At 39.2% G+C, this 64,278-nt stretch overlaps 2 protein-coding genes across 3 annotated transcripts; both read left to right on the top strand.

Annotated features, from left to right (window-relative positions):
- Positions 1-10,346: 10,346 nt before the first annotated feature.
- On the top strand, positions 10,347-24,497 carry LOC104056762 (carbonic anhydrase 3). The gene is made up of 7 exons (XM_009558047.2): positions 10,347-10,505; positions 10,584-10,781; positions 13,935-14,053; positions 15,971-16,063; positions 17,951-18,016; positions 19,160-19,315; positions 21,577-24,497. The coding sequence occupies exons 1-7, from the start codon at positions 10,469-10,471 to the stop codon at positions 21,694-21,696; spliced, it is 789 nt and encodes a 262-aa protein (XP_009556342.1). The 5' UTR covers positions 10,347-10,468; the 3' UTR covers positions 21,697-24,497.
- An 18,519-nt stretch (positions 24,498-43,016) lies between these two features.
- On the top strand, positions 43,017-58,054 carry LOC104056801 (carbonic anhydrase 3). Of its 2 annotated transcripts, XM_054059020.1 has the most exons (8): positions 43,017-43,148; positions 44,510-44,707; positions 50,875-50,993; positions 51,182-51,274; positions 52,080-52,145; positions 52,905-53,009; positions 53,268-53,423; positions 56,942-58,054. In XM_054059020.1, exons 1-8 carry the CDS (start codon positions 43,103-43,105, stop codon positions 57,059-57,061), a joined length of 903 nt encoding a protein of 300 aa, XP_053914995.1. In that variant the 5' UTR covers positions 43,017-43,102; the 3' UTR covers positions 57,062-58,054. The 2 variants fall into 2 exon arrangements, with proteins under 2 accessions (XP_053914995.1, XP_053914996.1); XM_054059021.1 differs by lacking the exon at positions 52,905-53,009.
- Positions 58,055-64,278: the final 6,224 nt, after the last annotated feature.

Genomic DNA, 64,278 nt, shown 5'->3' with positions numbered 1-64,278 from the left:
TAAAATATTTCTGTCCTTTGTAATAATAATTTTGTACTTTGATGGAAATACCAATGTGAGGTGAAGGTTAGTCCTTCTTTTTCGTTGTATTGCTTTCTGTCAAACACAGCAACCACGGACTTTCTGTTAACAGTTTTCTTACAGACGTAGTGCTCTGGATTTTCTTAACTGTCCACACAATGCTGTTGTTGCCTTTACTCTAAATTCTATTGTCCTTGTTGGAAAGTTAATCACACCTAATGTGAGACTTCGGACTTCAGATATCTTATTTTCACTTGTTGTTTCACTACTATCCTATTGAACATCAGCATACAGTGCACCTGTATGGTCTTGTACATTAACTTTACACATTTCTTTTTACATGGCCAACAAACAGGACACTAGTTCAAAATGAAGAGGATTATAATAGCTATAATTAGCTAATGCTTCCTAAAAGCCTAACTAAACTGCTGAGTTCTTTTCCATTGCAAAGTGCAATACCACAGTGAGATCAAATGTCACGTAGTAAATGCAGACAAGAGGAACAAATCTTATAAACACAGTATCATTTGCCATCACTTCAGGATATTTTTGTAAGCTCTTGGAAACAGACACCTTCCCTTTAATGATGCTGTGATTGCTGAGGGATTTTTTACTTATTATATTGTAATGTAATAAGCACATCACAATTAATTGTCACAAATTTATGTTAATTTTATTTACATGTCCACAGGTGACGCTTCTCTAATCTCTAATCTGTGCTGTAAATTCTGAAGAAAACAGATCGATTTCTGAGACAAGAGAGTCCCTCATCTCTTAAAAGCAAGCTTACTTTCCTCAGAAGTGGTTTCATAGCTGTTTTATTTAAGATTTACAAGTATTCATGATACGAACTTAATAACCTGGTGAAGGATGACTGTGTCTGTTCTGCATGAATCTTATTCTCTGTCCTCAGAGAGTTTTTAAAGAACACAAATATGCACCAGTTCAAACCTTGATGAAGAATAAGCAAAAGAGATCCTTACTGTCACAGAGGATGAATAGAAGTGACTTGGTCTTTTGTATTGACACGTAACAGAGGGAAGCATCAGAGAAGAAGGACTACTAGCAATGTGAAGGCTTTTGAGGAGTGTGGTAAATGCTGTGTTATAAAGGATGGGCAATTTTTATCATCTGCTAGAAGTGTGTGAAAACACACATAAAGTGCTTTGCTAAGACATGCATTGACTAAACTGGGAAGCACAGGTGTAATTCTCCCAAGTCTACCCCAGCACACCCAAAGAACACCTGAAAAGCTAATTTCATAACAAGATCAAGTTACATTAATTTTTGAGACAAATTTATAATTTCTTCAGAAGTGAAATTTTGTGACTTTGAAAACAGACCACTGTTATTTGAAATAAAACTCCAATACCTGTGACAAAAAAATGTTACCTGAACTTTGTGTATAAATTGTAGAAGCATCTCTAAAGTGCAAGCACTGCAAAGAACTGATTATAAACTTAAAATTTTGCATATGCTTAAATTCTTTGCTATATTTGGCTTGTGTACTGGATGGCTTACCTGGCCAGCAGCAGTCCTTTTCTCTAGTTTTGGGGACAGAGGAATGTCTGAGACTACCTTGCAAGCATCTTGTCCTCCACAGCACTATTCTGTCACTGTGACAGTGTGTCAACAGTCCATTGAACTCCTGTCTTCTTCCTCATTTGTATTACATAAATGAAAGCTTTAATTATTACAACATAGAAGCAAATGGCTCACTGAATATCTGAGCCTCAGGTAACCATCTTTCTTTCTACGTAGCAGGAAGATGTAATACTTGTGAAACACAAACAATGTCAGAAATACCTTATTTTATTACATTTTATTAGGTTTTAGTCTCTGGAGTTTAATTAAAAGTAATTACTTAGGTTAAACTGCTTTGAGAAAGGGCTTAATCATGGCAAGTATTCTGCCAGTCCCAATAGAAGACCATAACCTACAGCATCTCAGAATTTATAGCTAAACAAATGCTACTGGTCCTGGAATGCACAAACAAAAACTATTGGCCTGTTGCCCAATGGTGTGTGTAAGATCTATAATTGAGACCTGGGTTCGTTGCCTTTGCTAATGAAAGGTATAGTGATGCAAGGCTGGAAAAATATTTTCCGTGTCTAATGCCTTAAAACACTTTGCTATCATTCCAGTAGAGAACTTCTGCAAAAAGCATGTAGTTAAAGTTGGGAAAATGCCCAGTCAGACCAACACAGAGATGACTGGCTAGTGAAACCAGCTTTGCAAACACTAATGTTTAGGAATGCAAACTGAGAAATACTAACATTCATTTCAGGTTGCTATGGGTGTCCAATCTGCTGCTCTTTCTGCTTAGCATGCTACTTGCAGACCATGACTCTAGAAGAAAACAATGAAATAGACGGTCATGCTATGCAGTGCAGACACCCAAAAGAGATCAGATTTCTCCCCTTCAGTAGAGGTGTTCCTGTAACAAGTAGATGGTTAACGTAGCACTTAGTATCCATTATAACTGCCTGTTATAATGGATAAAAGAGTTTGCAGTAATGCTATTATTTATCTTTAAAACAGTCCTGTGAGATTAGGGAGTAGGGTGCTGTACTTTGCCTAATTACAATAATATGAATATTGGTTGTGGAGTGAAACCCACAGGTCCTCAGAGGACATCAGTGTTAAAGACTGAACTAGATTTAATGGCTTCTCATTTATTGTCATGTGCTTTTCTCCTCCTTCAAAAGGAATTTGATTTTCTGAATAGCTGGGAAATCTTTGCTGTCTCCATATGGGATATTTGAGAAGTTTGCAGGTACTGCTTGGTTATATAAACTGTTAGTACTTACTGGCTTCAGACCCATTATAGGTATTTCCTGATCTGTGAGTCTTCATTATCATATATTTAATCCTCATTCCCCCATTTCAGCCCTGCATTTCTTAAAACTCACCAATAAGATTGACTAAGGAATTAGGTTTTTTACTTTTTGTACCCAAGTTTTACAGTAATGAACGAATGCATCATTCACATCCTCAGATAATGCAGCTCAGAGTGCATCCCAAAACAAGAAGTTTCACTGATCTTATCTCTGAGCAAACCAAAAACATTTCTGAAGTCTAGAATTATCACTTGACTATGTAGAATGGAGAGTTTCTTAAAATCATTGGAACTGAGGGAAAGACAGCAACTGAGCACACAGCAGATGTAAAGAATTGAAGAGAATTGTGTTCTCAACCACTTCCCACAGTCAAAATTGTCTTCTCCCATGACGATAGTGATTAGCGTCTGTGCCTGTGACAATCTGGGGAGGATATACAATCACCATTGTTGGGAGGGCCAAAGTTTGCAGTTTCAGATTGCACACGTGGTTAGCAGTGGACAGAGCCTGCATGCCCTGGCTCAGAGATCCCAAGGTAGGATAATAAAAAGAGTTTCAGTGCTCACTGTTACTGAGTTTTTTATGTGTTGATTATAAGCTGTGACCATTACTGTAGTGGCAGAAGCAGCAAATACCAGAGGGCACCTGTCAGTGCCACTTTTTGGTATGATGCTGTTACTGCTTTCGAAAAATCATGAAGTGCAGCACAATATAAGAGTAGTCATTGCCTTAATTGCAAACGTGAAGCGTAATTACCTTATTTAATTCTAGCTTATCACATCAAAGCCCTTACTAGTCTTTGCACACAAGCTGGGAAGATGTGTAGTGCCTATGCCTGAAAATATTCTGTCCTTGTCTAGGAAGAAGAATTCCACAATGACATAAAGGGTTTACTAATAACCCCCTCTCCCCCAATCAAAATATCCAGAAGGTAAGTAGTACATCAATAATTTTTACTGCTTTTATAGCTAGTAATGAACCATCATAAGGTCAAGAGTAAAGAGCTTAGTTCTGAAAGGGTCTGAGTACTTCAGCTCCATATCTCAAATGTATTTCTGCACCTCAGCACTACCATGGGTATGTGAATAAGGTCACTGAAATGAGTTTTGAGTGGTGGATTTTAATTGGATTACATAAAATATGTCTAGCATCAATTGTCGATACCAATCATGAAGTCTTTGCTTAAATTCAGGAGAAAAAAAAGTGGGGGGTTTGTTTCAAAATACATAATGTAAAGATGCATTGGGCAACCAGTATATTTGTAGAGAATGAAGAGTAACACCACAGAGAAAGTTAAAGAAACTTGAAGAAAGAGAAGGAATAGAAAGACAGAAAGGAATGGAGGGAGAGAAACTAGCAAAGTCTTTTGTGCTAGACAGACCACTGTATTGGGTCATGCCGAATGGCCAGAACAACAGCATTTCACGGTTAGTTGTACTGACAACTTTAAAGAGTAGATCTGTTACAGAATCCACAACACAAGCTTGTAAACGGTCGTGCTAGAGGAAGCTGTATATTGCAAGAGCCCATGGAGATGCACCAGTGCAAATTCATAGAAATTAGCTTTACAATGCAGAGAATAGAATCTGAGTATTTTCTTCCAAGATACTATAATATACTACCAACTGCAAAATAATGTACCGCTCTATTGCTGCATTCTTAGACAATTTTTTAAAGATTACATCTTAGGATCACTCCATATTATTCTTCAAGTCTGCTTCTGTGAGCTTTGTTAAAAAACCAAAAAAACACAATACACTTCATATATTGTTAAACTGTTCTCAGGAGAACATTAAAATTTCCAGCCAATATAGTTTCTCAGTTAGTGACAGCTTTTTATTAAGTATTTTCCCCTCTCTTCTGGTAATACCTGCTCTTCAATACACATTGCTGAAATTTGTGTATTTGACTAGCATGATGTTCCTTTTACTGCCTTCTTTATAATTACATACTCCTTACACTTGCTATAGCACATATAAATGTTTATACTTCCACACATCAAGTTCTCTTTTTATGACCTACAGGTGATGCTTTCAAAGGTGCTTTGTGGTCTCAGAGTGAAATCTTGACTCCATTAAAGTGAAGAGAAGCACAGGTGTTGATCAAAATAGAATGCTATGTTCTGACCTTTCGAGGTGCACAAACAGTATGGATTCATAAGGAGTGACTTTCTAAGGGCTTTGGAAGACAGGCATCTCAAGGGATTTCTGGATAATTAAAAGCTGAAATATCTGCTGCCTGCAGAGGGCGTGTTTCAAGGGCTGGAAACATCCAATAATTTTCTTTTCCAATAATTCTCTTTTAGGAGGATGTGTCTCACATGAAAATATGTATGAAGCATTTCTGATTTGCTGCATCATAAACTATGTAACATATATTATTGAAATGTCTTTTGTAAAGCTCTCATTAATTCCCCCAGCTTTGTCTTAGCCTTTCTGTGGTCTGGTTAGAACTGTTCCCACGTAGAAGTTTATGCCTGAGTATCACACAAGATGAAGGTCATACATAAAATTCTACCTTGATATAGAAGAGTTGCCAATCTGCTGGAAATTCCAAACACACATGTCCAGAGCTTATAAAAGCAAACTGTATAGGTCAGATTCTCATACTTGGATTATTTCAAGTCAGACTGTGCCAGAGCATATAAAAGTAGACAGCCCAGCTTAGATTTGGATTTCAGTGTGAGCACCATACAAGAAAATCCTGATGGGAAAAAGAGAAGAGTCATTTTCCTGCAGAGTTTATCAGTTTAGTTTTTCAGATCTGGAAAACACGTTTTAAAGAGGCAGTATATTTTGGTTGTATCAGATGTGATATTTTAAAAAATTTGTCTTGTTGATTTCTTTTTTTTTTTGCTACCAATACTCTTTTAAGTCTATGCACATTTCAGTAGACTACCAGAAGGAAAACCTGCTTACCTTTTAGTGCCTTTGCTAACTATGAATCTGGCTTATTATTTGCATGTTTATCTTATCTCATGCACTAAATATTAAGTTCTGCAAATGGTATGTAGGCTCTGAGCCACAGCAGGAGAATGACGGGATTTTGCAAGTGAGGTTCTAGACACCAAACTGCAGACTGCTGAGTTATATGCCTTCTGAAATGGAAAGATGCATTAAAAGACTGCCTAATGTTTGTCTAGATATGCTACATCCTGCTTTTCATCAAATAAAGTAAACGGAGTTGAAAAAGTCATCACATAGAAACCCAACAAAATTGACCTAATATGCTTTTCTTTTTCCTTTGGCAGAACTTACAACATAGATCTGGCCGTCATTGGGGGTTTCCATTCATGCCTACAATGTTTTCCGTAGCATGGCCTCTCAGTGAAGTGGAAGGCATATGACAATTTGGCTTTTTGGCTATGGCATGCCAGCATGGCATCCCTCAATCAAACCACTGAGTGACGTGCCTTTCTTGTACTGCCTGGCATGCAGTATGTAATACGTCAAAACACAATGCTGCCCCTTCTGTATTGTGTATTATCAGATTCTTTTCTGTTGTATTGTTTTCTTCCACAAGCTATTAAATATAATGGAAGAAATTTTATATTTAGATTGGCCACAGGCATTGAGTAAATGCTTTTGCTTATTTAACAATGTGCTCACAGTGGGCATGTTCTGTGCTCCAGTAAAGCCCTCTGCATGAAATCACCCATGGGAAATAGCCCTGAGCATGGTGGAACCTGGAAAGCTTAGCTTCAAGCAGGGGAATTCTTGAATTACATCCTGCTGGCATATTTACTTCTGTGTCCCCTCAATGCCTGCCATTCCTAGCTGTCGCACTGGCCCCTGGAGACGAATGGAAATTGTCAGGCTGAAGTGGAACAGCACTTTGGTTGTTCTAGTTATGTCAAGGTGTAGGCCAAGTCAGTCATGGCTGGCAGAGCCCACAGCTGCTCTAAGTCACTTTTCCACACATTATTCTTTTGTACATGCTTCATATGCTCTGGATAAAACCATGGCTCCCAGCCATTTTCCAGACTCTGCTTATTCCTGGTTTCCATTCTCGAAGAAAGTGACTATGATTTCAGATAAGGTATTTTTGTAAGCAAGATGGGCATGATTCTGCCTTTTGTTTGTTTAGCAGAAGCAAATACTGCATCTGAACTGCACGTCCAACAGAAAGTGTCCCATAGCTACAGCACATTAATTAGTACTCGTCCCTCTGTTTCCATCTCTCATTTAGGTGGCAAATGTACAAAACCCTCTTTTGGATGAAGATTACCTGGGTGGTTCGGTATCCAACAGGACCACTGAGTTTTATTTATTCTGATAAGCTTCTAAAGCAAACTGTTGTCACCAGACACCCAGCTGTGACCCTGTAACCGGGAACCAGTTCCACATAAGAGAGTGTCTGCAATTATCATGTAGGCTGAAAACTCTCCCTTTCAGTCTCATTTCATACCACAGTATTTCTCTTCAGTTACAGGCTCATGTGATGCATGTACCTGTATGCTTTACACGGGTAGTTTTATTACCATAACAAAGAAGCAGCTTAGCATGAATATTGCTGGTTTATGTCCACGGAGATTAGTTTATACCACTTTCTGACACTGCATTTTTACATACAGCAGCGATAGGAAGTTGTCTGGCAGGCATCTTTCAAAGCTGAAACATCAGCTGCGTTCTTTTAGTGACATCACTTTCCATGTTATATCACTTGCTTTTTACTTGAGTCCTTACATTACATGTGCTGTATTGTTGGATCATTCTAAAATGACAGTCTGAGAAAAGCCAGATTTAGTATTTATTCAGTGTGCATTTCACCTAGCAATCTCCATTTTATGCTCAGTTTAATTCTGCCTTTAGGGGCAAAATCAGAACACTATGAACAGCTCTCCTTCTGTACCTAAAATCACAGATAATGACTTTACTAATATTTTTAGCCCCAGCCATTAACAATGCTGCTGAAATCTGCCATTTGCTTTAGTCAGTTTGATTCAGTTCATTGATTTTCCTCTTACTTTTCCTTCTCTGATTTCCCAAACCTTACCTTTCTGATGAAACAGATGTCAACTTGCTATGTCTTATAGTGCTACCAAGTATTACTGCTCGCAGATATGTTCTTGAGTGAGTGCAACCTGACTAAAGCATAGAATAAGGAGTGCCTGCTGTTTTGCAGTCTTCTTGCATGCTCAGAGGTAATCTATTTCAGTTAGGATTTTTAAAATGTATGAGAGATGTCATAAATTCATAAAAGAATTTATTTTACAGATTTCATAGAAGTCATCCTTAAAAATATTGTACCTCAACTCTCCATCTGAACAATGGATAAAATATTTCTTTTCAGAAGATGTTGTGAAGATGCATTCATTAGTGGCATACAGCAGCTGGCTTACAGAAAGCCTGAAGTTTTTCCTGAATCGTGTAGGTTGACCTTGTTATACTCAAGCTTTTGCTATTTCAGAGGGCTGTTGGCTTTCTAAAAATGTTAGAGGTTTAGAAAATACAAACAAATCACTGTAATGCAGCTGTGAATGGGTAACACCACTTTTCTTAAATGTTTAAGATTGTGGCCTTTTCTTAGTTGTACTGGCTTTTCCATGACAGAAGAATTTCCTAGAAAAAGCGTTGCTACACAAGTGAGATGATTATGAATTTCTGAGCCAATATCAGAAGAAAAAGATAAATGCAAATTTAGGTTCTAAGGGATGCAAAAATGATTTTATTGTGGTGTCTCTTAAAGCAGATAAAGCTACTGCATTTTCTCTTTGATGATGAAAGCAAGAGGAAAGAATACCATTGCCACAAAGACACTATGATACGACTCACTGCCCGGGGCTGACTGCAAGTACCCTCACTGTTGATCATAGCATCTGTAGTTCACATGTAAGTCAGTGCCTAGAAACCCTAATGCGCAGAAACTGAAAAAGAGCTGTTTCTCTGGCCATAACAGGACCACTGGAAAGCTGAAATACGAGGACTTTTGCTGTAAGCATGATGCTCATTAATAGAAAAGATTGTGTAAATTGTCATGTGGAACAATTAATTGAAATATAGGGAAAAAACTCACTTGTACCTTTTCCTGTGTGATACAAATCATGTCCCTTACCTCAATCAATGGCTCCAACAAGCAATCCTTGTATACATGAAGTATACAAAAGTTTCTCTGAGCCTTCAGTAAACAAGCCCACTAACATTCTCTGTTTATACAGACAGGAAATGAGCTGCCCCAATTAGAATTTCGTGAGCTCACAAATGTTTCTCTCTAGGAAGATGAGGTAGAAACCATTTCAGAAGGATTAATGTCTAAGCTTTTTGAATTAAAATTGCAACAGGTGTCAATTTTACATGTCTGTTCATGCAACAAATGTGACATTATTAATTTGATTAATGACAGAGTAAAAGATCAATTTTTCTTTTGTTTCAGAGTTCTCTTCTGAAAGTGAAAGGATGTGATTTTCTATGCCATTGTACCTAAACCACCTTCTAGCATTTTCTTAATTGAATTCTGCCTAGGGAGGATATGAGGAACTACATACACAATACAAAAGATTTACAACCTCTCAAAGCAGCAAATTTATTTCCCTGCTACTTTTCAGCGCTGACGGCTACATGGAGCATTTGAACAAGTTCACTGCAACTATGTTGGAAATCTCCATGGTTCACAATGGTTTTTGGCTGACTCCCAAACATTCAGCTTGTGATATTATTGAGCAGGAGGTATGTACTCTGAGGTAGTTATTTAGCTGGAGGTAGATACGGTTGCAGCAGTGATAATAAAGCCAAGGGAGACTGCGGTGAAGCTGGCATCTGAAAGAAAAGCTTTGAGTATTCAATATAGATGGAGAGAGAAAGCCAACTATCAAACCACGGCAACCACTAACTCTCTATCATCTGAAAAACAGCTGTTTTCCTGACTTAAATATTGACTGCTGAGCTGCCTAATAAGAGAAACACATTTGGTCCACAGCTCCCTGTACGAAGGAGAATGGTCAAGCCCGAATTTAGCGAGGAATGGCCTCATTTAGGGCTGGCAGAGGCTAGCTTTGCACAACAGCATAGCTTTGCAGGCATGAGATTTCCCTTCAGGCAGAAAAAAACCATCGCTGGAACTGAGTATTTGCGAGAGGAGTTGCCGGAGCTCTGTAACCCACAGGGAACTTGCCCATAGTCACTTCACCACCGCAACGCTGCCCACGAACGACCAAAGCCGGCGGTGTTGTTCCCTTCTCGCTGGCAGGTCAGCTCTCCAGACGGCCTTAGCTCTGCTCCCGATCCCGGCTGCTCCGCCGCGGATGCTCGCACCGCTCCCGCCGCAGGTCCCGCACGGGCCCCCACCCGCTCCTCCGCTTTGCCAGCCTTGGGCGGGGCTGCCCGGGCCGTGACCGGCGGGAGGGGGCGGCGGCGGGTCCCGCCGGCACCTCTGCCCCCACCAGGGCGGATTAAATGCGTCCACCCGCCCCCGCCGCCCCTGCCCGCCTCGCAGCCTCCCCCTGGCCAGCCCCCAGGGGAGGATGCCGAGCCACAGAGATCTATAAAAAGCCCCCTGGGGCAGGAGGGAAGAAGGGAAGAGAGGAGGGAAGGGGGCACCGCGGTGCCAGAGCTGCCGCGGAGGGTGGGGATCGGGGCGCGGGTGGTATTACCACCACCATCTTCATCATCATGGCCCAGTCTGTGTGGGGCTACGACAGCGACAATGGTGAGTGGGGGCACAGGGCTGCGAGGTGTGCCGGATCTGAGCAGGGGTGACGTTTCCTTGCCTTCCCATCCCTCCCAGGACCCGAGCGCTGGCATGAGAACTACCCCATGGCCAAGGGAGAGAAGCAGTCGCCCATTGAGATCAACAGCAAAGACGTGCAGCATGACAGTTCCCTCGCCCCTTGGCATGCCAGCTACGATCCCGGGGCAGCAAAAACCATCCTGAACAACGGGCGCACCTGCCGGGTTGTCTTCGATGACACTTTTGATCGATCAGGTGGGGCTTGGGTTTGGCTCTTGGGCTTGTTGGGAATTGAGGTTTACAAAGCACTGGGAATCAAAACTCATTCTGTGGTGCCTGGCCTAAGCAGGCTGGCAGAGAAAAGTAATTTGTGTAGATAAAGAAGGTGCTCCTGCAGTTTATTCTTGTGGATCCAGCTGTGTTTAGGTCCACCGCAGGTGAGACAGGGAGCCTGTAGATGCAGGAGCAGCCTTGGGATGCAGACTCAGCTGGAAGGTGAGCTTCTCTTCCGTGGGTCACCTCCTTCAATGTGGACACTGCATCCTTGGGCTTTGTGTAAGGGGAGAGACTGGCACCAGAGGGGTTTAGTGCGTGCTCTGAGGCACTTGTAAACACAGAACTCATTTTCCACCCATTGAGATCTTGAGTTCTTCCATTTGTATGGGAAGTATTAACATCCTTCACAGCCTGGAATAGCTATAAAGCTATGAAAATAGTATTTATGTAAATAGCATGTCATAGCTTCTGGAAAGCTATGAAATGGCTTTGTTATTTAATTGAGAGAAAGCAATCTCGCATCTGTAAGTTAAGTTGTTCAAAACTTTATTCCAGAGCTGTATCAGTGTGTAGCTCTGAATGCAGACAGGCAACAGTAGTCAAAATGAATACTACATTCACAATCGCATATAACAAGAAGACATCTCAAGGGCGTTCAATGCTCATCAGACCTTTATCAAGAAGGAAGGCAATCTAATTAATGGCAAGTGCAGTTACTTTCCATTGTATTTTTCTGCATCTGCTTTGATGGCATTTGTATTGAGATTTTCTTCTTAGTAAGCCATATAATTAAGAAAATATATCTGCAGTACATTGAAAGATCTTGTACAGATCTTTCATATATCTGCAGTACATTGTCTCTCTTATCTTGATGAGCTCATTGTTTCCTTGGACTCCTTTCTTTATCATTACATCTACCTGTTGTTATACTACATCATGCAAATGGAATCTAAGCTATTTAGGACAGGGACCATCTTTTTGTTATGTATTTGTATGGCGCTTTAGTATTTATTACTGCAATTCCTACACAGCGGTCTCAGATGAAACTTTTGTTATAACATGAAATGCTCTTCCACAAGCACTACATAAAATCAATGCCATGCCTCATAGCATGGGTAGCAAATTGATTATGGACCTTTTCACGTGGTGGTTCTGCTCTGTCTTTGCAGCTTCCTAAAGGCTGAAATGTTTAGACAGAGGCTGCTCAAGAACGTCTGCCCAGGGACCTGCATTGGAGAAGGACCCTGATTGGCCAAGCAAAGTGCAGCCCTTCCTCTGAAACATCTCCCCTCCAACACCCTGCCTGCCTCTCCCTTCCCCATCATCTCTTTTTCTCCTCTAGGCACGCAATGTGGACATTCATTCCTTGCTCCTGTTGCTAACTTTCTGCAGACTGCTAAATAGTAGTTTAGGGCCCAAGCTTTTCTATGGGGTCATGTCTGATTGGAATCAAACCCAATGTTTGACAGCTCTGAAAAATGATACAAGAAAGCATTTTTCATAAACATTACCTACATTTGTTGGCTTTTCTGATGGCAGCAGCTGAGGATAAGTAGTAGTCACAGATCTAGTTATAATTAGAAAAAGAAATCTAGCTTGAAGATAGCCTTATTTTGATCTAATCACATGGAAAATATTTAATTTTTAAAAGATTTTTGCTAGAGAGATTTTGCATGCCATTACAAAGTGCTGTTTCCAAGTGCTTTGTGGTATTTAAGCTCTGGAAAGGGCCACTTGTAAGAAGCGACTGCTAAATGAATTCCAGCTCCCATATTGATTTGGTTTGTAAATGTAGGTAGATCACATAAATTCAGCTCCTGAATGTTCCTGCCTCTCACTGATTCCACTGTGAAATGGCAAGGAAATAATTGTGAGGATTTTGGCCTTGGAATCTGTGCCTTATTTTTCCTACATTCAAAAGTGAAACAATGATAATAATAGTGATAATAATGTGAGATGTTTTCCTCAAAATGCTTCTACAGAAGGCTTAATAAATGCTGTATTGAGTTAGTTATGATAATTTATTTGTGGATGAACAAACTCAAAACCTAAGAGGAACTGCACGCCTAAAACTCAACAGGGGACTTTGTTTCTGCCCCCCAGTGGCTGTGACACCTACCAACTAAAAAAAGAAACTGCAAAGTTAACTCCTGCTGTGTATAGGTATTCCAGCACATATGATATCAAGAATTAATTTGAGACTATCGGGCACAAGAGGATTTAAATTTTATTTCAATGTTAACTTTGAACTTCAAAGCTACTGGTAGAAGTTCAAACTTGAATGCTATTTAAACAAGGTCTTTTGGCACTGCCATTGTGAACTGCATTATCAGCTTTCTGTGTAAGGAAACACGTCTCATTCCTGCCTTAGGTAATGAACGAAAAATATATTTGAGAGCTTGTCCTCTAAGCAATCCCTGCTCAAAAGAATTTGCAAACTGGAAGAGCAGGTGTGATGTTTGGAAAGTCAGAGTTGATGTAAACTGTCAGACTGATGCATGGTCAGCATTATTTGTCTAAGAACAGCAGAAGTAATGGTTTCTTAATTTGTTTCATTGGTGGCAATATTAAATTTGGACTATAGCTTTTGCCTGCTCTTAAAACACGCTTGACCTAAACTTTCTTCTTTTCCATCACTTTCAAGAAATATATCCTTTAGGATTGATTTTTTAGGGGCAACAAACTATGCTGTAACCACTGTTTAGTTGTTTGAGCTGTAAAAGGCATGCCAGTCAGGCACTGGAGGGAGGCTTTAAAGCACCTTTGAGTTAATTTTACAGTGCTATCCCCAACCATTTCACAACAGACCATTTCTTGACAAGAATCAGCTGTGAATACCTTCCTTCTCTGTCCACATCAGGAACTATAGTGTGTCCACTTGCCAAGAGAAAAGGGGATTGTTGGGCAGCTGGGGTTTGATTCTGTGCTTGACTCACGAAAGTTTCTGTATTTTTCACATCCAACGGGACTAATTCCTGAGTGATAACAGAATTCAGCCTCAGTCTTGTAGACTGATGAATGTTGTGACCCCTGCTGCAGTTAGCTGGACACTTCTAAAATACGGGTCCCTGCTCAGTAAATGTGTATGTCAGTGTTTTGTATGCTGGTGTTGATGTATATTATCAATTGCAGTGCTGAGAGGTGGGCCGCTCACAGGAGCCTACAGGCTGCGTCAGCTTCACTTGCATTGGGGTTCCTCTGATGATCATGGCTCTGAGCATGTTATAGATGGAGTGAAATATGCAGCAGAGGTAGGACTTGCTTTTATATAGTGTTAACTGGAATTTGACTAATTATGCATCTGAACAAATTAACCTTTCTCCCTTTTGCAAGTATTTAGCTGTGGATTCTTCTCTAAAATCTTTCTATGAAACTAGTGAATATTCGTCAGCGTGCTGTGAGATAACTTGCCAACAAATGCGTCTTTGCGAGTATATACTAACATGGAATTTGCTTCTTCGAGCAAAAGTTTTTGCTGGTATTTTAGGGTGTTTTAAAAATCTTTGAGACAAAACGATCTGTTATTTCCAAATAGGAAAATCTGATTTCTGCTGATGTTTTTTGGCTTTTAGCCATTTCTGGTATAGCTTGAATTATTAAGCTAGTTTCAGAAAGCATTACTAATGAATAGATAAACTCACTAAAAGCACATTTGATAAACTGGCATTCAAAATCAGATCCACCTTAAAACCAATTCAGAATGGTAAAAAGTATTTTCTAGTTTCTGAATATCTGTGCTTTAAAATATCTGTGCTTACTTTTTAGAACTGGAGAGCAGATGTCAGAGGTTTGGGTTTTTTTTAATGTGAACTGGTGCACTGTTGACCAAATTTGCTAAAATTAATGGCTGCTGTAGGCCCTGAAGACTTCTTCAAGTAATAAATATACTTCTGCTAGTGAATTATTAGCAAATGTTACCGCCTTCCTCCGTCTTGCTTGAGAATAAGCTCAAAATATATACTTATGCCCCCAAACTTCTGCAGTAATATTTTTTTGCCTTTCATCTATATCCTCCATGGGCAGACCTCACAGGATTTTACCCACCTATCATAGGAGAAAAATTCAGGCAGATAATTTGCAGGGTTAACATGCACAAAAACTTCGGTGATGATTGTGGACACTGGTTTGTTTTTTTCTCCTATTTCTTAGCCACAGCCAAACTATGTTAGTGTTCTACTTTCTATGGCCGACTAAACAGAAAAATTACTCATCCTCAAGCTTTTTCCTTTGCTTTTGTTTGCAGTGCTTAGATATTTATTTAAATAAGAAGAAAGCCTGGAAAGTATGAAATTTTGCTAGAATGTAACCAAAGGGATCTGGCTGCTTCACCTTTATCCTTAGCAATGATATCCTCAGGATTAAAAAAAAGAATACAATACATTAATTTATATTTAGGGCAAGTTATTTTGTTGTTATTTTAAATAAACATTATGATGGCAGAAAAAAATGTGCATTCAAAATGTGCACCAGACTCCCAGGTTTTTTTCACATGGCTCTGTGTTCCAGATACTGCTTACTCTGAGATTCCACACTGCTGGTTGCAGCTTTTGTAGCTGTTACAGAAGCCAGAGATTTTATGGAAGGAGATGTAAAAAATTGAAATACATGCAGAAAATACGGTATTGTTGAAAAAAAAAGATAAGAAAGAAATGCTAGGTCACTACTCATATATCTACTCAATTCTAGTACAGTGTGCTGAGAGTAGTAAGATCTAAACCAATAATATATGGGTTATATATAACTCAGTGTAAACCCTCAAGCTGACATCTGCATAAGCTGAAGATCTAAAATTCTGCTGGAGATGATGTGCATGTCAGTAAGTGTTTTATACACTGCAGGTGTGCACATTGTGCTTGGGCTAAACTGTTTATAGTTGCATTGTCTGATTTATTTTTTAATGTATTGTGTGGTAAACTCAATTTTCTTTCGTTTATGCTTCAATGAAATGCAAAGAAATGCTTTAAATAAAAAAAATATATTTACTTCCATGTAAGTGCACGGAAACATGGGAACAGCAACAGGAAACAACAGATGGGTTGTTTTTTTTGCTATTTCCATTCCTTTACTTACAGTGTACTGGAAAATTTTTGTGATTTAATTTAAAAGATTGTAAGATTGTGCAGTTAGCAATTTCTTGCATTTATAACTAAGGTTTCATTTATTTTAAGTTACATATGGTGCACTGGAATCCAAAACATGGTAATTTCGCTGGAGCTTTGAAGCAACCTGATGGTGTGGCTGTTGTGGGCATTTTTCTGAAAGTAAGTGGCAAATATTTAATCTTTATATTCTGTATTTTTCATCTTTCCTTAGCGCCAGGGAAAAAGTTCCCATCATTTTTTCCCTGCACTGTATAATTTTACAGCAATACATTCAAAGTGATGTACAAACTGAAGTTGCATATGTCCTTGGCCCCTCCAGGTTCCATGCATTAGCCCCATTCAGAGCTGACTTTTGACACCATTTGTGACACCAGTGGCACAAATCATGGGTGGTATTGAACAAGAGGCACACAGCTTCAAGCCTGGGGCAGTTGCTAACTTTGTCAGTGGTAGCTGGCCAGCTCTTTGCTGTGGCATGTACTGAGTGAGGAGGACAGCCTGCATAGGAAGAGTATTTCTTCCTGCCGTTTGTCTTCTAGCAGGTATTGTATCTGCCTGGCAGCAAGGTTATGTTGACAGATTCCCTTCCTTGGTCTCTTACTGATCTCCACATAAGCTGGGAATCAAAAGAAATTTGACAAACTTGCTCCAAAAAGAAAGAATTGACGATAAAAGAAGTTCACTGAATATTTTTACCTTGGAATACCATAGCTTCACGACAAAATAATGCTGTACTGACATTTGCCAACAGTTTTTTTTTAATAAACTTAACAGAAAGGGAGCAAACATAGATTCAAATCTCCATATGATCTAGGACACTGAGAAACACTAACGGGCAGACAACCTAATGGTGATAAATTATGCAAACTTCAGCTATGTGGCTGTCATTTTACATGCAGGTGGGAATTTCAGCTTCAACACAGCATCAGAGAATAGCCTTCCTTCTATTCTTTTATCACTAGCAAGCTGCATTTGTACAAGCAACAGCAAGTGGATGTAATTAATTTTGCCACAGTGTTCCTGGACAGGCTATATCCAATGTCATTTTAATTCTGTTATACTGTGAGCCAGCCTGACCTTTTCCCTTGTGGTTAATGTAAGCTGAAGGTCAGCACCTGTCCAGATCTCCCGTATGTCCTTCAATCACTCTTCCTTTGTCATTTCTTTTGTTCTGTTTTAGTCTAAAGCTTTATCTTGTAAAACAAAACTTACAGAAGCCCATTATGTTCCTGTTAACCATGCTGAGGTCAGATAAAAGGTGAAGAAGAGTTAGAATCACTCTATCTTCTCTGGCCTTCTTTCACTGTTTCCTGCTAGGTCTTGGACTTAGAAGCCATTGATTTGCTCTGAGTTTGTCATGTTCCATGACTGGGTTTTTGGATATTGCTAAAACAGAGGTTGAATTATCTCTTGAAGAACTGAATATAATCTATTTTGGAACGAAGAACAAGATGTGGCAATAACAGCATATCATATGTATACTGTCTTTACTCATTTGGGATGCAGAGCCATGTCAAAGCTTTTGGAGGTGCTAACCATCATGAACACAAGCAATAAAGTGACCCCATGGCTCAAGGAGGTCATGACATGAATCTCCTCATATGCTTACATCAAGTCTGACCTGACTGCGTATGTACTGCAGAATATTTGAAGTCTTTACAGAAACTCTGGCTTTTCAGACGATCAACACTGTGCTGAGTGCTCATACATCCTAGAATGGTTGTGGGTTGCTTTCAAACCAGGAACCAAGGGCTACACCCTGGAGGGTATACATGATGCTGTCTCACTGCACAGTTTGTTCCTCAGAGAGTGGGAAATAACCTTGTAGAGTCTTACAATGCATTTTTCAATTGTAAAGTCAGTTTTGAGTCTGCTATTCCGGATGTTCTTTTAACACGCACAAGCGCGCACACACAATTTTGTGTTAGTCTGTACTGGATGCTCTGAGAGTACTGCTGCCTAACTTGATAGATGGGATGTACTGAATTTCTTTCAGATTGTGTGGAACATGATGAAAAAATACAGTGCTTGTGCTTTGCATTACAGGTTGGAAATACTCCCAAACCAGAGATGAAGAGAATTCTTGAAGAAATTGATAACATTAAGACCAAGGTATGAAATCCATTTTTGTGATATAATATAGTGTAAAAGCAGCAGAAGCAGAAATCGTAAATTCAGATTAATTCTTTTTAGCAGCATTCTGATACCTAACAGTAGCACCAGAGGTGATACATTAGACTCTGGAGCAGGATACTTCTTTTACATAGACATATAACCCCTCACTTGTATTTACTGAAAAAGCACAATTTTGTTTGTTAAGTTATTTGCAAACTTACATTGAATTTACAGAATAATTTTGCCAGGAAGATATATTTGGAATCTCAATGTTATTCTTTCTACCCGTATTTTGTTAAAGTATGTGTGGAAAAGATTTCATCTCCTCCCATTGCACTTTGTAGGGTAATACTCTGTTTCCACCTAGAGGAAATTCGTCATGATGGGAGAAAGAATTAAGAATAATAGGTTTCCCTTTCCAGAATTGCATCCTAAATGCCAGTAGAGAACTAAGCTTGCTTGTTTAATTCTTGTCATCCTGAGAGGACAAGGAAGTCTCATCACAATCCTGTGGAGATATTCTCTTTAGTATCCCATTTTGTGGAAAAGAAAAACTTTTCTGGAAATGTTGTCTGGTGTCTGCTATTCTCCCTTGTCTGGTGATAATCAGCTTCAGCTCTAACATGTTCAGGATCCAGCACCCTTGCAGGAAGTATATTATTTTTTCTACATTACATGTAACAGTGCCAACAAAAAGATTGAGTGGTAACATGATTAGAGCATGATTTGGGGAGGAGAGAGATGCAGATAGAGGAGAACACTGTAATGAGTCTAGGATAAATATCTGACCACTGTTCTATGGGATAAAAAGGTATCAGTACCTGCAGTGCCACAGCCTTTAACTTTCATCCCAGGTTATCCAAAATAAAATCAAATTTCAATAATTCCAGAATAGAAAAAAAATTAACAATTAATTTGCTTTTGCCCCACACAAATCCATTTGTAATTTATTTTCATTTATTAGTGGGATCAAAATGCCAGTTATTATGAATTGCAGGGCAAATGCTTGACAGGAAGAAAAGAGATTTATCTCTTGCATGAATCTTGAGATTTAATTATTCTTTATAGGAAGATATTGATGACTTTTAAGATGCACATCCCTAAAGTTACTGCAGAGAATTGCTTTTTTGTTTCCGTAAGGGGAAAGAGGCTCCTTTTCTGCACTTTGATCCTTCAATTCTTTTCCCCAAATCTCGGGACTACTGGACCTACCACGGTTCATTCACTACGCCTCCCTGTGAAGAGTGCATCACTTGGATTCTCCTGAGGGAGCCTATTGAAGTCAGCCCAGACCAGGTAAACTCAAGATAGTTCTGTTACTTTACCTTTTCCAGTTTTCAACAGCATCTGAGTATGTGATTGTGATAATTTGAAGCCCTACGTTACTTTGCATTTTTTGATAAGGAAACCTTTATCTGAGGACTGTGAGAATCTGCCTGTAGAACAGACTGTTGAACCATGCTGTAAAATTGACCTCTCAGGCTCTCTTCCTAGATACCTCCTGTAGTGGCTTCAGCAGGAGTGTTTTTGGGATCCTGAAAACCTGTGTACAGGAATTGCCCCTGAGCCACAAAATGCAGCCATCACAGCAGTCTCAGTTCATTCTCTGTGTCGGCATTGAGTGGCAAGTGAAACCAACAGTTGGTTTCCCACTTTAAGAAATTGCTAGTCCAGATCTTGACTTTCTAAAAGCCATCAGTGAGAAGGATCAAACTAGATAGAACATCTAAACTTGGATATTAGTACGAATTAATGTACTAGTTCTATTACATAGTGGCTTTCTGTTGGTTGGATGTTCGTATTCAAAGAGTAGTGGTCAATGGCTCAAAGTCCAGATGGAGATCCATGACAAGTGCTGTCCCTCAAGGATCTGTACTGGGACCGGTGCTGTTCAATATCTTTATCAATTATATTGACAGCAAGATTGAGTGCACCCTCAGCAAGTTTGAAGATGACACCAAGCTGAGTGGTGTGGTTGCCACACTGGAAAGACGGGATGTCATCCAGGGGGACTTGGACAGACTGGACAAGTGGGCCTGTGGGATCCTCATGAGGTTCAACAAGGCCAAGTGCAAAGTCCTACACCTGGATCGGGACAATCCTTGTTTTCAGTACATGATGGGGGATGATGTGATTGAGAGAAGCCCTGCAGAGAAGGACTTGGGGGTGCTGGTTGATGAGAAGCTCCACATGAGCTGGCAATGTGCGCTCACAGCCCAGAAGGCCAACCATACCCTGGGCTACATCAAAAGAAGTGTGTTCAGCAGGTCGAGGGAAGTGATTCTGCCCCTCTATTCCTCTCTTGTGAGACCTCATCTGGAATACTGTGCCCAGTTCTGGAATCCTCAACGTTAGAAGGATATAGAGCTGTTGGAATATGTCCAGAGGAGGGCTACAAAGATGATCAGAGGGCTGGAGCACCTTCCATACAAGGACAGGCTGAGAGAGTTGAGTTTGTTCAGCCTGGAGAAGAGAAGACTCTGAGGAGATCTTATATGGACCTTCCAGTACCTGAAAGGGCCTACAGGAAAGCTGAAGAGGGGCTATTCATAAAGGCTTGTAGTGATAGGATGAGGGAGAATGGGTATAAACTGGAGAGGGGCAGATTTAAACTGGACGTTAGGAGGAATTTCTTCACCATGAGAGTGGTGAGACACTGGAACAGGTTGCCCAGGGAAGCTGTGGATGCCCCATCCCTGAAGATGTTTAAGGCCAGGTTGGATGGGGCCTTGGGCAGCCCAATTTAGTGGGATGTCGCTGCCCATGGCAGGGAGGTTGCAACTAGATGATCTTTAAGTTCCCTTCCAACCCAACCTATTCTATGATTCTATTCTATTCACATAGCTCAAATGAGCATTTGCACAGGAAAACAGACAGAGAGACAATCTGGATAAGGTGACCTTCTTTTTAGTTCTTGTGTTAAAACTTTTTGATTATTTATACTATTTTCTGCTCCTGCAGTACAAGTCAGAATATAGCCTTTTACTATTTTGGCTATTTTCAGAAGAGATTTGTTTTGCATTCTGATGCAAGGTTAATAATTAAAGTAATATTGATATTAAATTAATTTTGAGAACAACAGCTACATGCTGAATTAATGACTGAATTTAACAACCCAGTTGTTGCTTCCTGCCTTACAGAACAAAGTATGAACTTTTGCAGAACACCTTTTTTTGTCAGACTACCTTGCATAGACTTAGATGTGCATCTTCCTTCACAGATAGCCATATTTTCACAAATTATTTGACTGCAATCCAGCTCCAGCAGGGTCAGAGGAGGCCCCTAGGCTTTTTCCACTTTTGAGTATGGGTCAGGGAAAAATCCAAAAGAAGCCTAGGCAGGGGGCAGATGATACATTGTTCTGTGCATTAAGACTGTAAAGCTCCACAGAAACAGTGTTCGCTATTGGGCTGCAGTGACTCTACCAATAATTTCTGTTGGTGTGCTTGTCTTATGTAAGAAAATGCCTTTTCTGTCTCAGAGTTTGTTCTAGGCATCAAGGTCCATGCTGATTTCAGGTGAATTCACACAGCCGCTTTAATTTTTCTTCCTTGCAGATGGCGAAGCTCCGTAGCCTTTCCAAGAATGATGAGAACGAACCTGCGAACCCACTTGTTGATAACTGGCGTCCACCTCAGCCTCTGAAGGGCAGGGTAGTGAGAGCCTCTTTCAAGTGAAGTCTCAAGTCTCACTCTGCCGAACCTGAGTGCGATAATCCCTGCCTCCCAAAGTGTAGCTAGTTTTTGCTGTCTACTGCTTTTCCTCTGGTTCCAGAACTGTTTTTCTCAGCTTGAAATTCTGAGTGGTAAAACCAAATCTGATTTTGAAAGCAGAAAAAATACTGTCTGCAAATACTAACCTTAATAAGGAAATGTGAGATATATGTGATTCTTGACTACAAATGGCCCAGCATTTGTGATAGTGTCACTTCTCTGCCGTGTCGTCTCAGAAGAAAAATGGGCTCAGTTTCAATATTTAAAATGAATTTCAAATAAAATGTAATAAAGGCAGAAAAATGAACCAGTAGTTCAGGAATGCAAAAATCACAGTGGGTCAACGGTATATGAGCAGGAGGTTAAATGCCTGCTCCTACAGCATCTCTAGTAGTGACCTTTCTCAGATATCCCACCTCCAGCATGCACAGCCAAAGAATAAGTTCCTCTTTAACATGTCAGAGTTTTCTTTCCCTCTCTTGTTCATAGTTTGTTATCCAAGATTAGGTTAGTATTCTGAGCATACAATCAGGCATACTCAGCTTCTGTGTATGAAGAAGAAAAGACACCTTGCTGTCATATCAGCATTTGCTGTCTTGCTGCTGCCCGTTGATCCTCTTCTCTACCTGTAGAGTGCTGCTGGTATCTGATTGCCTTGTGTTTAGAAAAGAAACTTTAGAACTGCTGAGGGGGAAGTGCCTTTCTTCTGCTGCTCTGACTATGTTACCTCCCAGGATGATGGACTTTCAATTTGTTGCTCTGCCTCAGTTTTATTTTTGACATCTTAGTCTGCATATTAATGATTTCATCTATTAGGGATTTTGCTGCGTATGTAGAGGGTCTTTGTGGATGACTCATATGTGTCATTTGTCTTCCCCACTTCTGAAAAATCCAGGTTAAGTCACCTAAGTGTTCATTTATTGTGTCTGTGTGTAGTTAAAGACTCTAAGTGGAGTCTGTTTAGCTCTGTTACTTTCTGGGGAGATGCATCAGCTCGCACATATAATCTGAGCAAGGAGTCACTGGCAGACAGAAACTTCTAAATCATTTTCTCCTGTCCTTCATAGTGTAAACTTTATCTATTTCAGCATGCTTCCTAGACAGCACAACACAAGTACCATCTAGGTTCAACCCCTATGCAGACTATGTGAGTAAAGATCTGCTATGTTATATTTACTGCCAGGTAAAGTAAATCATTATAAAGTAGTGTATATATAGGAGATTGGGTGGTCATAGGTGGTGCACAAATCCTTCAACAAATTAAACTTCTGGATTCTCTGTATTCTTCTATTTCCTCCATTCTTCTGGAGATGATGCCACAAACATGCTCACAGCAATGTTTATGAGGGATATGTCGAAGTCTGAAAAGAGCAAGGTTACGTATAGCTAGAATAGGTATTTCCCAGTTTTCCTTCACTATTTCACTTCTCACCTTTACTGTAAAAGTCGTGCTCTAACAGGAAAATAATGGTTGGCCAACACTGGACAAATTCTGATGTTACTACCAGTGCAATTCAGTGAGAAATCAGGAAGGAAACTGAGGGCAGAGTTTGATCCTTTGTAATAATTTTGAAATGTTCAAAGAATTGCTGAATTTCTATTGAAAATTACTATTTCATTTTATTAGCAGCACATTTTGCTTAGTATAAAACAGTTTCATTTGAAAATAGAAACAAGCTCATGGTAGCAGAAATTAATAGAATCCTGTTTACAAACATTTTGGCATTGGCTTAATCTTATCAGAAGATCAGCTTTTGATATTACCAGTGTACCACTTGCAACTTGATTTTAAGAGTCTCTTAGATCTTCTTTAAACTCCTGAATCTGTACATCTTTTCAACACATTAAAATATTTCTGCAGAAAGCTCATAAGCAACATTTTTTACTACTGTGCCATGTCTTATATGTAACATTTCTTCTCATATTCATATGCAGTTTATCATGGTGTTGAGAAAATTTCAACACAAATGAGATGAGAGTTTGAGTCTTTCTACCTAAAAGCCATTGACTGTGATGTTTTAATCTCTTGTTACTGTGGCAATGAAACAGGATTAGTTGCCTGCATTTAAAATAATAGCTTTTGTGTCTTCAGAGAACCAATAAATAGACTTAAATAAAAAATGGATTTCTAGTTTTATTTATAATGCTGTGTGATGATTGAAAGTACCAAGAATTTAGTAGAACACCTTACTGCTCTCTTCTTTGATAAATATGCTTGTAATACAAGGGTGGACAGACACTCTAGTAGTTGCCTTTTTAGCTGTGGGAGTTTACTTGACTATCTCATCCTTGTTTGCATGTATTCAATCAAATAGATCCTCAAAAATATAAGACATCAGGACAGTATCACTTGTTCTCTGTTTTCAGGTACAGAAAAACTGTTTATTTCTTGCCTGGACACAAACATTCTCTTAGATCTTCCCCAGATTCATAGAATCATGTATGATCTTGCATATCTGTAAATTAGATCTGAATTTCAGTTTCTTGTAAGAAGCACATGGATCATTTTGCTGAAGTGTTACATCATTCTGAACTTTCCTGATTAATTAATCCTTTTTAAGCCTATGAATTAATCTTGTTAAAGTGAATCAACACTCTAATTGCCCAATAAAATCAGATTCTGAGTGCACTTCACTTTATTTGCATGTTTCCTCTGCTGCTAATTGAAAGGCAGAATAAGCAGAAGTTCATCAACTACTGACATAGTTGGTTCCAGTAGTAAACACATGCTTTGTATGTTGGCACAAAGGAAAATAAAGTCCAAAATTTATATTATTCCCTCAAGCATTGCTCTGATTCCATTCTGTCTTCAAACTATTATTACTACCCAAAAGCATCAACATCATTGCAAATACTCTTTACACTTATTTTGCTTAAAGTATAAAGCATATGTAGTTTTGTTCCACTGCCTTTTTTGCTTTAAATAGTGTAGCTTAGTATTGATTACCTTGGTACCAAACTTAAGAATATGTGAACTCTAATCTTGCTGCCTCATCTATCTTAAACAGAGAAAAAAGCCTCTGGGCATTGATGAAGTGAAAAAAAAGTAAAAATTACCATAATCAGTGTGGAGCACCAAATCCTTGACTAATGTATGTAATGTGTATATTAATTGCAGCAGTGCAGGCAGACGATTGAAATGAATCACCACCTATTAGGTTTTGAGTGAAATCTCCCAGCTGCCCACACCTCACAAGAGCAATTACTAGAAAATAAAAAGCTTATTCCTGCGATTTCGAAGTTTCCCACCACCTGTGGCCATCTTTCAGTTGGGTGCAAATTCGTAACGGAATTGTGAACGGCTGATTTGACCTTCAGCATACAATCAGCCTGTGGTTATGCATTTCTGCTACAAAATGAAAAGAATATATATTGTCCTTAACATATCTCAAAGAAAGACTCTCCTGCATCTGCATGTTGGTGTTTATCTGCTAAGTAATCAGAGTTAAAGAATGTTCATGTTGTTGGCAAGTTTAGCAAAATGAAACAATACTTATTTCTCCCTGAGGCGCTTTGTCCCGTGCCTCAGCAAAGGAATCAGCTATAAAATATGTGTTCCACCTCATCTATCTGCCTTTCATCTCACTGAATTCTGGCATTTATCTTTGTCAATATTGTAGCACAAAGTATGTATTCAGGAATCATCTTATTTCCAAACCCAAGAATTTGGAATAGCATATTATAAAATTTTCTCCCTAAACCAGTACAGCTAATGATGAATTACAGATCAAATCAGACTTGCTCATTCTTTAAGAACTTATTTTTCAGTTTGGGGCTGCTGTACATGTTGATTTGCAAAAAAGTGCAATAAAATGAGATGGACCAGTTCAGGGTTATTTGAGAGGGAGAGACGGAAAGACTGTAAAGTTTTGTGTTCATAAAAACATAGAAACAGATTTGAATACAGATGGAGACCTTGTGATATTGCTAGGAAAAGAAACACCAATAGAGTATTGTTATCATTATAGAAAATTCTAACGTTCTGTATCTGGACATACAGATTTTGCTGGGCAGCAATATATTTGCAAGAATGTGTACAATCCACTTTATCCTGTGTGTAATAAATGCCATATATCTTTACCAGTTAATCATGAATCAAACAGGAGATTATGTGCTATGCAATTATAGTTTGGATTTCAATGAGTAAACGTGCTCATTCTTGAAATGGATCTGTCATTGATTATAGCAAATTGCTTCCATTTAAGTCAAAAGAACAGATAAAAATGCCTTAAAGCTTTTAATTTCAAGAAGATAAGTATTCTGTATTTGTGTAAATACAAGCTAACTGAACTGAAGAAGTCTATGCACTTAAATGAGGGAAACACTGTTCTTTAAAGCAAAAACTTCTAAAATCTCTGGAATTTACATTGCAAACCACTTAAAAGGAATGCTGCACTTACTGATGAAAAATGACCAAAAAGGCTGTTGGGAGTAAGTGACAGTAAGAAATGATGTCAGACATCATGCAAGTAAAGTGGACTTTGTCAGAAGTCATGTCAATTTTTAGTTTTGAAAAAAAATACATAATGGATGGAAAAATCAGCCATGAAAAAGGAAGATGGAGAAGAAATGCAGCTTCTGTACAATCAGGATAAGGCAAAGATAATCCAAGTCCATGGTCTAAATGAATACTTCATCTTCAATAAGAAGGACTCTGAAGAACATGGGTGCAAATGAAGGATTAATATGAATATATATATGAGAATTATCATTAAGTGAGATCGCAAATAAGTAGGACAGTAGAGCAAACTTCACCTAGTTAAAGGAGTTGTTTCTGCTTCAGAAAACTGAAGAGATTGGCATAATAAATCATAACAAATCATAATCTGTTAAGAACTCTGTTCAACAAGATCTCCCTGGAGATGGCATCCAGCTTTTCCAGGAGAGAATTCAAGAAGAAGGTTGGAAATGCCAATGCCATCAAATACGCAGAAGAAGTGGCTGCACTACTGAATGATACCCGGACTTAGCACAAGCAAAAGCGCTTACACAGAATGCTATCCGAATGGGAGTTCTTAAAAGTCTCAGTGATTGCACCACTAATTCTCACAGCCAGAGGTTTTCATTAATTCATGCTTTTGCAATTCTGTCATGGCATTGGTAAACAGAACATGTAGCAGGTGTCAGGAAAAAAATATGTCTTTTGTGAATCTGAGTAGCACGCTGGCATTCTTAGTGTTATTAATGTCTTGCAGAAGATCTGTCGGAAAACTGTTGAACTCAAAATTCCTTCCTGGAGTTAGACCAGCTTCCTCATGGGACTAGCCCAGCGACACCGTTCATCCTACCTTTATCCCATAAACAATGCAAACATCCTTACTGAAAACTGAGGTGAAGGCTGCTTACTGCTGGACTTGTAATGTTCAATTTCATAGCCCACACGGTGGAGCCAGTTCCTCAACACGCACACTCTGACACCACTTAGAGCTAACAAGAGGCCCGAGCTGCCACACAGTGCAGATTCCTCTGGCTCAGTGGGAGTAACTAAATAAGCATTGAAACAAATATGGTTTTTCCAAGTTATTCTTGAGCTATAAGATCCTATGTTTAAATAAACGTTGATAGTAATGGACTGCTATCCATTTCTATGTAAAAAGCTTTCATATTTTGCCTGCAGGTTTATGCACGCAAAGCCTCTGTGTAAAAGTGCTCTTGCTTCTATAGGCTGAGAAAAGTCCAACTAGGATCTCTAATCCTGTTCCTAAATTTAAGAGAAGTTACAGCTGAAAAATCTCTCACTGATGCGCACCGAAATGATTGTTGCTTTGAGCAGTTACAAGATCAGGACTGCAGGACAAGTTGCCCTGCCTACCAGTGACAGCCTGCCTGACTGCCTGCTTCAGTCTACATAGCCTTTTCTCTCTGCACAGGATGTCTCAATAATCGTTATGACAATTTATCTGCTGAATTAAAAAACAAGGACATTTCCTTTGCTTCCGTAAAGTTCACTTCTTTCAGAGAACAGTGATTTTTTTTTTTTTTTTTCTTTAACACTGCAGGCTGTCAGCCCTTAAGCACCAGTTTAGGAGCTCCCACCGTGTTGTGCATTGTCTGTGTAACAAAACTCTGATGGAAAAAAAGAGTATAATCAAGGAATATTTTTTCTTGTCAGATATCATTGAGCAATGGATGGCATCAGTGTCTGCACTGTACATAAATTTATAGCTAAACAAATGCTACTTGCAAATGCCCTTGAATAAATAGACAAAAGTTGATTTGTTGCCCAACAGTGTGTAAGATCTATAATTGAAACACTGATTTCATTGTCTCTGTTGGGAAAGGTAGGGGATACATGTTTAGAAACAATACTCCCCATGCCTAATGTCTTAGATCACTTTGCTATAAATTCCACTGCTGAAAAATTCTGAAAAAGGCATGGAGTCAGTGTAATTTAAATAAAATTGAGGTTATGGAATACGTGTTCTGCCTCTAAAGTAGTAATTGTGCTAGGACTTAGTTTAAAAAGCTTATGGTACAGTATTAATTAGCAATGAAATGAATTATGTTCTTCTACTGGTGCCTATCACAAGACTATATCAATGTCACAGTAAAAAGACTAATAAATATTTTGAACATTGCCAACCAGGGTTTATATATATGCTTCCAATAGCCTTAAAACCAAAAATCATATTTGCTGCGGATACAGACACCTCCTCCTCGTCTTAGAGGCGATGGGGAGCAAAGGTCTAATGCAGAGAATCTTGTCTGGCAGTTCTTTATAAAAGCAACTTCTTTGCCCAGGGTTATGATCTGAGATACACAGAGTTTTGCTTTCTGTTGTTTTATATTCCAGTGAATTTGAAATTTTAATGGTTAATACTTTTAATACGATAAAACAATTAAAATTGTACTACTTAAATTCAATAAAAGTGAGCATTGCCAGTCAATAGTCATTGTTGGAAACCTGACAGAATCTTCTATTCATGCTACTTTGCTGAGCTCTACTGTCCTAGTTACTTTCTGTCATCCATGCTGGAAACAGTGTTCACTTGTGACAGGATCTGACTGAAAAGTTAGCCAGTTTTAAATATGTTTCTGGTATTCTCTTGCTCTGTAATTCTCTAAATGCTTAGCAATAAGCAACATTACACTAAAGATGCCTTTTTTTATTCTTTTCTTTTCTTGCTTTCAGAGGTTTTTAATCAGGAGACAAAGTCCCATGATTCAGATATGCCTGCAACAGCCTCACAGTAACATTTGGACAACACTGAAAGTATAACCATAAAATTCCAAATTAAATGGTGGATCCATTTCTTAATACTTGCCTTTGTATCTTAGTATTATAGAATTATAAGTTCTAGTTCATCATGCACCTGTTCAAGTCAGTGGCCTCATCACTTGGTGATATTTAGTGTGACTGAGATGTTGAATAAAAGACAACCTTTAATGCTTGTTGCCTGGTTACACATGATGAATGTAAGTGCACATATTTCCATGTCAGCAAGGAAACTGTAGAATACCTTATGTGGCAGGAAAAAAAGTAGATTAGTTTCATCTATGCATGCACATACTAAAATTCACAACCAGTAAATAAGGATCATAGCATTGCTTGGTTATAACCAGTCAGAAGAAGACAAGCTGTTAGATACCTCCTTGACTCAGCTTCTGAGTCACTGGCTGGTCTGTTTGGTACATAAGTGTCAAGCTTCCCTGGATGGAACCGGTGGAGGGAATAAGTAAGAATATTCACATGATCATACAGTAGGATTTGGAGTTTTGACAAACAGCCGGGAGGGATAGGCCACAAGGCAGTATTACCTGTGGAAAGCTTCCCCATCTACTCCTTGTCATTGGGAACCTCTGTATAATACATCTATCCTGTTAATGTTTCCTGCAAATTCTATTCTGATTTTAATATCATAATGGTAGTGAAGGTTCTGGAGCACAAGCATTATAAGGAGCAACTGAGGGAACTGGGTTTGCTTAGTCTGGAAAAAAAGGAGGCTCAGGGGAGACTCTCTACACTCTCTACAACTACCTGAAAGGAGGTAGTGGCAAGATACGTATTTGTCTCTTCTCTCAAGTAACAAGCAATAGGATGAGAGGAAATGGCCTCAAGTTGCATGAGGGAAGGTTTAGATTGGATATTAAGAAAAAATTACTTCACCAAAGGGATTGTCAAGGATTGAAACAGGCTGCCATGGAAGTGGCTGGGTCACCATCCTTGGAGATATTTAAAAGCATGTAGATGTGGTGCTTTGGGACATGGCAGTGTAAGTTAGTGGTGGACCTGGCAGTGTAAGGTTAAAAGTTGGACTTGCTGATCTGAAAGATATTTTCCAACCTAAATGATTCTATGATTCTATTTTTTGTATCACTGTATGGGCACTTAGTTAAAGCATACAAATGACTTTGTTATTTACAATTACTCTGTTTGGAATTTGCAGTGGGTTGCACCTGGGGAAAGAAATAAACAACTTCCACCGTAACAGAAGCTAAATCTAACATAATCACACTGGCCACAACCCAGAAATCTCTCTCACTTATGTTTCCAAAACTATCTGTGGTTTAGTGTTATTCATCCAGCATCAGGTCTTGCTGTGGACAAGGTTCCTCCTACTGCTTTTCTATGTGTATGTACTTGATAAGACCAACAGAGTATTTCACCAGACTGTCTTGTTGGTCATCTATCTTACTGCTTAATTGTCTCTAGCAGCAGGCTCTGTTCCAGAGTTTACTCTCATTACTTTTTTTATTTAAATTTTGAGGAATTTTGAGGGCCTTCCCACCATCAGTCTTCCTCCTTACTTACCTATGTCTGGTCTAAAAAATCATGCTTCTCTTTGCACAGGAGATGGTCACTGCAGGCTGCAAATTATACTAGCATAGCAAATAAGGACTTGGATTTTCTTGTACAAGCAGGCTGACAAAGGATTGCCAGACTTATTAGTTTATGAGCTCCCTGCACTAGGTAGCAGTCAAGAGACCCATCTCATAAGCACCACATAGACTTTAGTAGATGAGATCTTTCTACAGAAACACGTATTTCTGGTTTATCTTGCATTACCATTGCCACAACTATAGTGATACCAGCTGTTATCCAGAACTTAATGTGGTCCTCTGCTCATCTAGTAATATACCTCTTGAGCGTGCTTTTGTTGTTCAACATAGCCTGCTGTATATTGAGTGGTGCAAACCTGTTAGCTCTGACAGTTTAACATTGGTGAAATGTGTGTCTGTGTGTGCACACATTCAGAATCAAATATTTTCCAGGGCTTTAAAAGAAATTGAAAAGAAGCAGACAAAACAATGCAGTCAACAGAAATGTCTGGATGGCATTCAGAAAGTATCCAAATGAGCTCACAATTATGTGTTGTAGCTGCACTGCATTGCAAAGTGGGTAGATGGGAGCATATGCTGAAATATGGCAAGTGTTTTACACAATGTTCCAATGAAGAATGCCAACACATCTTTAATATTCACCTACATTTCTTTATTTGAGTTTTTTTCTAGTTCTTCCACATATAAAAACCTTTACCTAAGAATGTGACAAGAGTACGGATACTAAGAAAATTTGCATTTTTTTCTTGTTTTAGTGTAGATTTTTGTTCATGTGAACTTTAAGTAATACAAGTAGTAGAGCAGAATATGCCATAGCAGATCTAGGATTCTGTAGATGAGTAGTAATAAAAATAGAATAAATCCTTGTAGAAAGACATTATACAGAGCTATCTACTCTTAGTCCATAAGTTTCACATTCTGCCCTTTGACAATAGAAACTGGGTGAAAAAACAAGGATTGTGACATAATAGCAACATAATTTAAGTCAGCGTGTTGTTCCTTTTATTTTGGCAAACAAAGATCTGGCTGTTGATAGATTTCCATTCATACCTACCATGTTTTCCATAGCCTGGCACAAATTTCAGTGAAGTGGAAGGCATATGACAAACTGGCTTCTTTGCTGTGACATATCACACCAACTATGGCATGCTCAATGATATGCACCGTGTGAATGTCTTTCACCCTGCCAGGCGTGCTATGTGCAATCAGCTGTAGAACAATATGGTGCTTTCTGCAGTCTCTTTTTGTTTTATTATTTCCCACAAATTCCTAATTAAAATGGAAGCCATGTTATATTAATACTCATACAAGGCACAAAATCCTTCATGTTCTGTAATATGGTGCAATCTGCAGTCAGGCATTGAGGTGAAACAATTAAAGCGCTTTCAGCTTCTCCTTGCCTGCCATGTTCTCCAACCCACTAACTGTCTTGCTGGCTCTCCACTGCACTCAAAACACTCATTCTATGTCTCTCTTGTACTAGCAAGCTTAAAACTGGACTCCAGAAGCCGCTGCATGAGTGCTGAAGACAGGGAAATTATGACTCCCATCAACCTGCTGGCTACACTCTTTGTTAATGCAACTCAGTATGTATCACAGCAAGTGCACACCGCTGACTCGTGTTCCATTTGTTGTCCAGCAGGACCTCCATGTCCTTTTTTACAATGCTGCTGGCTGGCCAGTTGCCCCCCAGCATATCCTGGTGCACGGGAGTTGTACCTACCCAAGTGCAGGATTTTCCACTGCCTTTGTGGAACTTCATGAGGTTGGTGTCAGCCCACTCCTCCAGCCTGCCTGCGTTCCTCTGTACAGCAGCCCATGATTTCATCCTTGAACTTGCCAACGGTCTATTTTGTGCCACTCTTCAGGTCACTAAAGTTTTGCCAGTAAACAGAACAAATGAAATTTCACTCCAGGACAACAATGAGTAGTCTACTCTACCATATCTGAGTAAGTAGGTAGCTTAATTTCATTTAAATTTGTATTAACTCTTTGACTTGCCCCTTTCTTTTTGATCATAGATGTATAGAAGTTCAAGAATGAAGACTCTGTGTATGCTGGAGGATTGTATCAATGCATTACTACTTTTATAGGATGTATTTGTTGACCTTGCCATTGTTTCTTTTCACTTCTCCACTCATAGACATTGTAAGCTGCCTTCCTTTTCTCCGTTCTGTTATAGGGAGTCCTGGCAACCAGCCTATCTTCTATCATGCAAACAATTATTGTGCTACAAAACTTTTTCTATAATTTTCTTCACTGCTGCACCTTCCTAATCAGTCCTCTTTCTCTTTTCTGCTTGCCCCAAAATTTCTATCAGTCCCTGTTATCCTTTTCCCATATTCAGCTTCCATTCTCCCTATAGCAAGGGCTCCATATGTCCCTTGCTCAGATTATTCTCTCTGTCACACAGTAGAGGCTTCACATCCCTCTTCTTCCTTTTATTTCCCTCTTTCTTTTTTTTCCTTCTCAGCCAATAAATCACTCAGTGATTTATAAGCAAATGTGCCTAACTGGGAAGATGAATAGGGAAAACACTCAGTTTATAGCTGAGCAGTATGGCATTAAGTGGTGTGACCAGCTGGCTGTTTATTTGATCTGCAGAAAACTGCTGAGGTATTTAAGCTGCTAGAATGCTACAGTGCTACCTGTTCCATAGTTATCCCATGACTTCCCAGCAGACAGACAGAGAAATGTCATCAAGATGATGTCATAACGATTAGCCAACTGCTGATCCCAGCACATTTTTTAAATATGTTGCAGTTCTGAAGTTGGATCTTTCTAAGCTAGTTTCAGGCAAGCTTATGTATATATAGTAGCATGTACTAAAATGCCTCCCTTTTGTCAGCGTGGCATTTTCCTCTTAGTATTATTCTGTTGCATATATGCATTTTTCAGATTTACTGAAGAACATACCTGTAGCACTGTAGCTGACCAGCAATCCAGTCAAAGGGCTTTCCTAGTAGCTAATAATAGTGGGATTTCATCCCCTTCAGGTGCTTTTCATGTATAGATAAAAGATTAAGATGATGCTTTTGACTGTATCCTTCTGAACAGCAGTGCTTCATTCACTCCCTTAAAAGATTGCATCATTGCCAGCAGCAATATTTTCAATAATTTCTTAAGATAAAATATGAAATCCTTAAGATATCATTTCTAACTAGATTTTCTCATCAATACACTACTATGTTGAATCACAGTAATGAAACGACAAATGGGAAAATATTGTCAACTTACTATTTCTCAAGTCAAAGAATGACTTTTCTGTGTGATCAGCTGATTTTCAAGTTGGAGGTGTGTTTAAATTCAACAAAGGTCAAAAAATTTAAGCATCTTCCTTTCTTCAAGTAAAATTAGGGATAACTTTTCTAGCTTGCCTTAGAAGCAGCTGATACTCATTCTTGTGAAATACGACTTTAGTGTTCTTTTGTGGTGATCCACAACATATGCAGAGGACTTTCAGCTCTCACATTCTCTCTGCTTTAGGTGTTATGTATACTTTTCACCAAATCTCACATTTAAAGGCTCTGGATGCAATCTCTGAAGATGGTGTCAAACCGCTACCATAGTCTAATGGCATACAATTTGGGATAGGTGAGATAACTTTCCCATAGATCTCTTATCTATTCCTTCTGCTCTGTATACTACTTTATACCATATTAGAAGTTTATTTTGGGGGTGAAACAGATGTAAATGGAGAATGGGTGAGTTAGCATTCTCAGTCTCTTCCAGAAGCAATTCACTATTAGAAATACAGTTACAACTCTGAGGAAGTAAGCATAGTTTTAGTAAGCATAGTTTTTTGGCAAATGCTCAGTTCTTAAGAGCGATACTCTTCTATTTTCCTGTCCTCCCTCATACAAACAGTGCAGACATGAGGAGGAAGAGACAAAGAGAAAAAGAAAGAATTACAGCCTGGGAAAAAAATGCTTAAATTAAAGATGCAGTATGTATCAGTGTTCATACAAATTAACTAAAACTGTGGTTAAAAGTGTTATGTAAATCGCAGCATGTGATGAAAGAGAAGTCTGATCTTGTAATTACTATTGATCTGCCTCATAATGGAAGAAGGAATTTTTCTGTTTTAATAGTGGACTTTCTGAATCACTCTTTATAATTCTTTTTTCACTTAGTTCTGAAAAGAAAGCATGCAAGGAACAAGATTCTTTGGATGAGAATCCTGTAATCACCTAATGCAGCAGGAGCTGATTCTTCCTAGACCTAATAATAGGAATGACAAAAGTACCACAGAAATTTCCCAAGCTTTACTCTTTTGTTACAAAAGGAGGCTGGCAATTGCATTTATACTATGCATTCAAAGTCTTTTCACTGAATTTATAATCTGACTCTCTGTGTGGCTGGGTAGTGCCATAGCTTCATAGCTTTTCTCATGTGCTCAGCAAAATGTCAACATGAGAAATTTCTGTAGTTAGAAATGAAAGCATCTCATTTGCTGAGATTTCTGTGAAATATGTGAATAACTTGGAAGAACAAATGTACCTTTATATGTATAATGAAAGCAAAATTTATATATTCTGATTTGTTGCATTCTGGAAATGCGTATGTCTAGATCCAGAGATGAAGAAACAATTACGCTACAAAGAAATAAGTAATTCTTAGACTGATACTTTGAATGTACATAGCTTTTCATTAAAACATTTTTATGTATGCCCTGGATTTAAATACAGAATAAGCTTCAAATTTCTTCCTCCCTCTTGACAAAGCCCTAGTTTTAACGGTGATGAGTATTACATGGAAAAATATCTAGCTGAAGTATAAAGTCCAAGCATATGTGTGAGAAGTAAATATAACTGCCCAACCTAAATCTCTTGGCTGGCTTTGCCTCTTTGAACTGAAATTATTCTTATACTTGTTCAAAATGAGGCTACACGCTCTTGAGTTAACGATCTTTTGTCTTATGCATCTAAATGGAGAAATGAATAATCATCAGGGATGGAAGCAATATCTAGAGGTGATAGTTTGCTAATCAGTTGAGGATCCTGCACTAATTCCTAGTCCCTTGAGCAAAGCCTAAATAAAGTCACTTGGGAGGAATCGCTATGTCAGGATTGCTAGAAATAGCCACCTCCTCCACTCTCTGGAAACGGTTTACGAAACATGAGTAAACACAACCTCTTATCTATTTCTGGAAGTTGATTTTGTATCTTTGTCCCCACTACCATCAGTAGCATCAAGGCTTTGGCTGATTGATCCTCACAATTGCAGATCTAACCTCCCACCATGTTCCTCAGGGTTTTTAGTTTACTGACACAGAAGATGCTTTTGTTGAGCATTTCTCCACGACATGTAAGGAATGTGAACTCACAATGTGCTTTTTTGCCTTTCATTAGTAATATTGCGGAACTACTTAAGTTCTGATATATCTCAGTCCTTCTAAAAAGGTAGGTAAGGAGCAACATATGGACCATAATTCTAAAACTGTTCATTTTAGTCTTACATCTAAACCATTTAATGGAATATTTAAAGGCATTTGAACCACTTTTTCTGATAAAGATGTACTATAGCAAACGTGGTCAGAGAAAGAGTGAGAGTTGGGGCATTTTAAACTAGGAAGTGGGACTCCTGTTTCAGTTTACAAAATGTGTGGGTTTCTCTTCCAGATTTTCTTTATGCGCGTTTGGACACTGAGACTGAGAATTTTATCAAATCAGTTAATATCAAAGAAAGAGAATAAATGGTTTGTGTGAGCTTTAGAAAATTATCCTGGTAAACTTAATCACCTGTTTAACATTTGACTAGTTGTCGTCTCTTTAGCCTTACAGTTTAAGGTGAATACAAATTATATACATAAAAATATAAACTATACATTAGTGGAGATGAGCCACCAGATTGTGGGAATTTCACAGCAAACACGCTCAGATTTTTTTTTTTTTATGAAGAGATGAATTAGAAGTTTTACTGTTCTAAGCATCCGCACCAGAGCACACATGAGCAGACTGCTCCACTCTTGCATGGAGACTTACATTTCAGCATGTGTGCTATCTGGATAATACCTACAGTAACATCGTAATGGCAATCTAACTGGGAAGTTTATAGGATTCTGTGTGTTGAATATGCCTGTTTATTTTTTTAATGGATAGATGTTGTTGGGTGAATATTAACCTCATTTCTTGACTGCTTTTCATCTCTGAACTTGACTATTATTCTTAAAATTGATTTTAAATTAGAGACCAAATCTGTCCTACATTTTTTTGTAAATCTGGCTCTACCTTTAAAGCAGAAGTAGATATACTAGTTATAACACACAGATAAGTTCCATCAAATTGTGACCTGTGGTCTGCCCTGAAATAAATTTCTGTATCTCATCAAGAAATTAGGACAACAAAATTTTTCGAAAGTCAAGGTTCTAGAATCCTCAGGACTCCTGGAATCCTATTTCGAACTGTATCATTATTCTGCTTCATAATTACTAGCTACTCTCAGTGCTCCTGATTGCCTATCTGCTTCCCATCTGTCCCACTGGCCTTTGAAGAAGGCTTTATTAAATATTTGTGCAATATCTAACATGATAGGTCCTCTGACTTCTGCTGTTATAAAAAGAGTTATACCAACAATAATAACAATATAATGTGACCTATAAATATACAAGCAGATAATACACATTTTCAAAAAAAGAAAAAGTCTCACTGGGAGTATGTTTTGTTGTCAAATTAAAAAGCATCCTCTTTAAATCTTATGACAAAATGTTAGTCTTAGCAACGCATATAGAGAGAATCTGTGGTAAAGGAATAAAAACCTGAATGACTAACTAGAATTGCACAGGAAAGGCATATCTGAGCATTTTGCACATTGAAACATCAGTATTTGGGGGGAAAACACTTGTTCAAGTGCCTTAGAGATCACATAGAAAACATGTTAATGTATACAATGTATCTGCTTATCTTTCTTCCATAATTTATTTATACTTTAAAAGCATTTATTGACATATTGCCTGAAAATGCCTGTCCAGATTGGAAACACAGCTGAGTATACTGTGATATGGTTTGTGGCAGATTGGGATATGTTGTTCTCCAGTGCTGAATACCACTTTGCTCTCTGAAAGCTTTTTTTATTTCAGCATCCACATGAGATCAAATTTAATTTCGACTGTCTTCTATGCAATCTGTATATTTCCTCAAAACACTCCTCCTGTCTGTAGCATGCAGGGAACTTAGGCCATGTTGATAATTACAAGCCCCGCAAAGACTTTTAAAGGCTTTCTTTTACTGAAAGAGAAGATCTCCCACTGGTAAGGCCAGTATTTTTAAGGCTTTTCTGAGAAGGAAGTGAGTATTTCACCTGGAGAGAGGTGCTGAGGGACACAATGTACTTAGGCTGAGGCAAAGGATGGAAAACCAAAAGGAAGGGGTAAGAACTCTGTCTGGAAAAAGGAAGAGAATCAGAGAAGAATAAGATAGGAGAAAGTCTCCTGTCTAATTTTGTGCTCTTGATGACCCTCAAGTCCCACATAAAAAGAGATCAGTGAAAGCAGATACATGCAGAATACCTTTCCCCCCTCAGAAGTAACTTGCTTATTTGATTTAAATATCTAAGCTAAAGTGTCTAAGGTTAAAGCTTTTTCTTAGACTGCTTCTTTCTTCTTTCCACTGTCCCTTCTAGGCTGATTAAATGCCAAGGAGTTCAGAATAGAGATTCTGGAAAAATGCTATATGTGTCCTAGAGATCAGGACAGAAATTTCAGTATCTACTGAGTCTTCCTACCCACACAGTAAAGCACAACCTCAAATTTGTCTGTTTAAGTAGACATGAAAGATGCAGTGCTTTACATTACATGTGACTATTTAAAAGAAAACTAGGCAAGGCTATAGCTTTTTCCTTAGAAATTACTAATGGCTCTTCAGTCTAACAGCTCTTCTTTCTCTAACAATGAAAGAAAATATCTGTTGTAGGTGGGTTAGGTTTTTTCCTTCTTTCTTTCTTTACTGTTATCCTTATCATCAAAATACTTGTTTTCAAATGTGAGTAAGCAACCATTTGTGAAGAGTATTAATTGTTACTCTGAGTGCAATTACAGATAGTGAGAGGAATCTTAAAGGAGACTAGTTTTAAATTAATTAGCACTGATACTGAAAACAATCTTGGTAGCTGAAGTAGCATGTTAAAATTGTTCATGCTGCGCTTCAATTTAGTTAATATCATTCACTACTTTTCTTTCAAAGTACTCTAATTCCTGTCTTTGTTTACCTGTGACATTTCCTAGTCTCCATAGTCCCTCCATTGCAGATCTTGTTGGTACTGATGTCTCCCCTTCATGTGGGAATCTTCCAGGTTTTGGCACACATAAGTGATGTCTTTATGCACAAAACTGCCTTCAGTCCTGTCAGGTTTATAAAATACCTGCCTAGTGGGTGATTATATTACTGCTGTGACTCCTGTCCTGACATGGATATGAAATTGTGATAAATCTTCAAATTTTATTTGGGGGAGTTTTAATGATTTTGTGATATATTAATAAAATATTTTTTAAAAAAATCATTCTGGAAGGAGCTTATCTAGAACAACTCATGTTTAAAGCAGAGTGAATTTTAAAAATAAGATTAGATTAGCTCAGTTTAGCTTAGCTTAGTTTAACTCAACTTGATTCATCTTAGCTTAGTTTAGATTGCTCAGGGCTTTGTCTTCTTGCCATCCTTCTCCTGGCTGGGCAATGAAGTCCTTTTAGTGGGTGCAGGGCACATACTGGAAAAATGGGGAAGGTAAGAAAGCTTTGTATGTGGCAAGTGAGACCAAACTGATCAACTCCAGTGCCTGAGTAGAGGAGGCACCAAAACTCCATTTCTTATTTCCTTTCCTCTCCTCTTCCTCAATTTTCTCATCGTGGTTTCACTGACTATAAAAATAAACTGAGAAACTGGAAAAAGTGGTGAGAGCTGGGTTCCATCTGAACAAACGTTGGATTGGAAATAGAGGTGCATATTCCTGGGCTACTACAGATAAGCTATGGTCATGTTTGCAATATAGGTTCACCCGGTAGACTGGCAAGTGTACTGAGTCACTGGGACATGCTTTGGAGATTTGCCTGTGGGTTGTGGCAGTGAGAAGACGGTGGGAAATGGAAGTGAAAATTGAGGAGGAGGTAGGAAATAGTATGTGCTCTGTAGGTTGTAAATACATAGCTTCTGTGTACCTTATTCCTGTCTCTACATCTAACATTGCAAAGTTACTGGAATACCGTGGGTGGTTCCAAGCCTTCATCTGTTATCTTGCCTCAAATTGTTCATAGCACATGTACATGCAACTGTTCCTTGGCTGACATTGCTCTTTAGCTTCAATAACTCTTCTCATTTCTTAGTGTTTACCTCTCTGATGATGTGTATATACAGACAGCTGTCACTTCCTCTCTTACCATTTGTTCGTTATGCAAAGCACACTAAGCTTTTATAGTCTCCTCCTGTAAAAGAGGCTCTTTAGTTCCCTTGTCTCCCCTGCACCTGCTCAAATTAATCTTAATTTAACTTTATGAGAATGACAGACCTGTTTCAGAGGCCATCATACCAGAGTCTCTCCAGCTCTAGCAACATGCCCCTGGATTACGCCTGCTTTTTGTGAGCAGTTTGTGCCTGGTATTATTTGTTGACATCTCATGACCAATGAATCCTGATCTTCCTCCTTTTTCACTTCTATGTCAGATCAGAAAAAACATACCAGCCAAGATCATGATTCAGGACCACTGTGTCACATTTACTGCTACTAAATTTCACCTGCTGTAGATTACACAATGTTCAGGGGAACCAGACTTTTCTGTGCAACAACCCCACACTTCAAGAGTGCCATTGCATTTTTCTTTAACTAACTTGTGGTTTTCTTCCCATCTCATTACTATCAAATCAAATCATCTCACTACATTTTATTCAGAATGTCTACTACAATTTAAATGACAACAATTTACCTTTCAGTCCAATGTCTTGTCTTCTGCCTTGTCAGTCACTCATCCTTTTACAACACTGGCGTTAACATTGTCTTCCCTAACTTGCCTGATGATTCCCTACATGTCAGAATAACAAATATTTTTAGAAGTAATTTGATTTCTGTGCATCACATGCAACTCACATAATTAATGCAGGCACACTAACAAGTATGCTTTACAATTTTAGGTGCAATTCGGTTCTGCTAATTGAAAGGAATATTAGAGCCAAAGCAAAAGAAATGGATCATATGTTTAATTTGTTAATTAAGATTTTTATCTGGAGCTGGTGGGAGCTAGTTTAATGATTTCCAGTTTCCAAGAATCCTTGCAGTAGGAAGCAGCACCTTTTTAAAGGCCAGGGGCAATTAATGACACTGGATTTTTGCAGGGAAGCTGTTTATGAAGGCAGTGAGAGAGCACAGCAGGGAGCAGTACTGGAACCCAGCAGTATATGTAGGAATTTCATATGGAAGGATGAGAACCTGTGATAGCCACTAGCACACAGAAGCTGTTGGAACTCATGTCCTCATCCACAGCTGACCTCCAGATCAGGGTTATGCTGCACATCAAGCAGTAAACATCACCAGAGTGGTCTCCTCCGGAGAGACCCTGCCTCTCCTGACCTGATGTGGTCTTACAGCAAATAGACTTTCTATAAACAGCCATAAAATGTCTAGGCATGCTGCCCTGTAACCAATGCATTTTGTTTCAGAAACCAGACAGATTACGCTTCCTGTTTTATGAGGCTATTAGAACTTGAAAAGTCATAGAATCATAGGCTGGTTTGGGTTGGAAGGGACCGTAAAGATCATCTGGTTCCAACACCCCTGCCATGGGCAGGGACACCTCCCACTAGGTCAGGTTGCTCAAAGTAAATAAAGCCTGGCATTCAACATCTCCAGGGATGGGGCAACCATGACTTCTCTGGGCAACAGTGCAGCTCTACCCTCACAGTAAATAATTTCTTCCTAATATCCAATGTAAATCTCCCTTCTTTCACCTTAAAACCATCACCCCAGTCCTATTCCTGCACTCTCCGATAAAGAGCTCCTCCTCAACTTTTCTGTAGGTAAATATTCCTCTATGGTTTGTACCTATTCCATATCCCTGTTTCCCAGTGCAGGCGGCTGGTAAGTGGTGAATGTTTGAGCTTCCGTCTTCATATATAGCAATTGTCTAAGCTTGTATATCCCATAGTGGTATGTGCCTTGAGAGATGTTTATCTAAAGACGGACCCGCTGTGCAAGGAACAAGCATCCCACAGATAAAGATAAGGAAGCCTGGAATACACACTGCAGAAAAAGGACGGTTGGTTCAAAGTTTGGGCTACATCCCACTTACTTCTAGCCTTTGTCTTTGGACCCCAGGAGGTGGTCCCCAGGACCACTCAACCGACTGAGTGCGCATACAAACATGATGTGAAGATGTGTTAATGACTCTTCGAAAAGGAATGAATATGTAATATCTTTTCAGATGAAGAAATGAATATGCATAGATCTGTAATATGAAAGAGGCACAGTTTTGTTGCTTGGGATGTGTGTTTTTGGAGGATTAATTCCCCCATGCATCCAGCACTGCTAATAAAAAAGAATACCTGCTTAATAATAAATAATCAGCCAGGGGTGTTGATTGACAGCCAACTGAACATGAGCCAGCAGTGTGCCCAGGTGGTCAAGAAGGCCAATGGAATCTTGGCTTGTATCAGAAACAGTGTGACCAGCAGGTCCAGGGAGGTTATTCTCTCTCTGTACTCGGCACTGATGAGACCGTATCTCGAATACTGTGTTCAGTTCTGGGCCCCTCACCACAAGAAGGATGTTGAGGCTCTGGAGTGTGTCCAGAGAGGAGCAACAAAGCTGGTGAGGGGGCTGTAGAACAAGTCTTAAGAGCAGCGGATGAGGGAACGGGGGTTGTTTAGCCTGGAGAAGAGGAGGCTGAGGGGAGACCTTATTGCTCTCTACAACCACCTGAAAGGAGGTTGTAGAGAGCAATAAGGAGGTTGTAGAGAGGAGGGAGCTGGCCTTTTCTCCCAGGTGACAGAGGACAGGACAAAGGGGAATGGCCGCAAGCTGTGCCAGGGGAAGTTCAGACTGGATATCAGGAAAAAGATTTTCACAGAAAGGGTCATCGGGCACTGTCAGAGGCTGCCCAGGGAGGTGGTTGAGTCACCATCCCTGGAGGTGTTTAGAAGACGGGTGGACGAAGTGCTCAGGTGGATGAGGTGCTCAGGGACATGGTTTCGTGGCAGACAGGAAGGGTTGGACTCGGTGATCCAAGAGGTCTTTTACAACCTGGTGATTCTATGACTATCCAGTTGTTACTGAGTCATTATCCCGGAACCCTTGCCCAGCTGCACCTGGCCTCACACTTCGGTGAGGAGAGTTAGAAAGCAAGGGGGGCCCTGGAGACTCCGTTCTCGGAATGGCGGCAGCAGCCCCTTCCCCTCTCCAGGTCCCCCGGGCTCCCTCCCCCGCAGCCCCGGGTCCCCGCGGGCGGCTCCGAGAGGGCGGCGCGAGGCTCTCCCCGCCCCGGGGCCGGTGCCCCTCTCTGCCCGGGGCAGGGCACGGGCTTGGCGGGGGTCTATAAAAAGCCGCCGTGAGACCGGGCCACCGTCGTGTCGGAGCCGGCGGGGGAGGCTGCGCCGGGGCGGGCAGCGGTACCATGATCAACCCCAACTACTACCCGTGGGGCTACGACGGCGACAACGGTGAGCGGTGACCCCGCGGCAGCCGAGCCCGGGCCCGGAGAGCAGGAGGTCCCCCCGCGTGGGCGGCGGGCGGGCGAGGCTCGAGGTGGCAGGAGCGAAGGTGGTGGAAGGAGAGGCCGTGGCAGAAGTTAAACTGTCAGGTTTCCTGCTGTTAATGCCATCTAGAACTTGACATAGCTTTAACATCCAGCTGTAGGGATGCAGGAGGAGCAGTGCCCGTCTGCGGAGCATCCCTTTGCCTGCAGGGGCCGGGAGGGCTCCTCCTTCTCCACGGTGGTGTGAGAATTAATTGATAAGTTTTGCTGCAGCTGGTTTGGATGTTGACTCATCTTGTCATATAAATCTGTCTTGTATCAAGAGATAGTACAATCTCGAGGCATGGATAAATAACATGGAATAATAAATATGCTCTTACAGTTGCAAGAATTTATTGATATGGTTAGTTGTCTAGTAAGATGTAGCTCGTTGAGGTGCCGAGTAAGATGTAGCTGGTTTAGGTTAAGAGATAGCCTGTCTTAGGGATGCGAGAATGTATTGATTTGCTCAGTTGTCTTGTAGGATATAGCTGTTTAGGTCAGGAGATAACCTGAAAGGAGTCTCCAGATATGGTTGGATAACCTGAAAAAGTAAACATTTTTTGGGGACTTACATGGTTCTTCGTCTAAAACTAGTACATATACCCACCGCTTTTGTAAGATGGGATGACTTTTTTAGAAAGGCATCTGATTCAGAGCCAAATTGTAAAATAAAAATATTATTGTCTTTGCTTCAAAGACTTTGTCCTTTTCAATACTTTACCAGTGAATAAGTGCTTCTCATGGTGCTAAGAGCAGCATGGGCTCTATTAGGCTTTTTCCAGAAGTTCTTGATAAAACCACGACAGTAATTAAATCCACCTTTCAAATTCCTGCCTTCTTCAGATATCTGTGGCCTTTTCTCTCTCCAGATGGGTACCTGATGCCACGCTTGAATTGTTTAGGTGTATCCCATCAGATTTCTAGCTCCTGCTGGACTTGGGAGTACACACCTCTAGTTTCCTTCCTTGGTGTATTCTAATTCTAATAAGGAAAGTCCCGAGGCTGCCGTGAAAGTTTAGGTTCAATAAAATGACTTGCAGTATCTAATGTTCCAACTACAATGCTCTGATTGCTTTTTACAGAACTATTTGGGTTAGAAAAGACCTTTCTTGACAGGTCATGACTAACAACCAGGTGATTAGTAACCTACTTATTTTATTGGTGTTCTATACATTTTATTGGTGTTCTATAGCTAAGCAAACCCAAGCTTCCATTTATTGTAATACAAGTATAATTCATACCTAGCTGGAAGAGGTTTTCAATATATTTCTCTGTTGTTTCTAGGACCGGATCACTGGCACAAAAATTACCCAATTGCCAAAGGGCGCCATCAGTCACCTATTGAAATTAATAACAAAGACGTGCATTATGATCGTTCCCTACTACCATGGTTTGCTAGTTACGATCCTGGTGCAGCTAAGACCATCCTCAATAATGGGAAGACCTGCAGAGTTGTATTTGATGATTCTTTCGATAGATCAGGTTAGTTTTGTTTTCATATATGAAATTTATGGCTATTTCTCAAGTTTCTTGGAAGACAGAGGGTGTTCTGAATGCTCATGGCTTTCCGAGGGTCTCTGGGTGCCTGCATGTGACATACAGATTTCTGTGACTCCAGTGCCCTACACAACTGCTGAGAGAAGTCTGGGATTACTTTTAAAGTCTATAGTTAAAATCAAAGGATGGAGAGAGCTGTAAAGAAGCTTGGTGCAACATGAATTAAGGTGTTAAGTAAATTTCTGAGCTTGAAAAAGCCATTGCAGTTCTGTTGCTTTCCAGGAGCAAGGAGTTCAGGCTTTATCTATGACGACTGAATTTCTCCATTAAATGCTATTTGAGATGCCCAGCAGAACATCTTTAACTGTGTATATGGCTGAAGTTACAATATTTGAAAGCTGTACCCATGTAATTTCTGATGAATGAAGTTATGAACCAGATGTTGCCACAAAGTCATGGCATTTAACAAATTAAAACTCCCTTTGGCATTCATGAGGTTTTGTCTTAATGAAGATTATAGGGCTAAGAAATTCCAGTGTTTCAGGTTTAGTGTCCAAAATCTTTTAGCCACTCGTGGTTACGACAACATGAAATGTGCTGCACATATAAAGCAAAGCTTTTAAGGGTTACTGGGTTATATATTTTGAAAAGATATGTCTGTTCTAACAGGTGCTAGAAATATTTAGTTTATGTTGGCAGAACCACTGAGGTTTCATGTTAATACTGTTGGCTATATTTCAAAGGAAAAACATTACTGGAAGAAGTATGAAATTGCATTAGGACTGAGATAAAAAGGAAAAATCCAATGCATACCTCAGTCTTTATTCTTGTATCAAGGTCAACAGAATTGTGCTGTTATTTATAGTAAATGAGATAGTAAGAAAAGGAAAAAGAAATGTCAATTTCAGTAAAATACTGAAAAGTCTGTTTTCCACAGTGTACAGATTTATTTCTTAACTGCATTAAAAGTTCTAATCTTCATCACAATGTAACTAGGATTGACAGCAATAATTACTAGGAGGAATTTTACTAATTGGTTCATTGATCTCAAATAACTACGGGCATGGAATTATTGTAATGAATTTTTTAACAAATGACTTGGGTTTCACGAACACCGAGGATCAAAATGTATCTAAGCTGGACTAGTCAATACAATATCAAAACTCACAAATTACTTTGCTGTCAAGAGTTTGATTACTTTTCTGGCAAAGTGGGAATCTTTAGTGTTATTTGAACAAAACTATTATTGATGTTAGAAAACACAAGTCAATAAAGAGTTGTAGCTGTGGTGTATGAGAAGACCTCTATGGTCATTATTTACCATTTTTTACCACCTCTTTTATTTGTTGGAACATCATCAAATGTATCAATGGTTGTATCTTCTGCATAAATGTCAAAGTGGTTATTTTTACAATTACTCAGATTTTGCTTGGGAGGGAGTATCAGGCACAGCAATCTACAGCATGGATGCAGCATGGTGGTTGCAGAAAGTTTTGGAACGTTCTGAATATTTTTTCAGATTAACTGCTCAGTAAGTGGTGTGTTCTGATCTCAGAAATAAAAAGTGACTCACTGGAAAAAAAGTAGGTGTATTTCTCAACTCTCTGAAGGCAAGAAACATTTAGTGTTTATTGTTATGTCTCTTGTTATACTGCTGCCTGCAGAGTCTGTGGGTGGTGTTCCTTCTCATAACGCTAATTGCAAGACGAATTCCACTGTGCATACTCCTACTGACTTGAACATGTTTTAAGTTTTTTAGAATATGTAGTGACTTATTCTTTATGTAAAGGAACCACCTTCTGCATAGTACATACAGATGTAATAGCAGTCATAGAGAAACGAAGGTTTTATTCCTTTGGAACAAAAGTGTTCTACCTGTCTGTCTATCTGGTTTTGTATCTATTTCTGAATTCTGAATTATTTCTGAGTTAACCAGAAAGCTAAGGGCTTCCTTTATTTTCCTGACTTTTTCCACTTAGAGTAGTCATACATGTTTGTTATCTGTAGTTATATCTAGATTTTCATTCATGACAGGTGAAATGGATGGCTGAATAAATTGCAAAAATGCGTGATAAAACTAATTACTTGGGATGTCTCCAAGTTTTACTTTCATCGTGACTTCTCTGCCAGGAATGCTTTGAATATTCACTGTCGGGGCAGTTTCTTAAACTCAGATGATTAGGGAGGAGCTTCCAGAAAAAGTACCATCAAATGTAATTCAGGTATTATGTTAAAAAAGGCCTTTTTGTTGTTCTTTTTGGTGTTTGTCTAGTGGAAGGAATTGGAAAAACTATCTGCAACTATTTATGAAGTCTGGTTGACTGTAAGAACCTGCAATACAAGCTTTGATGACAGGTACCATGTTTAGGAGCTGTGTCATGCCTAAGCTGCCTATCTATGCAAGTTACTGGATCGTTGTGGATTCAGTTGCCTGTCTGACCATAGCTGTGTGGAAGAAGGACCTTAAGCACTGTAAAATCATTGCAGATGGAGGCTGGAGTCTCAAAATACAGAAAAGACCTGAGAGCTGAAATAAAATTCTCCTAGGTAGTTGTTCTGCCCTTGTGATGGTCTCAATAAAACCCATAGTAACTTGGGTAATTTGGCAGCCTACCACTGCTATGGTTTTGGGCCTGAATAACAACTCAGATACTCTTTTAGATCCAGCAGTGCTTCTGGTTTTGTTTTGAATTAGGACTGCAATTTTATTTATACTGGGAGAGTTGATTTGCTTTTAAAATTTAAAAATATTTGTACTGGGGGTGTTTCCTGAGGCCACCTAACTAGCGGAATCATTGTCATCGTGTTGTGTGGGATCTGTAGCTTCCTTATAATTTATGGCCGTTTGGCTTTCTTTGTAATACCTGTAGATAGATGGTTGGATCAAAGCATTCAATCATTTAATAAACGATTGTTTAATAAACTGGGACCCAGACACAGCAGCTGGGGAGAGAAATATCAAGGCTATGTCAAACAAATGCCTGCCTTCATCTCTTCACTTTGGTTCTGTGTCCTTGATACTTTCTATGGGAGTTCATCAGCCAAACGGATTCCTACTTCTCTTTTTATTGGCTTTCTAACTGATGACATTTAGGGGCTTAGAGCACAGGCACGCTCTCTTACAAGGTTACCTTGATGCTGTTTGGAGAATCTTTCAATTTCGTGTCAAAGGAATGTTTGCCTTTGGAAGTGGACAATGAAAGCAAAAAATAGAGACCTTTACTGTAAGTAGTGAAAGCTTGTTCCTTATCAGTCTCTTTTAGCATGACTAGTGCTTCTGGACAGCATTTCCTAGAGTACCAATCTGTGGTAAATCTCTTAACTTTGTAAACGAGGCTTTGATTACCAGCTTCTGGTGAATAAACATTTGTTGACTGGTTCTGAAACAGTGACATATCCAGTAACTAATTAAAACTGGAGAAAGTTTGTGCATAGACACACTTTGTGGTTGATTATTGCAAAAAGTTGTTTAACACTTTGTGTACTGAATTTAAACTGGAACAAGTCAGTCAACGCTTCAAGAATAGCACAGCTAAATCTCAGTGCTTGTGTAGATGTGGTGTGTACCAGTTGACAGCTATTCTGCATAGTGCTAAAACCAGAAAAGTTAAGTTCCTCCTTCAGCGTTTAACATGTCTATCATCTGTAGTGTCTGCATGAAGGTATCGAATCTTAATATGAGCACTGCAGAGTTCGAGTATGGGCGATTCAGGAGCTGAGTTCCATTAACTGGACCTCCATGCAATTGTTAAGAGATAAAAATGCTTGAACAGTCAAGGACCTGCTGAGAATACAGTAACAAGATGGACTGTCAGTTTTCTGCCCCTGGGGATGGAAATTTCACCCCTGCCATAGATCAAAGGTTTTGTGAGATGTCACTGATGAACAGGCTCTGATCAACAGGCATGAAGGTGAAAAGGTGTGTGGTGGCACGCTGATGGAATTCTAATAGACACTTCTCTTTTTCCTAGTCAGTCCCCATCAGAGCTCAAAGTTCAAATAGAAGCAAATGTAATTCTTCTGCATGTCTATTCATGCATTTACTTAAAGAAAATTCCAGTGAGAACTATGTAAAGTGTTCCCAAAGCTTTTAAGAAATACACTTTATCCCTGCAGTGGACTTCATTACAGAAATCCTATTTTGAGCAGAGGCTTCTTTAGAGCATTTAAAATGTGATTCTGACATTAAAAAGCTGTGGGTTTTTTACTGCACTGTTAGGTTCTGTTATAAAGCAGCATAACAAAGGTAATGTATCTTTTTCAATTGTGAGGCAGTAATACCATACTAATTTAATTTCATTGTGGTTTATCAGTTCATTTTATGAATTTAGTAGGATGTGAGGATCATAAATCTTAGCAGAACAGTTCTTCTTGTGTTTGTAAACCCAGCTCAACTCATGAGTCTGTTTGCTGCTCCTTGTGTATTTCCACTTGACTTTCACAGTGTGCCTTTGCAGCAAACAGCAAAGGCATATGTACAGACATAACTTGGCCACTTTTACTTTAGTGAGGATAGATGACAGTTGATGTTAGTGCAGATTAACAACCAGACCCCTACCTAAGCTGCTCAGCAAATGGGTGGACTTAGTTCAAAACCTTCTTCTTACATTTCTTTCGTTAAGGGCACGCTGCTAACTAAGATAAAGTGGAGTGTCCATCTCCACTGAAACTGCATCGCGTCCTCGGTTTGCTATGCAAACCTACAGAGTGAGATGTAGAGTTTCTTCTCATGTTTGTTACGTCCTCTAGCACAACACTTGCCCTCCTTGGGACAAATGTCTGCCTCATTGGTTGCATGGAGAGGACTTCTATTAGCAGTTCTGTCTCATGCTGCTCAGTTTACGATGGATCGAATGAAAAGTGAGCTTTTTTTACTGAAGCTGACAGCCACATGTGTCCATGTAGGATTACTTTGTGATAGACTGTTCTTCAATGTGGATGGAGGAACACGATTTGAACAAGTGCTTCAGAGTGACATGACATTGTCTGGTATAAATTACTGGTGGAGGAGGACGACGTGCAAGCCCATATAAGAAGAGTCCGTCTCTGAGCAATGGGATGGGTGTTTGTAATAAGGTACCAAAAAGGAGTGAATACTTTTCTCTCCTGTTTTTCTGGGCTGGTTTATATATTTGTGCAGCTGGGCCATGTTATTTTAATGACTGCAAGTTTAAGGGAGTTAGTTTGATAAGTCTGCTGTGGCCATCTTGGTACTTCCTGTAGAGCAGAAACAGGAACAGAAATGCCACATTTCAAATATTTAGAAGTAAGTTCAGCCATTCAGCTAGCTGTGTGAAAAGGATTATGCAGTATTTCAGAGGATGAAGGGACAAGCTGTCTGCCTGTATATCGATGGTTGAGCCTACAGGCTCTTCTTTAAACTTTTTGCTTTTCTTTTCATGCAGCATCATAGGTAGAAGCTCAATTTGTAGCATTTTATGGGCATTTCTTTATTGTCTAAAACTTCTGTTCATGTTAGTCATGGCTGGTTTAGTGGGCTTTGTAGGTAGATATTAGAAGGAATTTGGGGGAGGTTAAGACACCTACATCTAGGTGCATTATGTCTCTAAACTCACATTCTAGTCAGCTGAGATGGAGTCACACTTAATCAATGGACTCCAAAGAGCAATTAAGATCATCATCTGTTGAGCATCTACCTTAAGGCAAGCGCAATAGTTCTAGAGGCTTGACAGTTCTAATTAGGGTCTTACTTAAGTTACCCATCATAGTTATCTCATGCCATTTTTGATAACAATTTATTTCACCTTGCCTTCAGATACTGCTTTAAAAAAAACCAGGTTCTGCTACAGAGCTTGTATCGCATCTTCCAGTTCCATTTAAGTGTCTTTGGCATATCCCAAAAGGTATTAGATGCACATTTATGCATTTCAATTAAAACAATGATCTTGATTCACTATAATGGAAGTCTAGAAACAAACAATTTTCATCTGCCTGTAAGTGCATGTAGCTGAAACCGATTGCCTGTAGTGCTGCTAAAATCAGTGCGGGTTTCCAAGAGGTACTCAGTACTCTCAGAACATAGAACATCTGTGCAATAAATATGTACATAAATATTTTAAAAATACTTAAATTTCTTTTTGAAAAATTGGAAGATACCAGAGTCTAATGCTGATGCAGATTATCAATTGCAGTGCTGAGAGGTGGCCCACTTCAAGGAGTCTACAGGCTTCGTCAACTTCACTTTCACTGGGGTTCATCTGATGACCATGGCTCTGAGCATGTTGTGAATGGAGTGAGATATGCAGGAGAGGTAAGACTCATCACTTTTTACTTTAAAATACAGTGTAAAGTAGCTATGGTCATTATTGTTCAGGTAGGAAAAAAATTTTTAGTTTTCTGCTTTTCAATGAGATCTCTGTTGATCTGTGTCTAAATTCAGCCTCTGATGACCTGCTATTGAAAAATGGATTTTTTTTACATATTTTTCTTTGTTTCCAGCTGCATTTGTTACACTGGAATCCCAAATACAGTAATTACCTTGATGCTGTGAGAAGAATTGATGGAATAGCTGTTCTGGCCATATTTTTGCAAGTAAGTAGAAGCACGCAACCCTTCTTTGTACTGCTAATATAGAGTTTTCTGTTCTTACAGGGTTAAGAAAACTAAACACTTTGAATATGTTTTATAGGGATTGTACCACTTTGAAGGTCTTGACTTAAAGTAATGCATGCTTTCCAAGTTGTAGAGCATGAGCTCTATAATTTCAAGTGGTATCCAGTACTACACACACTTGTCCTGTTGTGTAGCCACTATGTGGCTGGTGGAAGATGTAAATCCAGGTATATTCGTCTCTGTTTTGGGAACACAATGTCAAGAGTGGCCCTCTGACCAACAGCAGGCAGCTGTCATCTGTGTAATAGTGGACTGATTTCAAGGACAGATACCACACCTAGGATTTTCATGAATTTTCTCCCAGGCAAAACTAACCTACAAACAATGCATGCAGCTCATCCTTTTTTAAAATCCTTCTGGGAGCAGGCAGTCTTAGCCTGAAATATTAGCCTTTGCTCTGTCTTATTTAATATTCGCTAGAGATAGAAAGATGGATATCTGTGTCTAGATCAGCATTACAAAGAGTAGATAGTACCATGAAATCTGGATTTCAAACTTGAATGAAGCTTGATTCAAGTTCTTCACTTGTGTCTGAAGAGTTGTTTATCTTTGTTAGGCTAAAAATCTATGTCAACAGGAATAGCTGTATTGTGAAAATACCCATGATGCTGAGTTTCTCTACTGGTACAATTTCCTAATATAATATCTTTTGGGATATAAACAGAGAAAGAAGAAAACTGATTGAGCAGAACTCTTTGGTTAGCTCATGCTTTCTTCTTTACAGGTGGGGAAAACTCCCAAACCAGAGATGAAGAGAATTCTTGAAGAAATAAATGCTATCAAAACAAAGGTAAGCGTTGGTCTTTTTATTGCAGGAAGATTGCTGCAAATTCTCAGGACAAAAAGAAAAATCAAGAGGCATGACTTTCTAGTTTTCAAATTCTGCTCTGCCACACTGCTAGAATATACATGTGAAAAAAAAAAATCGGTAGCTTTTCGTTAACAGGAAAAGTCCTTTCTTCCATTTACATATGAGTCTTCTTTGGCTTTAGCGAGTCTTATAATTTTGTGAAAATGAGTCATCTCACCAGACTTTATTCACTTAAAAACTGGGCATGAAGTTTTATTCCCTCAATGGTCGGCGACAAAAGAAAGGCAGCTTTGGAAACTGGTCCATTCAGTCTTTAAATAGGCTGCCCAATGGACCTCTGGAAATGCCTCTGGCTAGACATCGGTGTCTAAGATAACATTATGTGATAAGAATACCACCACAAATGTACATTGGCTATAAATTGGAGAGTGGAAGATTTAGACTAGACGTCAAGATGACATTCTTCACAATGAGGGTGCTGAAGCACTGGAGCAGGTTGCCCAGGGAGGTTGTGGATGCCACATCCATGGAGGTGTTCAAGGCCATGTTGGATGGGGCATTGGGCAGCCTGATCTAGTGGGAGGTGTTGGAACTGGATGATCTTTAAGATCCCTTCCAACTCAAACCATTCTATGATTCTATGATTTCATAGCAACTGTTTGTTATTAGCACAAACATTATAAATCTAGTATACCTGTCCCACTATATTGTATGGTGACCTAATCCAATATTCAATAGACAGGCAGAATTTCCATAAAAAAGGAGGCCAGAAGGAAGATTATTTCTGCACAGAAATTCGTAAGCACATTTGTACTGGTTGCTGCTTCACGTGAGTTAGCTCAGGTACAAGAAGTAGCATTGTTTAATTGTACATTGTGCCATGCTTCTCTGGGCCCACCTGTGAGGCTTATTCAGTCCACTTATCTTTACAGCACCTTGTTATATATTGTGTAGATGTATGTTTAGTTTCCTTAGTTCCTTTCAAGTATCTGAGTCACTCACTGTTTCTTAAAATCCCTGAGCTACTTCATTACCTAAACTTGAAGCTGTTGAAGAGTTTTCCTTTTGGTTTTGTTGTGTTGTTTTTGTTTTTTTTTAAAGGGAAAAGAAGTTCCTTTTCCAAACTTCGATCCTTCCATTCTTTTCCCTAAATCTCATGACTACTGGACATACCACGGGTCTTTCACTACTCCACCTTGCGAAGAGTGCATCACCTGGATTATTCTTAGAGAGCCGATCACAGTTAGCTCAGACCAGGTAAACTTCAAATAAGTAATATTTAACCTACTCCTTTTTAGTTACATGCCATTGCCTGATCCCATTCTTTTGAGAAGGAAAATAGTCTGAGGCAGTAGTTACTATACATGAGAGTTCTTGCCTCTGTGGGATCAACTAAAGAATAGGGTAGTTCTTTGTTTCCTAGTCCCTGTTTTCTAACAAAATTAACTCTTGCTAGTAGGAAAGGAGGGAGCTAGATGTGGTTCAGACCTTTTATTTTACATAGAGCTGAAAACACTGCATTAAACCAAGAGCCAATGTAAGAAAGCTTAAACCATTAACTTGTATAATTCTGCAACCATTTAAATCGGAACATCGACACATTTAGCTAAAGCTTATGTTAGGTCTGCACCAACAACTTTGATTATGCAGGATTGTTTTCAATGATTTATATTGCCTGAAGCTTCCTCACGTAAAGCATTCATTGCATATCATGATGAATGTTTGAGGTTAATCACTGGATAAATTATGAAGTAAAGCTGCTTTCAAAAAGTGCCCATCTGCAGTGAAAAGCTGTCAGACAGTCAAGTAAGTTAACTACATTGTACACTGAATGAAGCGGGATTCTAGCTTTCTCATGTAATGCAACTGAGCATTTTCAACTTTTTGAACATTCTGCCATGCAAATGTGCCTCTTATTGCATGCTTCTTTCAAAAACATCAGATTACAGATTTAATGGGACTGGTGATTCTGTCTGCCCCGCATTTCAGATGGCATTACATAACCAATAAAATTACAGAAGTGTTTTATCAGGTGCTTGACATGCATGTTTCTGGAAGGAACCTACCAACTAAGTTTTCACAAACAAGAGCAGCATCAGATAACTATCATTTCCTGTTAATTTGAAAGCCTTCTCTGATCACTTACTACAGAGAAGTATTTCTTGTTAATCCTCATTCCCCCTCAGTCCCATTTAAGAAATCTGAAAGCCATTTTTAATTAGTTTTTGTCCTATGATTCTACTCATACCATACAGGTCAGTTTTCTCTTTTGAGATTATTCCTCTGCTCAGCAGACTACGACATGATATCTCAAATTTCAAGATCCAGGATAGTGAGAAAATAAACATTAATCGGGTGACTGACATATTATGTATATATTGTATATAGACACATAGCTTTTCATTTAAGTTCTCAAAGTGATAAGGTGTTGCATTGTATTGATTGATGTGCATGTATCAATAAAATCTATTTTCTGGTACTTCATATTTATGAGGCTCTTTATCTTTTAAAAAGTAGAACTTGGGTGATGGGAACCTTAGCTGGCAAGAGGTGAAATATGGTAAAGTATTCATATAACTTACAGCTTAATTCTCACAGCTTATTGAATTTATCTGCCTCCTGCTTCCTTGTCCATCTGAAAATTAAAATATATGGGCTATTTTGAAGCTGGTAGTTGTGTGAAAAATACAAATATGGTCTGATTGGTTTCCACAAAATAAATCTGCCTAGAGTTTTATATTACAGAAGATCAGCTAGAGATGTTGTTGGGAAAAACTATCGTTGTAGTAATTTCTAAGCATCTGTGATTTAAAATGCATTTTTAAAGGAATAACTAATCACATCATTGATCCACCTCCATGAAAAGATGTTTTGATCACCGCTGTATTTGGGTCATGGCATTTTTTTAGTTTATCTAAGTTAGTGAGTTTTGGGAAACATGGAGACTGTTATCTAACTGATCCTACTCTAGAAAAAAATAGAGTATTTAAGGTAAAAAAGAAATTACAACATATAGATTGGGCATTTGCTTTTATCCTGAGATAACTGCTTTCCAGGCACAATTGACAGTGTATGCGAGGTACTGTATACAAATAAAATTGAAGCACTTTCCTGCCTCCAGAGTGCCTGCAGTCTAAGTAAAGTATTCATAAGCGAGGATTGTGTTATGAATTACTTCTAATCCTAGAAAGTGTGCCACCATGGCAGCCTCATTAATAGTAATTATTTTAAGTGTGTGTGCATTTACAGTGGATTGCTTGGATGCTTTTGCAGCCAGATGGTAATATTATATTAGCCATGAGGATATGTGCAGTCACTGTGAACCAGTACTCTGCAGGAAAAATCAATTCACTAGAAATCCCCATGAGATGTAGAGTGGATGGCTAAGTGCTCAGATTACTTTTGATGAAAGGATAGGAATTTAACTGTGGAATGACTCTGTCCACTTACAGACTAATTTTTTCACCTGTACGTAGCTATAGCCTGTATATATGCTTCTTTTTCATTTTTTAATGAGTAGGGCAGATCTTCCACAAATAATAAACCCAGCAATCTCTTCTCCAATACTACATTATCAGTATTAATATCTCCTACTCTTCCCATACAAATTATTCTTCATCTAAAATCTGAAATTTAATTTCAGATGAGTAATCCTGCTAAGGCAAACTATACTGGTAATACATGTGACCTCGTGATTGTTCAGGCAAATAGATAGCTGGCTTTTCTGAGCCATGTAGTGAAGAGTCGTGTTGAGATGCCTAAGCTAGCTCAGACCATAAACTGGAATTAGTATAGTAATAGTGAACCCAGCTTTTACAGCCCAGACAGAAGTTCTGCTTCCACTGGAACTGAACTCTGTACCATAGAAGGCAGATACATCAGCGCATTGAAGCTAGTTTCAAATAAAGGTGATGTATGCCATGCATTGGGCTATATTTTCAAGTGTACACATGGGAATATGTATGTATCCTTTTAATGGTAAGCTGTTCAGTCAGGGAAGTGCCAAATGTCTGAATCACAGCTGATATGCTTTTTGTCTAATGTTGTGCACGGCAGTGACATAATGCATCTGTAGGTGGGTATATGTGTTTCATCCTTTGAAAATCAGAAAGCGGTTGAGGAAGAGCATTATACAGTTTTGAAGAGCACGGGCAGATGTCTTATGGCATCCCTCAATAAACATACCTTGGTTTAAAATGGCCAAGAAGAGTCAGGCTGCAGACCATGTTTACAAACCATTTGAAACTTGACCAAATCATTATCTGGACTTACATAACCGTTGTTAATAAAGGACTTTTTTGTCTCTGCAGCAGATATATCCTCCACTATAGACCCACCACAGATATGAAAAATTAGATTATAATTTAGCTTTAACACTTTGCCATTCCAGATGCTTCTTAACAATCAGACGCTAAGGCAGGGTTAGAGAAGGAGAGGTTTATTAGGGCATAGGCTGATTTCTGCATTTTATGACCACTTCCCACAGTTTCTATGTCTGTACATAGTTCTGTAAACAGTACGTAAATGGCAGCAGTTTTCACAGTCCTTTTCCGATAGGACTATTTTTTCTGGTTTGACTCTTTCTAAGAATATTACTTCTAGGAAAAGCACACGAGTACACTTCTTGTGGTGATGGGGTGAGACATCTTCACAACTTTGAAGGACTTTCTTCCCAGCTTCTGGGGCTGGGCCAAATGCCTTGGTTTAATTGCTGAGCTATGGCTTTTATCCCAAGGGATTTCCATCAGTACACTTCAATTTTTGCTCTTCTGCAGATGGCGAAGCTCCGCAGCCTATCTAAGAATGCTGAGAATGAACCTGATCTCCCCTTGGTTGACAACTGGCGCCCGACTCAGCCTCGGTATTTCAGGATGGTGAGCGCATCATTCCTCTAGGACATGGCTCAGGCTGGCTTGAATGAGGCGACCTCTGGAATTAAGAGATGGTTTTGTTTTGTGGCCTTTGTTGCATTTAGACAGAACTCCAGCTGTAGGTCCAGAGACTGAAACGTTAAGTAGTGAAATGTGACTTTCACTTTTAGAGGATAACATTTACTTAGGCAAATCCTGTCATTAAAATAGAAGTACGGAATCTGTTTGGCTTTTCATAACTGCTTTAACGTTAGCTTTTGTTAATAGCACAAATGAAGGAAGAAGATGCTACTAACAACTAAAAACCTGTTTCCTATTGCCCACATCTCTTGATACTTGCTTTATTCCATGCTAAAGAGGTTGCAGTTAAGAAGAGTAATTGTTTTCAGCATAAAACCATGTTTTTCAGTAGTTGTTCTCAGCATTATCCATATCCTGATGTGAGCTGCACCAGTTAATGTGCAAGGCATGTTTGGAGAGCACTCTTTTGGTATTTGATAGTCGCATAAAATAATGAAAGGATATAAAATTGCTTCATTACCATTGATAAAAAAATAAGCTTTTAACTTCTTAATGGACTGCTGAAGCAGAGGCCTATTCTGAAAATTACTTTCACTGATTTGTATGTAGTTAAAACTATGGAACAGAAGAAAAGCTCTTTCTGTTTGTGTCACAACTGATTGTCCATATTAAGACTGATTTTCATTTTAATGTTGTAGCAAGATAAGTGACATGGATTTTGAGAACTTGGTTTTCATATCCTTAATATATATTTTCTCCATGCATGCAAGTTTCTTTTCTATGTAAAAAGGGTGTGAAGACATCAAAAGTTCTTAAACTTTTTGGGTTTTTTTTTTTTTTTGAGGCAGAGTCTCACTTTATGTACAAATATGATCGATCCTGTTGTCCATGAGATTTGTGCATAAATATGTGAAACCACCGTTTGATTCCCCTGATCGAAATGCAGTTGACCAGGGTTTTTTTAATCCCTTGTTTTGGCACAAAGAACAGCAAACAAGGATTGTAAGCCTGTACCTGAAATAAGAGTATTTTTGCATTAGAAAACCCAATAATAATAAACATTTACTTAAGAATTTTTGTTCTGTATGCTTTTTTTCCAATTTCAGAAACATGTAAAAATAACAGAATTTTAAAGAGACTTTTCAATGTCCTTTGTAATACACCTTCATGGAAATTGATGATGGGTGGTATCTTTCTCAGATGTTTATTTGACTACAAGAGTACTGATAATATTTCATGTGACCACAGGTAAGGCAATAGCATCTTAAATACGCTACATCATTAAGACATCCACATCTATTCTATTAGTGAGATCAACCTGTTTTGACAATGCTTTTCTTGCAATGTCATATGAATCAACTCCTTCACAAGTTAATTGAACAGTGGTAAAGTTCAATATATATCTAGAACCATTAATCTGAATGGTGGTTTACACTGACCTCTGGAAAAATAAAGCAGCTGCTGCTCTGGCAGTGACTGGACTCTCAGCTGCCATGTTCTAGGGCAGGAGGATATTGCTGAGTTAGATGATGAGACGGGGTAAGTTCCCTGTCTCCAGGCTCCCCACTGCAAAAGTTTCTGGACCATGGGATTGTGCTTTACAGTTCAGAGGAAGCTGTTATGCGTAAACATTTCTTTATCTCAAAAACTTCTCAGTCGATAACCAAAACAACACCGGCAAGTATTCTGTATCTGGTAAGTGATGTTATTCTGAGCAGGAATGCAAATGGCAGAACATCACTGGCCATGCAGGACAGGGTTCTGATAGAATACCTGGTGCTTCCTGCCTTCAGGTGAAAGGTGAAGGCAATTTCCTGTTGCATGAAAATAAGCAAAAAACAATACTATAGACACCTTTCTGCTTTCTACTTGTTTATCTCCAGTCCATTCTGCAGTATATCTCTGTTTGCTTATATGTTGCTTCACTAAAAAAATGAATTTTGAAGCAAAAATTACTTTTCTAAATTTACATCTAAATTGCTGTGAAATAGAAGTTATTTTATAATATGCTTTATTAAACTAAGGTGCACATCTTAAAGCGTAGAGCAGGATTTATGTTTCTTGCAATTTATGATATTGCTAAGTTGAGACGTTATCTTAGGGTTTTTTAGTCATGAAGTGGTTTCCCAGTCACATTTTGCAAAGGACCTGTCTGGGTTTGGGAAACAAAACTGAGGTCAGCATCATGCTCTAGAGCCATGTTTATTAACTTTGAAACTTAAAGTCAAAGTAACTTCCATAAAGAAAGTGCCATATGACTTTTCATGCAGTTGGTTTCATAATGTCTGTATTTATAATTAGTGAAAGGTAGGCTAAATTAGGTTCAGGACTGTCGACTCATTTGCAGATAGGAGAAAGTTTGTGAACATGATTTTTGGTGGCTGTTTTTATAGACCCCCTTCAAATATTTAAGGGACTGTCTGAAGTAACGATTACAGGTTGAGAAAACAATGGTTCAGCAGTCATTGTGTATTGGGTTTGTGTAGCAAGGTTCGGGGGTGGGGGTAATACGGCGGCGGCTTCTGTGAGAAGCTGCTAGAAGCTGGCTCTATGTCTGATAGAGCCAATCCCAGCTGGCTCCAGGATGGACTTGCTGCTGGCTAGATGAGCCCACCAGAGATGGTGGTAGCAACTCTGGGATAATATATTTAAGAAGGGGGGTAAACCTGCACAACCACAATTGCAGCTGGAGAGAGGAGTGAGAATATGTGAAACAACTCCACAGACCCCAAGGTCAGTGAAGAAGGGAAGGGAGGAGTTGCTGCAGGCACTGGAGGAGATATCCACCCTGCAGCCCATAGAAGACCCCACGCCAGAGCAGGTGGATGCCCAAAGGAGGCTGCAACCCGCACGAAGACCTGGAAGGACTTGTGGACCCATGGACAGGGAGGAGCCCACACTGGAGCAGGTTTTCTGGTAGGACATGTGACTCCATGGGGGACCCATGCTGGATCAATCTGTTCCTGAAGAACTATACGCGGTGGAAGGAACTCACACTGGGGCAGTTTGTGAAGAACTGCAGCCCATAGAAAGGACTCGTGGGAGAAGTTCATGAAGGACTGTCACATGGGAGGCACACTATGCTGAAGCAGGGGAATAGTGTGAGGAGTCCTCCCTCCAAGGACAAAGGAGTGGCAGAAGCAATGTGTGATGAACTGACCACAAACGCCATCCTCTCTCTCTGTGCTGCTGGTGAGGAGCAGGTAGAAAATTAGGGAGTGAAGTTAAACCTGTGAAGAAGGGAGAGGTAGGCAGAGGTGTTTCAAGATCTAGCTTTTATTTCTTATTGCCCTACTCTGATTTGATTGGTAATATATTAAGTTATTTTTTTCCAAGTCGAATCTGTTTTGCTGGTAGCAGTAACTGGTGAGTAATCTCCCTGTCCTTATTTCAACTCATGAGACTTTTGTTATATTTTCTCTTCCCTGTCCAGCTGAGGAGGGGGAGTGACAGAGCAGCTTTGGTGGCACCTGGCATCCAGCCAGAGTCAACCCACCACACATTGGGAAAAAACGGAAAATGTAGTAGAAGGAAAACAAAAAGCCAAAGAATGGGGTTGCACTGTAAGGGCACTATAAATTGAGCTGTAAGGTGAAATTATGACGAGATTAAAAAGAGCTTTCAAGGCAGCAAGGGAGGAAATACAGGGTGCTGTGAGTCAGCATTTAGAATGTGTTCATGTCTGAGGCAATTTTCTGTTCTCTCTGGCTGTGTACATTGTTATTTTACAGAGGTTCCCCCTTGCTTTTAGCTAGCAGATTTCTGTAAGTACAAGAAAAATTAATCATCAGTATGACTGAATTCAGGTCACTGCAGGGCACTAAACTAATAACATCCCACACCTCACTTCTACTTGCCCATTTTCATTGTGTGGTGTAGTTCTATGCAGAGCGAGATCAGGGAGCCCTGGGTTCAGAAATGTTTGGTAAAAAGGGAAGACGTTCCCTTTTTGTCTGGGTGGGGTTTTACTGTGCTTAACTTTGCACACCATGTATGTCTGACTGTGATTGGTGATATCAGTGTTAACTAGGAGCAGTCCATCTCAAACAGATCTGCAGAAATGAGACATGCAGCTACATTGCAAAGCTCATTGACAGTCTCTTCGCTAAGTTACTTTTCATCTGCAGCAGATGTCAAAAATAATTCAACTCAGCCTAGCTCTGCAGTGCTGTGAGTCTTCCTGAAACATGAAATATTTTAAACGGATAGCTGTGCCTCTTGACATGAGTAAGAAGTCCACATCACTGGCACTCTTGACATGAGTAAGAAAGTGCATGTGGAATGAAATAGGAGTCGCCGCAGCACCAGAGACATGTTTATGCTCATCAACAGTGCAAATGAATTACCATCAAATTTGACTTAAGATCTGCCTGTCTAAACTTGGTCGGACTGAAAGATATCCACGGTAAACACATAAGAAGTCCATTTTCTCATGGACTTTTTTTATAGCCCCACCATCATCCTGATCAGAGAAGCCATCCTTAGGCTACGTGTGCAGCAGAGCGGGGAATGATCAGCTAGTGGTCTCACTTTACGAAGGTCTCTGGAGCAGGCAAGAGGAGATAGATACAAATATCAATCTATTTTTTTTTTTAATAAAAAGACATGGATTTTAGTGGGAAAGAAGAGTCAAAATCATCAATGTGATGGATATTTTTGAAGAATTTAGACTTGTCAAATCTGCTTTAGGTCAAGACTGTATTTGATTAAATGTGATTTATTGTGCATTCAAATGTATGCCTTGGAAGTTTTGTTAGTGATCTATATAACAATGGAAAGATCTTTAGAGCCTTTCTTTTATATTAACTAAGTATTTGGCAAGCAATGTGCATGGCTTTAAGACCATGAGAAGAATTCTCAATTATTTTACTCAAGTTTCAGATTTAGTTGGAAAAAAGAAAAAAGTTCAAATTTCTCCTCACAATAAAGGAATCTTGAAAATTTAAACAAATAGGACTATGCAGTAATATCTGAAGCAATGCTATAAAATAAAACTTGTGAACTTCACTCCCACAATTCTGATTTTTGTGGTGGTGTGTTTAACAGAAAAGGAGAGGTTTTCTATGACACTGTTTCATTAAAAACATAGTCCTTACAAGCTGGAATCAGGCTGTCATGTGTTTTTCTGCTCCTTGCAATAAGGCATCCTCTTGGGTATATTTGGGGTCAGAAGAAATTATTGGTACAGACGTTCTGTTCTGTTTCCAATGGTGTGGCAGCAGTGACAGCTCACCGGGGCTGAACTTTCCTGTCTGTCAGCTGGGGAAAACCATCCCTTGCAAAGAATATGCAGCTAATCCCTAGCCATGGTCATTAGAGGACGCATCATGCCTCTAATGGAACATGCTGAAGTCTGGCTGTGGATAATGTTTCACTCCCTTGTCTCAAATCCTGTTCCCTGTTGAATATACCTGTGTCTCTGTGTTTTTATAGCTTACTGTCTGTGTATATATATATGTATATATGTATGTATATCAATACCTAAACAAAATACATTCTATGTAAACACAAATTCTGTTACTGTTTTTTGTTACTGTGGGATAGCATTTTGACTGAAACTACAACTAATTTCAAACTCATAGGAGAAAATGCATACTTCTAGTGATGCTAGTCTTGCTTTTACCAAACCTGCTTCTGGTTGGTTGCCTGCCTACCACCTGGCTGTCTTTCAGAATAAAGCAGCTGAGGAAACAGCACCTTTTCCTTCCTTTTCCAAGAACAAAAGAAACTCATCCGCTTGGAGCAGCTTTGCTTCTTTTGAAATCTCTGAGGACGTTAATTACCTTTTCCACTCTCCAGCCTACAAGCTGCAGCCTTAACTTTAAAAGAGCCAAAGATGGAGAAGCAGAACCTGCTGCTAATGCAAAAAGGAGGGCAATGAAGAACTGCATGGGTCTCAGACAATAGCTGGTGAAGACTGGGCAGACAGCAAAACAAGTGATGACAGTGAGATATGTGGAACAGATGTAAAGGCAGAATTCATTGCTGGCTGGTGAAATTGGTGAGAACACCTGAACCATGAAAGGGTCAAATTCCACCTCTTGACAACCAGGAGTGTACCTCACCTAATTGGTAAGTGATGGCATGGCATATCATAGGGACGTCTTGCAATTTCGCAATTCACAGTTATCAATTAGATCAGTTTTGTGGCTTTCCAAAAATAAGAATGTGTTTACTTTCAAAATGGATGATCATTGAGTGTATTGGAATGCTGAAAAGAAATACACTATCAGCATGGATACAGCCAGTAAATGAGGACATGGACTAGAAAGCAGACAAAAAGGGCTTTTTTGGAAAGTTTTCTTGATTTTTTGGTTACCAACAACCTATGAAATTGTTTGACTTGAGAAAAGAGACAGACAACTTTCTTGGCCCTAGGAACCATGGTAGACAAACAACACTGGAGAATAAGAGTGGACTGAATATATCAGTTTTAGCAGAGCTTTCTGCTTTACTTCTTTTCACAGACTAGGCTTTATATTATCTAGAAGCACTTATGTTAAGTGTTCTTGGCACAGAGACCATGCTAGAATTTCTGACAAATCAAATGCTGCTCAACAGCCTGTGAACCTTCACTAATAGAAAGGCCCTGTGTTTTCATCATTGGATTTAATCTAATTGTTTGCTTTCAGGAGGGGATTAAGCTCTTCTCTTCCTCCCTCCCTCACACCATAAACTTGCCAAGTAAATTAGTTCAGGAGAACATTTAATTTCATCTCACAGAAAGTTTTACAGTAAGTATTGTACACCTAATGAATCAGAAACCTAAAAGGGCTTTAAAAGGACAACTTTTAGCTGCTGACCTAAGAACAGCTCTGATTGGTCATGCCTGAACATAGGATGATAAAATTTTTTTCACCAAGATAGAAATTCACTGCCTCAACTCCTAAGACACAGAAGTGGCCTTGCAGCAAAAGGTACATATCCCAAAATAAAATTAGAACTTGTTTCTTCCTTTCTTCAAGAGGTAGTTCTCAAAGGCTCTGGCTAATTTGTTTAAATTCTTGAACAGGATACGAGCAGCTGCAGATAGTGTGGTCTAATCAGACAGCCAAGGAAAGCAAGTAGTTATGGAGCGAAAACCAACACCATATTCAGTCAGATTTTTCTATCTATCCCATTAGTAGCAGGACTGCTATTCCAGATACCCAAACATATAAGGAGATCTATAACTCTGGACTGAAATATTAGTCTGTTTGCTAACTGAAGAGACAGTTGTA

Source organism: Cuculus canorus, chromosome 2, assembly GCF_017976375.1.
Source record: "Cuculus canorus isolate bCucCan1 chromosome 2, bCucCan1.pri, whole genome shotgun sequence".
In the NCBI taxonomy this organism is placed as follows: Eukaryota; Metazoa; Chordata; class Aves; order Cuculiformes; family Cuculidae; genus Cuculus; species Cuculus canorus.
Note: the sequence above shows the minus strand (reverse complement) of the source record. Positions and strands in the feature narration are given on the sequence as shown.

Excerpts from the sequence above, each read along its gene's own strand:
- LOC104056762 (XM_009558047.2), top strand. The coding sequence starts at position 10,469 with ATGGCCCAGTCTGTGTGGGGCTACGACAGCGACAATG. Across the intron at positions 16,064-17,950 it reads TTGTGGGCATTTTTCTGAAA|GTTGGAAATACTCCCAAACC; the intron begins GTAAGTGGCAAA and ends TTTGCATTACAG. Across the intron at positions 18,017-19,159 it reads TTGATAACATTAAGACCAAG|GGGAAAGAGGCTCCTTTTCT; the intron begins GTATGAAATCCA and ends TGTTTCCGTAAG.
- LOC104056801 (XM_054059020.1), top strand. The coding sequence starts at position 43,103 with ATGATCAACCCCAACTACTACCCGTGGGGCTACGACGGCGACAACG. Across the intron at positions 51,275-52,079 it reads TTCTGGCCATATTTTTGCAA|GTGGGGAAAACTCCCAAACC; the intron begins GTAAGTAGAAGC and ends TCTTCTTTACAG. Across the intron at positions 53,424-56,941 it reads TCACAGTTAGCTCAGACCAG|ATGGCGAAGCTCCGCAGCCT; the intron begins GTAAACTTCAAA and ends GCTCTTCTGCAG.